Source organism: Periophthalmus magnuspinnatus, chromosome 2 (assembly GCF_009829125.3).
Source record: "Periophthalmus magnuspinnatus isolate fPerMag1 chromosome 2, fPerMag1.2.pri, whole genome shotgun sequence".
NCBI lineage: Eukaryota > Metazoa > Chordata > Actinopteri > Gobiiformes > Gobiidae > Periophthalmus > Periophthalmus magnuspinnatus.
Window position 1 is genome coordinate 1906792 of NC_047127.1, and position 57514 is coordinate 1964305.

At 43.5% G+C, this 57514-nt stretch overlaps 3 protein-coding genes across 3 annotated transcripts; all 3 read right to left on the reverse strand.

Annotated features, from left to right (window-relative positions):
* Nucleotides 1–3411: 3411 nt before the first annotated feature.
* LOC117384372 (2-oxoglutarate receptor 1-like) lies at nt 3412–5349 on the reverse strand. Its single transcript, XM_033981680.1, has 2 exons — nt 4340–5349; nt 3412–3772 (listed from the first exon to the last, which is right to left on the reverse strand). The coding sequence occupies exons 1-2, from the start codon at nt 5347–5349 to the stop codon at nt 3412–3414; spliced, it is 1371 nt and encodes a 456-aa protein (XP_033837571.1).
* Nucleotides 5350–10726: 5377 nt separating this feature from the next.
* LOC117383913 (kelch-like protein 41b) lies at nt 10727–16815 on the reverse strand. Its single transcript, XM_033981165.2, has 6 exons — nt 15614–16815; nt 14909–15066; nt 13693–13800; nt 11409–11594; nt 11159–11305; nt 10727–11051 (listed from the first exon to the last, which is right to left on the reverse strand). Exons 1-6 carry the CDS (start codon nt 16706–16708, stop codon nt 10940–10942), a joined length of 1806 nt encoding a protein of 601 aa, XP_033837056.1. The 5' UTR covers nt 16709–16815; the 3' UTR covers nt 10727–10939.
* A 6779-nt stretch (nt 16816–23594) lies between these two features.
* Nucleotides 23595–55131, reverse strand: LOC117380414 (collagen alpha-1(XXVIII) chain-like). Its single transcript, XM_055227308.1, has 36 exons — nt 54951–55131; nt 54613–54788; nt 53384–53958; nt 48349–48369; nt 48211–48273; nt 47550–47603; nt 47404–47448; nt 47229–47255; nt 46959–47003; nt 46752–46796; nt 45928–45981; nt 44485–44553; nt 44336–44404; nt 44203–44271; nt 39000–39068; nt 37772–37840; nt 37498–37566; nt 37352–37420; nt 37111–37182; nt 36954–37022; nt 36353–36424; nt 36215–36283; nt 36078–36146; nt 35568–35636; nt 35320–35388; nt 34386–34454; nt 33658–33726; nt 33499–33567; nt 33313–33393; nt 31877–31912; nt 31761–31797; nt 31065–31622; nt 29693–29976; nt 27835–28057; nt 24063–24257; nt 23595–23948 (listed from the first exon to the last, which is right to left on the reverse strand). The coding sequence occupies exons 2-36, from the start codon at nt 54782–54784 to the stop codon at nt 23941–23943; spliced, it is 3702 nt and encodes a 1233-aa protein (XP_055083283.1). The 5' UTR covers nt 54785–54788; nt 54951–55131; the 3' UTR covers nt 23595–23940.
* Nucleotides 55132–57514: the final 2383 nt, after the last annotated feature.

The window sequence follows — 57514 nt, forward strand, 5'->3', positions numbered from 1 at the left end:
AAACGTGTTCTGATGGACTCTCTGGTCTGCATGTGTACACAGCATGTTCTCGCCATAAAAGTATGAAATCTTTGTGCCATGTGCCGACTTCTTCCACATCCACCACACAGGTCTGTCACCGCGACACGTTTACGCCACAGGAACATCACGATAAACCAGACACTGTTTATAGAAATGAACATAGCTAACCCGCCAGCTGCTGCGTTCCAAACAGGAAGTGATCATGAGCGCGCTTCCGGCTCCATCGACTGCTGTCAGACTCGTCGTTTTGGTCTTTTAAATGTTCGTATTAACCCTCTACATGATCCTGGGGTTTTTATTTCACTATTGTGTCTGTAAATCAAGATATGAACATTAATAACAGACAAATCAGGTCCTTCTTTCCCCGAGGTCGCTCCTGTTAGCGTTAGCAACAGGTTTGATTGACAGCGTTGCTAAGGGCCCGACCAGTTAAAAAGCCTGAGCCACAAATAAACAGCAGAATGAAGCTTTAATTACACCTGGAAGTGACTTTTTCCACACCTCAACAGCTCAAATCTTACTTTATTATTATTGTTATTAGACGTCGGCTGATATCAATCAAATCAAATCAAACTTTATTTACAAAGCCATTTACAACACTCGAGGCGGCCGAAGTGCGACGCGTTAAAACCAACACAATATAAGAACATTTCAAAACATTAAACAATAAAAAAAAAGCTAATTGTACAAAGTGTCACTGCATTACTAAGTGTTAAAGTCTGAATAAAAACGTTTTGAGCCTGGATTTACCGGCCAAAGTTTGCGATAGCGGCAAATTCGGGGCCAACGACGGAGAAAACAACCACCCCAGAGTTTGAGACTTCGGGGGTGATATGTTTTTTTCATGTCCGATACGATCTGCTGATATTTCCGTGCGATATAAAGGCCCAAATTTGATTGTTTTCTACAAATTGTGTCATTTAAAGTTACTTCAAACTCCTCCTAAGCTGTTTTTTTATCACCGCACATCTATGAGAGAGCGTCAGTGCAGCCATCTTTTTTGTTTTAAAGCGCTGATCTAAAGCTTTATGTCGATTTTCACGCAGCAAAGCGACCAAAACGCAACATCGCCCTCTGCTGGAGATTTAAGTCCGATAGCCGCTACGCTAAAAAGCCCAAATGTCGGCCCAGTCCAGCTCTAGTTATTTTGTAAATCTGGTTATGTTTTTCACGTTTTTTTAAGACGGTAAACCCAAAACGGCGACTTAAGTATCGTATTTTCCGGCGCGTAAGTCAAAAAGTGCAAAATAATGAAGAAAAAACACGGTTGTCAGTGAAGAAGTGAAATTATATCCTCACACGCGACTTATATTCCACATATAAGTCGAGTATCTGAGTATAAGTCGCACTCCTGGACAAATTATGAAAAGAAAAACAAAGTGCGACTTGTCCGGAAAATACGGTAATACATTTTCTCACAACTAAACCGTAAAACTTTCTTGTTGGTTTCTTTTTCGATCTGTACAAATCAATTCATATTAAAGACATAAACGTGTGGCGTTCAAGTGTTGATCGGAAACAAAAGCAACAGTTTGTCTTAGCTTTATTTTTACATTATTCTCTATGTTTTTGTCTGTAAAACCCCTCACCACACACTTTATACACTTTTCTCACACAGGCGTTAACATTTTCTCACATTTCTCTCTCGTTTAAACTCTCTCAAAGTTCAAACCTTCGTAGGCGTCTTTGTCGGTGCGGAACGTTTCATCGACGTCGTGGGTTTTGTCGGTGGAGAAAACAAACCGCAAACGTACAGCACTTCAGAGTCACACCGCGATCCAACGTTTATGTAAATTTGCTCCTAAAATATTGTTCTGCTCCGTTTCTTGAGGCTGTGATTTGTCGGTCACAGTTAAAGTTTAATGTGATGTATTTTCTTGCTGTTTTCTTTGCTTAAATCGACCAAGAGCAGGACAGTTACACCTCGAATTTATTCAAAAACTTAACTCGTTTCATCTCGTGTGCGCTCCTCAAATGCGCTGTACTGCAACAATAGCTAGGAACCAATAATATTATGGAAAAAGTAAATAATGGATGCAACATAATATAATAAATAATGTTCACTGTTAATAAAATAAGTACAAACTAATAAACAAAAGACGAATGACCCAAATAAATAAAAAGTTACATAAATCTGGCGGAACACATTCTGTACGCTGGAAAAGAAGCCTGAAAATTGTGCTAAAAAATCCACGAAACAACCGCGAAAAGTGAACAGAGACAACTGTAACACTTAAAAAACAGAAGAAACCTCCCCATTATCGCAACAAAAATAAACATTAAGCCGCAAAACATATGGTTCCGCGTTTGATACAGTGAACGACATGTTGATATCGCGGTAATTATCACGACGGGCCCAGCACCGAACGCTCAAGATGCGAAAAGCAGGTCTGAAAGGCTGTCAGAGCTGCTCTCCACGCTCTTACATCACACACACAGAACATTGGTATTTCCACCATTAGGCCATTGATCACCGGCTCTTCGCTTCCAAACTGATCATTTAAAGTTCAATTGACCGTGACTCCAGCTCAGCAGAGAAAAAAAAACCTCAGTGAATGCATTTTCCCCTCGCTCTAATCGTACAAACACACAGCACTCAGCTCCACGGACGTTCCATTTGCACCACACTGGCAAAACAATCAGTTTCCGTGCGTTTCCGTGTGCGGACGACGAGTCTTGACGACGCGCATTAGTTTTTTGATTTGCAAAAAGGGAAAATAAACAAGAGGAGATCCATGAGAAGGAACGGAAAAGGAAGGAAATTGTTCTGTCCGTAGATAAAAATAGACTTCTATCAGCCGCTATCTTTCCTCCTCTCTGCGTGGAGCCAGACGATGAAATGATTGGTACTGGTCAACACCGCCATGACGACTTTGCAGAGTTTTTTCCATTTGCATTCGTCTCACAGTATACGTCCATTTGTTTTTATGCTATGGGCACTAAACGGATATGCAAAACGGCCTGTAATAAATTAATAAAGTACTGCAGCGTCCAGAGAAAACACATTATTCTCCGCTGAAGTATTACTCACCTGAAGGGCTTTGGGAGACATTTATTCTGTGTTGTGAAATTCTGAAGTGTGTGTGTGGGGGGGGGTGTGTGTGTGTGTGTGTGTGGTGTGTGTGTGGTGTGTGTGTGGTGTGTGTGTGTGTGGTGTGTGTGTGTGGGGGTGTGTGTGTGTGTGTGTGTGTGGTGTGTGTGTGGGGGTGTGTGTGTGGTGTGTGTGTGTGTGGTGTGTGTGTGTGTGTGGTGTGTGTGTGTGGTGTGTGTGTATATGTTTCAAAGGCCTCCTCGTTCTAGAGCCTGAACACAGAAAGTAGGTGCTGACTTTGAGAATGAGGAGCCTCTGTCTTGTTAACGTCTGACAAGGTGAAGGTGTGAGCTCTGAGCTCAGACTCTACAGGCGTCACAGATCAGTGAGTCTGGACGGGTTTGTGCGGGGCTGGTGCTGTGGGGCTGGTGTTGTGGGGCTGGTGTTGTGGGGCTGGTGTGCTGTGGGGCTGGTGTTGTGGGGCTGGTGTTGTGGGGCTGGTGTGTTGTGGGGCTGGTGTTGTGGGGCTGGTGTGTTGTGGGGCTGGTGTTGTGGGGCTGGTGTGTTGTGGGGCTGGTGTTGTGGGGCTGGTGTGTTGTGGGGCTGGTGTGTTGTGGGGCTGGTGCTGTGGGGCTGGTGTGTTGTGGGGCTGGTGTGTTGTGGGGCTGGTGTGTTGTGGGGCTGGTGTGTTGTGGGGTTGGTGTTGTTGTGGGGCTGGTGCTGTGGGGTTGGTGTTGTTGTTAACTCACATCAGTCTGAGCCAGACATGGGCAAACTATGGCCCAGGGGCCACACACGGCCCTTTCGACCTATGAATCCGGCCGAACGAGACCAAATTATATTAAAATAGGTGAGACTAATTAATATATATATATATATATATATATATATATATATATATATATATATATATATATATATATATATATATAAAGTCTGCCCCCTCCTGGTCTGAGGAGACAAAGCATAAACGATCCAGACTGATTCTAGTTTCACTTTTATTTTATTTTTACTCAAATTCATTTTTAACAGATGCTAAAATATGGATCAATAAATACAGAAGTACACAAGTACACAAGTATACAAGTACACAAATACACAAGTATACAAGTACACAAGTACACAAGAGTACAAGTACACAAAATACTTACAGAATAGAAGAACACATAGATTTACTGCCAGCAGCGTGTGTGTGTGTGTACAGCGTGTGTGGGGGTGTGTGTGTGTGTGTGTGGGGTGTGTGTGTGTGTGTACGGGGTGTGTGTACTGTGTGTGTGTGTGTGTCACAGGGTCCAGTGTGTCGGTCCGTTCTCTGGGACGGTGAGTGTTGAGCTGTTGCTCTTCGGTTCCTTCGCCGCTGGTCGTCTCGGTCTTGGACATCGTTGGCAGCCGAAGACGCTGGCGAAGGCCTTTAAGAAGGTTTCTCCTGACAGAGTGTACAGAGCCAGGTTAAAGAACGTGTTGAACGCCGCCACGGGCCTGGAGATGATGTAAGCGGCGTGGAGCGTGTTCCTCAGCGTACAGGAGAGCTCCGGCATACTGCGGGTCTCTATACGCACCGCCCGCAGGACGTGATAGGGCAGAAAACACAAGACGAACACGAGCAGGACGAGGACGACGACGCGCTGAGCCCGAGTCCGTGTGGGGCTGCTGGTGTGAGGCCCTTTACGCAGATGCACCGCGATCCCGATGTAGCACATGAAGACGAGGAGCAGAGGAAGAACGTACCCGAACACGGTGAGGAGCAGACCGTACAGGCGGATGGACCCGACGTCGGTGGTGCTGGCGAAGTCCAGGCAGTAGGTCTGGTTGTCTCCTTCTCGCAGGTCGATCATGGTGAGGATCGGGACGAGCTCCGCCGCCGCCACGACCCACACGACGGCGCACGCCAGGAGCCCCCAGTGCCTCTGCTGCACCCGAGGAGCCCACATGGGACGCGTCACCACCACGTACCTGAACACGGCGATGCTCGTGAGGGACATGATGCTCCCGTACAGGTTAAAGTGGAAAATAAAACGAGCGAAGCGGCACATGAAGTCTCCCAGCGCCCACTTGTCTCCGTTGCTGTAGTAATAAACGAGGTAGGGCAGGCTCAGGGCGAACAGCGTGTCGATGAGCGACAGGTTGACCATGATGATGCTGCTGCTTTTCCACGGGCGAAACTTCAGCACGTGCACGATTATAGCCGCCACGTTCCCCACCAGGCCCCCGACGAACACCAGGGAGTACCCGACCGGCAGGAAGTAACGTTTCATCACATCATCTATGTCTGTGCAGAGCTCGCCGTCAGTCGCCATGGTCAGGTTAGATCTGTGGAGAGAGGAACGCGTTACTATGCACATTTTTATGGTCATTAGTGCTGCTTATTTATTTATTTTCAATCATACAAAGACCTATATATATATAAAAAGACGTCAGTGTCGTTAAGTTAAATGTACAAGAAATGAAGAAAAAGGAGCAGAAAAAAAAGAATCTCATGTTAATCTTAAAAATAAATAAACAAGTAATAAATAAAATCAATATATATAAATAAAATGGGGAAAAAAATCAGAAAACAGACAAATAATTAAATAAATCAAATCAATAAATCAATAAAAATAAAAGGGGAAAAACAATCTAAAAAGAGACAAATTATAATACAACACATGAAATAATAAATAAATAAAATAAAAAATAATAAATGAAAAAAATAAAATAAAATGAAAAAAATTGAAAATACACAAATGATAATAAAATTAATTAAATATTAAATAGGGTAAATATAAGTTAAAAATATATATATATATATATATATATATATATATATATATAAAAGGAAAAAAATATTTAATTAATGAATTAAATAATAAATAAATTGATACAATGAAAATCTAATAAAAAATAAATAAAAGGAAAAAAATCATAATACCGACAAATGATAATAAAATAAATAAAACAACCTTTTGTTTTATTTATTTTATTATCATTCAAAAAAAAAGGAAAAAAAGAAAAAAGACATGAACAGAAGACCAGATAAACCTCACTCACTCTGAAACTCTTTCATTCAGTCACAGTTAAACATTTGATAAACACATTTTTATTCCTCCTGTTTTACTTTTTCAGCTTCAGTCAAACACTTTATGAAACATTTACAAAACATTTACAAAACATTTACAAAACATTTACAAAACATTTACAAAACATTTACAAAACATGGGACGGACAAATTCAACCAGAAGAAAATCCTTTTTTTCCCAATTGTCACATCAGAGGAAATTATTAATGAAGGAGGGAGAGAAGGAGGGAAGAGAGAGGGAGGGAGGGATTGAGAGATGGAGGGAGGGAAGGAGAGAGGATTGAGAGAGACAAGGAGGGAGAGAGGGACTGAGAGATGGAAAGAGAAGGAGGGAGACAGGGAGGGAGGGAGAGATGGAGGGAAGGAGAGAGGGAAGAAGACATTGTGGGAGAGATGGAGGAGGGAGGAATGGAGTGATTGAGGGAGAGATGGAGGAGGGATAAAGGATGGAGGGAGAGGAAAGGAAAAATAACAGGGTGGAGGATGCAGGAAACAAACAAACAAACACAAACTCAGGGGAGATAAAACAGATAATGGTGTTTTCCTCGTCTCAGGTGAAAACAGAGAACGACTCAGACGAGTCTGTGGCACTGGGCCTGGACACGGTCACTACTGTCATTATACCACTGGACTGGACTGGACTGGACTGGACTCATCTGGACTTATCTGGACTCATCTGGACTCAACTAGACTCATCTGGACTCAACTAGACTCATCTGGACTGGACCTGACTGGACTCGACTGGACCCGACTGGATTCGACTGGACACGACTGGACTCGACTGGACTCGACTGGACACGACTGGACTCGACTGGACACGACTGGACTCGACTGGACACGACTGGACTGGACTGGACTGGACTGGACTGGACTCATCTGGACTCAACTAGACTCATCTGGACTGGACCTGACTGGACACGACTGGACTGGACTGGACTCATCTGGACTTATCTGGACTCATCTGGACTCAACTAGACTCATCTGGACTGGACCTGACTGGACTCGACTGGACCCGACTGGATTCGACTGGACACGACTGGACTCGACTGGACTCGACTGGACACGACTGGACACGACTGGACTCGACTGGACTGGACTCGACTGGACTCGACTGGACTCATCTGGACTAAACTGGACTCAACTGGACGCAACTGGACTCAACTGGACTCATCTGGACTCAACTGGACTCAACTGGACTCATCTGGACTCAACTGGACTTATCTGGACTCAACTGGACGCAACTGGACTCGTGATTTAGAGTTATGTTGATTTAAAGGTTCTATATGACACAAACCTGACTCTTGTAGCTTTACTCCATGTTCTGACGCTGTTTCCTCCTCAAAAACAGACCTGGAGTTGTGTTTTGTTTCATTTATTATTAGTCTGTTACATCGCCAAACCTCAAAAACGCTCTGTTCCACCTTGTGATGTCATCAGGTGGTAGTTTTAAAGTGAAAATCTACCATTTACCTTTAGCTCAGTCAAGATTTTAGTTCATCTCCAGGAGCTGAAATGATCCAGATGATTCTAGAAATGAAGGTGTGTGGAGTTTAAAAACACAGTGGAGCACTTCCTGTATCACCACTCGATGACATCACAAGGTGGAACAGAGCGTTTTCTGCGTTTTGAGAGAAAAACTCAGCCTAAATCTGCAGTTTTTTGTGTGTTAAACATGTGAATGAAACAAAAAAACACAACTCCGGGTCTGTCTGTGACGAGGAAACGACATTAGAACGGCACATTTACATAAAACATCACATCTCGTTTGTTTATTTAAACGTTTTACTCACGTTCGTCTGAAGTTCCCTGATCGGTCGGCGCTCCGTCAGTGTCATCCCTGTTTCCTGCTCTTTTCCTTTATGGATCACGTCTGCGCGGTGTCGCTCTTCTCCTCCCACAGCTCCACAAACATGCCTTTGTTTGAAAACCCTGTGTGTTTTAAACCCTCAGTGACGCGTGATTAATATTTCCTTGTAGAAACTCAAGGGTCAAGGGTCACTCAGGGATGGGCGAGGGATCGGGATCGGTATCGGTATCGGCGCGTGACGATACAGATCCAGCAGAGAAGGAGGGGGGAGAGAAAGAAGGAGGGAGAGATGGATAGAGGGAGGGAATGAGAGATGGAGGGAGGGAAGGAGAGAGGCATGAGAGAGATGGAGGGGGGACGGAGGGAGAGATGGAGGGAGGGATGGCTTGAGAGATGGAGAGAGAAGGAGGGAGAGAAGGAGAGAGAAGGAGGGAGGGAAGGAGAGAGAAGGAGGGAGAGAAGGAGAGAGAAGGAGGGAGGGAAGGAGAGAGAAGGAGGGAGAGAAGGAGAGAGAAGGAGAGAGGGAGGGATTGAAAGATGGAGGGAGGGAAGGAGAGAGGGATTTAGAGAGACAAGGAGTGAGAGAGGGACTGAGATACGGAAAGAGAAGGAGGGAGGGAGGCAGGGAGAGATGGAGAGAGAAGGAGGGAGAGAAGGAGAGAGGGAGGGATTGAGAGATGGAGGGAGGGAAGGAGAGAGGGATTAAGAGAGACAAGGAGGGAGAGAGGGACTGAGAGATGGAAAGAGAAGGAGGGAGGGAGGCAGGGAGGGAGAGATGGAGGGAAGGAGAGAGGGAAGGAGACATTGTGGGAGAGATGGAGGAGGGAGGAATGGAGTGATTGAGGGAGGGATAAAGGATGGAGAGAGAGAAAAGGAAAAATAACAGGGTGGAGGATGGATACAGATCCAGCACCGATACGATACTTTTTAGGTTCACTGTGCGTCGTTTTTTGGAAAAGATTTATCAAAATGTCAAAGTAAAAAAGGAGATAAAATACACTTTGTTATTTTACAAAAGTGAAGTTACCTCGCCATCGTTACCTCCATTTAAAGCTACACTACGTAACTTTTTGCAGTAGACGGTGTGCCAGCCGCGTGTCTCGATAGAAAAGGTTATCGCTTTACCTGAAATGTTCCGTCGTGTGGCTTTAAACGTGCAGTACAAGTGTGTGATTTGGACATAAATAGAAGTTTAATGTCTTTCCAGGCAAAACAGCTCCAGGGAGACAAGCAAATGGCAAAAAACCCTTCAGAAAAGTTACGTAATGCAGCTTTAAGATACATTCGTGGGCGGGAAATCCATACGGGCCGATCCCGAGCTGGTATTTTGAGTCGGTGGAAGTGAAAAAGCAGCAGTTTGTTCGATTATACTTCAATATATCCTTTGTTACTTTAATGCAAAATCGCAATTTACAATAAAAGTAACAAGTTAAACCACGAGTCTATTTAAAATTACAAGTGATTATTATTAAAACAAACAAACATGGGCCTTACCTGTCCCCAGACGAGTCCGGACGAACCTAAAACGAAAAGAGACGGAGGAAAGTTTGAGGTGAAATATAAATAAAATAAACATGTGACGGAGGAAAAGCCTCACTGAGCTGCACAAAGAGGAAAGTGTAAAGTATCAAACTGTATTTATCTGGTAATGATTAACATGTCACACTCTGAGACGTGGTTTTCTTCAGCCTTTTGTTTAAGATTCTTTTCATTTAAACTTGAAAATGTCCAGACATTTTCTTCCATTTGAAGCAGGTTTCCCTCACCCCAGACATGTCCTCCAGCTCTTCTCGGGGGGATCCTGAGACGTCCCCAGTCCAGTCCAAACCCGTGGTCCCTGGTCCCTCCAGTGTCCTGGGTCGTCCCGTCGGGGGGGACTCCCCCTAATGGGACGTGTTTATTTTATAGCACATATTCTGGTAAATATCAGACATGTGCTTTATTATTATTATTATTATTATTATTTTAAGTTTGGCCCGTTACATGAGACTGAAACATAAAACTCAGAGCTGTTAGTTTATATGTTTATATAAACACACTGTGACTAGCTATTAGCATCATTAGCATCTTTATAGCGCTGTTTGTTTGTTCTTTATCTCTGATGGAGCCGAGGTTTCCGTGTGGCGCCGTTATAAAATCATTCAAGGATAAGGTTATATTTGAGCTGCAAATACAGCTCATTTACTCTCGCTCAGCACAACAAGTGTTTGGGCGCTCGCCAAGACGCGCGGCGCTGCCCGCGGCGGCGCTGCCCGGGAGTCACGTGAGTCATGATCGTCCACTGTATATATAAAGTACATATATAAAGTACATATATATAAAGAAGCTTATATATACTTCTTCATACTGTCTATGGTCATGATGTGAAATACATTTTTTTTATCAGTTTTATAAATATAATGTAATGTGTAAATAATGTACATGTTTATATGACCTCAGGCTGTGGGGAGGGGCCTCAGGTCACTCACTTCATCACAGCACTTACATCTCTTTGAAGAGTATTTAAAAAGTATTTGAAGAGTATTTAAAAAGTATTTGAAGAGTATTTAAAAAGTATTTGAAGAGTATTTAAAAAGTATTTGAAGAGTATTTAAAAAGTATTTGAAGAGTATTTAAAAAGTATTTGAAGAGTATTTATTGTAGGGCCTGTACAGTTGTTGATCTAATGGCCATTAGCCCAGTTTCATTTCCTTGTTTACTTTCCTGAAAGCTGCGTCATCCAAACCACAGACGCGGCTCGTTTCTGTCCACAGCTCCAGTGTAAAACACGACTGTGCGGTGCCTCGTACTCAATATTTATAAATCACACAAATTATAAAACAGCAAATGTTTATTTTACAAAAGAGCTTGAGATGACGTAAACAGCTGTACAGATCTATATGTTTCATCGAAATGTGTTTATTTCTGTGAGAAACGGGACGATGTTTGAAGAGAGAAATGTCAGAGATTGACTCATGACACAGAAATCCGAGTTCAGAGGATGAGGATAAAAGACGTTTGAGGTTTACAAAAAGGGAAAAAAAAACTACAGTTTGGGCATCCGGGCAGCGTTGAGCCGCATAGACACACAGGAGGAGCCGGCGGCGTAACGCATCTCCCTCAGCATCCCACTCCACTGCTTCTTATCCTCCTCGTACCTAAAACACAACGCAGGCGGTCACTAATGAAAACGAACAGCCGACCAAAGCCATGCAGTTTTAATGTGCACAGCGCCCCCGGAGGCCTATAGGTTTAAAAGACTTACTGCCAGACGTCTGTGACCTCCGTGGGAGCCACCTCTTTGTTCTCCATCTCCACCATGGCAAAACCGCCCACGGCGTACAGCAGGCCGCCGGTGCTCACCAGGTTGACAGAGCTCCTCTCCTGGGGAAACTCTGTGAACGGCTCCCACCTGAGGAGACGAAGCAGAAGGTCAGAGAAAGACAAAATGGACGTCTAAAATACCTCCTCCTGCGCCGGCTTCGACCTTCACACGGCGAGTGAATCAGACGTACTTGTTTGAGGTAAAGTTGTAGGCTTCACAGGTAGAAGTGAGACCGTCCTCGTTCACGCCGCCCGCCACGACGATGCTGCCGTTGTGGATGACCGCGGCGAACATGGAGCGAGGCGTCTTCATGCCCGCCAGCTCCTTCCACTCGGACTGTTTGTGGTTGTACGCAAACATCTTGTTGAGGGCTTTGCTTTATGGAAAACAAAATTACAAAATTATAGAATGGTAAAACTCAGTGGAGCTCAACAGCGACCGCTCGACCGCCGCTTCAGGAACAACATTTCATTCATTTTTTTAAAGCTTTGTGGTAACTAATGGCAACAAGACGTATACTTTTATCTAATCTGTTTCTGAAACGTTACAAATCGCCAAGTTATTAAAGCATTTCACTGAATCTTGCGTTTAACTTTGCATTTTGGACTTAAAACAACAGCATTACGGATATTAGTTAGCTCGTAGCTAGTTAGCACGTGTCTGGTTAGCACGTACCAGGTTAGTATACAGCTGGTTAGCACGTAGCTGGTTATTATATATCTGGTTAGCACATAACTGGTTAGCACATAGCTGATTAGCACGTAGCTGCTTAGAATATAGCTGGTTAGCACGTAGCTGGTTATTATATATCTGGCTAGCACATAACTGGTTAGCAGGTAGCTGATTAGTACCTAGCTGGTTAGCACGTAGCTGATTAGCATGTAGCTGGTTATTAAATAGCTGGTTAGCATGTAGCTGGTTATTAAATAGCTGATTAGCACGTAGCTGGTTAGCATGTAGCTGGTTAGTACCTAGTTGGTTAGCACATAGCTGATTAGCATGTAGCTGGTTATTAAATAGCTGGTTAGCACATAGCTGGTTAGCACGTAGCTGGTTATTAAATAGCTGGTTAGCATGTAGCTGGTTAGCCTCTGCGATGCCTTTTGACTCTAAATATTTGAATTTTTTTTTAAAGTCTATGGGGGAAATGGACGTAAATCGTACTTCCGGAGCCGGAGCGAGCGTCACTGCTGAACGCCGTCGCACACTTTTGTTCAGACTTTGATGTGTGAGTGACTTATGTGTCCCTTAGTCATACACTGTTGTTCAGAACAGAATAAAAAAATGCAGTTCCTCCCACTGTGGGCTAAAGGTCAGACTCTATACATACTAATGCTAATATTGGTCTGCCTTTCTGAACAGCTCTCTCTTTTCCCACACTCACAGAAATGTTGCCAGTTAATTAGTTTGACAGGATTTTAGTCCAATATTACGCCCAAGAATGTTTATTTACAGACTTTTGTCGGTCCTGTCCACGTTTTCAATGTGTTCCTGCCTTAAAAACAACATATTTGCATTTTACCACAAACAAAACAGTCATCAGTCAGAAATGTAAAAATAAAATGTATGGTTTACGACACACTCTCTCTGTGTCTCTCTCTCTCTCAGTCTCTCTCTGTCTCCCTCTCTGTCTGTCTCCCTTGGTCTCTCTCTCTGTCTCTCTCTCCGTCTCACTCTTTGTCTCTCTCTGTCTCACTCTTTGTCTCTCTCTGTCTCACTCTTTGTCTCTCTCTGTCTCTCTCTCTCTCTCTTCTCTTCTCTCTCTTGGTCTCTCCCTCTGTCTCTCTCTCTCTCCTGTCTTGGTCTCTCTCTTCTCTCTCTCCTCTGTCTCTCTCTTGGTCTCTTCTCTCTCTGTCTCTCTTGGTCTCTGTCTCTTCTCTCTCTGTCTCTCTCTTGGTCTCTGTCTCTTCTCTCTCTGTCTCTCTCTCTTCTCTCTCTGTCTCTCTCTCTTGGTCTCTCTCTCTCTCTGTCTCTTCTCTCTCTTGGTCTCTGTCTCTTCTCTCTCTGTCTGTCTCTCTGTCTCTTCTCTCTCTGTCTCTCTCTCTTGGTCTCTGTCTCTTCTCTCTCAGTCTCTCTCTTTACAGACACAATAGTGAAATAAAAAGTGAATAAAGTGAATTGGAGCCAGAATCAGAAGCAGGAAGCGCATGTGCCCACTTCCTGTTTGTATCTAGCGGCAGCGGCTAGCAGGTTAGCTACATGCATGTATATATACAGTCTATGAGCTCTACACTGTTTTTTTTCTATTTTCATTTCCTGGCGTTCCAGCGTTATTAACTCTGGTGTTGATTCGGCGTGATCTATTTGCGGTGCTGTGTTGTAATGATTCGCGCGGTCAGACAGATCATGTTCTCATTATTAGGAGATATTGCCGGACCGCGGGGCTGTGATGGTTCCGTGTGATGGCGCCGCCTGCCACAGTGATGGACCCTGAACAGCTGCGGGGCCCCTCACCGCCGCGCTCATTAACTCACTTGTCATCCGTCTTTCCTCCGATGCAGTACACCAGCCCTTTGTGGGACACCACCGAGTGACCGTGGATTTTCAGAGGGAGCTTCTTCGTCTCACTCCACCTCATTTGACTGAAAAAATAAATATATTGAATCAGCACATTTTATATTTTTATTTTTTTGGTTATTTTATTGTGAAATTACTCCTGGAGGTTTTCACTTTAAAAAACAACTATAACTGTCTTGTTCTTAAAGTGTCTTGGACCTACAATGTTGTATGTAAAAAAATATATATATTTAGATAACTAGTTATTATATAATTAGTCTGGCATTAAATACATTAATAAAGAAAAAAAACCAACATAACTGTCTTTAAAAAAAACCCAAAAAACTATGCCTTGTTTGTGGCTTTAAATAAATGAATAAAAGAAACAAAAAACATCTATAACTGTCTTTTTTGAAACACTGTCTTGTTTGTGGCTTTAAATAACAAAAAAAACAAAAAAACAACAACAACCTGTAACTACCTTTTTTGAAACAGTATCTCTTGTTTGTGGCTTTAAATAAATTAATAAAAAAAAACAAAAAAACATCTATAACTGTCTTGTGAAACAGTATGTCTTGTTTGTGGCTTTAAATAAAAAAATTCAGAAAAAAACAAAAACAAAAACCCAACTATAACTGTCATTTTTGAAACACTGTCTTGTTTGTGGCTTTAAATAACAATAACAAAAAAAAACAAAAAAAACCCCAAAAACAACCATAACTACCTTTTTTGAAACAGTATGCCTTGTTTGTGGCTTTAAATAAATTAATAAAAAAAAACAAAAAACAAAAAAACATCTATAACTGTCTTGTGAAACAGTATGTCTTGTTTGTGGCTTTAAATAACAAAAAAATTAATTAATTAATTAATAATGAAAAAAAAAAAAATCTAAACAAAAACAAAAAAACAATCAACCTTTTTTTTGAAACACTGTCTTGTTTATGGCTTTAAATTAATTAATTAATAAAGGAGAGAAAAAAAACTGTCTCTTTTGAAAAATGATGTCTTGTTTGTGGCTTTAAATAAATAAATTAATAAACATAAAAAAACATAACTGAGTGAGAAAATCAAGATTATTTTAAAAGCGAATTGTGAATATTAACAAGAAATCAGTGAGATCATTTTCTGCAGTTAATTATCACCTAAAACTTTATATTTTTTTCCTCAGCTCAGTGAGAAACTGAAGAAACTCACTCAACATCATAGCACATGACAGTATCCAGAGACTCGTTGGTCTGGAGGTCTTTTCCAGCGATGGCGAAGAGCAGGTTCTCGCTCTCTCCGATGTTAAAGAGGCAGCGTGGAGAGGGCATGGGCGGCAGAGCCAACCATTCAGACGAAAGAGGATCCAGCTGCAGAGGAACAAACACCAGTATTAACATTTATGCTGCTCTATGAAAGAGAGAATGTGCAGCACACTGTATCCACATATTGATTTAGCTGTAAAAGGGAGTTATTCAGAGCTTTTATCAGCGCTCTCCACATGTGTGTGTTGCTCTGTTCTGATGGGCAGCCAGGGAAATACAATCCAAGCATTGATCACAGACAGAACGATAAGTGTCCCAGTTATACACTGAAAAATTCATATGAATATCTGTCTCATTTTTCTCTCATTCTGCTCCCGGTCAAGGACAAATGAGAAATAAACCTGCCAAAATGCACATGACTTGAAGGTTAACTCAAAAATCCTTTTCATTGGGCGATGGTTTTGTGACATTTAAGAGTAAACAGTGTTTGCCTCTAACAGAAAACACAAAAGGACTGGATCTGGCACAGGTTAACTCAAAATCTAAATGCAAATATCTCCTCTGTGGAACACGTACAGATGTTTGTGTTTATGGCCATAAAAAGTAAGTTCATGAAAAGGTAAATGTAAAACCGAGTTGATAGGAAACATACCACATAGAAGTAGCACTGCAGGGGCACGTCCTTGTTCTCTTCATCCACAAACAGCCCTCCGATGATGAAGACCTGGTTCTTCTGTGTCACTACACTCACGTGGTTACGTGGGACCTGCTCGGACATGGCCGCCAGGAAGCACTCGTTCTCATTGACGTCATAGGCCACGGCCGCCGTGTCATTGATCATCACAATGAAATCTCGCATGTACATGCCGTGCCTGCGGTTGTCGTTCAAGAAGCCAGGGAACATGCTCTCCTCCTCTTCCTCCTCTTCCCCCTCCTTCTTTGGCGGTTTCTCCGGAAGCTTCCCCTTGAAGGCATCCTTGATCACCTGGATGGTCTTCTGCAGCTCAGGGTCGGACTTGATGATGTCGTCGGTCTCCACTCTGTCTCTGAAGTACTGCTCGGGAAGGAGGCGGAAGCGGATGCAGTTGAAGGCATCTTTGAGAATCTTAACGCGACTATTCTTGTCATGGCGGACCCAAGACATGACGGCTTCAAACACCATCTCCTCCTTCTCCACGTTCAAAGAGTCGCCACCAATGACTGCAAAAAGTTCATGAGGCGCGAGCTTGAGGAACTCCTCGTCTTTGTGGAGGAATTCAAAGCGATCGGCAATGAAGTTACGAGCCGCCACGGCCAGCCTGGGACAGCTGAGCACCAGGCCCATCCGGAATATGGCCATGCAGTTGGGCAGTGAGATCTTCTTCTGGAGGTAGTTGACGCACGCCGTGAACACAGACGGGATCTGGAAGCGGTTTGCCACGGCGATTATATCCTGCACGTTGTCGTCGTTGAGGTCGATCTCGGCTGAGTACAGGTACCTGATGATCATGTCCAGGATGTTGGGGTTGACGTCTTCCAGGACCACTTCTTTGGTGTTCTCCACCTCCTTCCCGTCCTCTGTGAAGAAGAGCTCTCTGAAGTAGGGACTGCAGGCGGCCATGATGAGTCTGTGGCAGGGGAAGCAGCGATCGCCCACCTTCAGAGTACAGTCCACAAACTTGTTCTCATTGAGCAGCTCCTTCAGCCCGTCCTGGAGGAGAGTGCTTTGGAACAGGCGCAGCTCCTCCTTGATGGCGCTGGGGTCCATGGCTGGTGAGGAGAAGGGGTCCTTGGCGAGAGGAAAGGAAGGAGTAGGCAGCCACAGGTCCTCAACGTTGTAGTCCTGGCTCGAAAAGGCAGAGCGGCCGAAAGGTTCCCGGTGTGAAGACCCTGCAATTTAATCCCAGCCCACTCTAAAAATAACTTCCCCCCTGCCCCTGGCCTGCCCCGCTGAAGTGGAATCTGACTGGGCGGAAACGCAGGCCTCATCCCGAGCAGCTGCCGTCATAGACTGAAAGAAGCAACTGGAGGTGTCCCGTGCTCGGCCAATGAGGGAGACAATACAGCCAAAGCCCTGAATAGAAAGAACTAGCAAAAAGAATACACGTAGAAAGAACTTCTAGCAAATAAAAATGATTCTTACTCAAGTGTTATGAAGAAGATACTTGGTTGGGACTTGGACGGTTTAGGTTTGGGTAAAAATACTCAGCTGAATCAGGGTTCACTTGTTTGAAATAGGTTAAACTTCTCAAGTAACTAAACGGTAAAATGGAAAACTGAAAGCACGAGTTTTAGTTTTATTGCGTTACTCTTAAACCTCGTGTTGAATACTGCGTCTTAAACATTGAGGTGAACTTATTTCTCAGTAAAACACGCTTATTTTAAGATGTCCAACTCTGGAAAACGCTGCTTTTCGAGGTAGAGAACGAAGAGAAATCGAGGAATTGGGAGGTGTTCGAGATGGAGATCGAGGAAAACACGAGACAAAGTATCAACGGAGGAGAAGAAAAGGCTGAAAATAAAGATTCTGCGAACATTTTCTTGGTGATTCATGGTGAAAAAGTGTGTGTTGATCCTATTTTGTCGTACGATATTTATGATAGTGGTATTTTCATCACAAGTTTAACTTATTTCAGTTGGAAACTTATGGAGATTTAATGAGTTTCTTAGACCAGGGGTGTCCAAACTTTAGTATATTATAGACCATTATAGCTCGCCTAGACCTTTTTTTTTTCTTTTTTTAGCTATAAAAATCATGTTAAAGGAAGTATCCGCATGTACTTTTGTCCTTTTCCACACAACTACCTCTATTTTACAAATCCATCCTTGTTTTTCCATTGAAGCATCGAATAAATGTGTGATACCAGTTTAAGTAGAAGAAAAATATAAAAACTAATGTACTTTTGAGTCACTTTTATCCAAGAAAATAATGAAAAAACGATCTGGCCAACTCAGAAACACAACAATAATCAACATTTATACAACAGATTATGCAGATTGTACTTAGAGTTAGGTTTTTACGGCCCTTTCTATTAAAAAAAAGTCCAAACTTTTTGCACAGAGGCTCAGATTTGGTGAGATGAAAAGCAGCAGGGGCCGAACATTCACCCTGATCTTTCTTTGAACCATTATTATTAAAAGCACATGAACTATTTTATTTATTTTTTTACTTTTTATTGCAGCTGGCTTTCACCTTTCAAAAACAAAATGAATTATACACAGATTATAAATATGAAAAAGTGAAACGTTTCATCTGTGGTTTTGATTTTCACGATAAAATTAATTCACTGAGATTTTCGAATTTATTCACCGAACAAACTGAGACTGAAGCTGAGATCTGGACTGGAGTAAATCGGCCCGGTCCGGCTCAAAGACGGTGGTTTGGACGAGCAAAACGTCGCAGGTGAGTCAGTCTTGTCCTCGCTCGGTTCTTGTTAAAGTTCATAACCGAGAACTAAACAAACTCAGCATTTTCTTTAGTGAATGTTCGAATTTCTTTAAACCTGTCGTCTTTATCCGATTGCCGTTAAAAGTTAAAAGTCGGCGAGAGCGCGACCTCGGAGCACGGCCCGGACCTGCTGCCATCCTCGGTGAAATATAATATCACTTGTACGTGTGTATTTTACGTTGGTGAACAATACAACGGGAAACACATCATTATTTTTATTCCTGAGGCTGTGGGCCAGTGGAAATTTGTACACGGGCCGCAATTGACGTTGATTTTGCCATATTTTTGGGATGTTTTCTAAAGAATATCTGAAGTTCTGCAGCTTATGAGTTTGTATCTTTGGTAAAATAAGCGACATATTTAAAGAGCCTCATGTCTACACTTTGAGACGCCGTTTGAATTTACACGAAGCACGATCGGTTGCGTTGTTACGGTAACGGAAAGTCCACAACCGCGAGTCTAAAAGTGTCAAAAAGAGTCAAAACGTGATCAGACCGGACGTCCCGAGTGAAGTAAATATAATCACTGTGATACTTTGGGCTGTGTTTAAGAACAAGAAGTGTGAAAATGATATCTAAACGGTGCAAAGGTTTAGGGTCAACGGGAAAAATACGTCGTTAAACATCAGAGATAAACGGACGAAAGAAATTAAAGAAGAAATAAGTGATGAAAACTGGGATAAAATGTGTCCAAATCAGAAAACCTCAACTAATTCAACAAACGGGAGAATATTCTGCTGCGTAATCAGATTTTTGGCACAGTTTGGACCTGCCTGACGGTCACATGGAGGTTAAGTGTCTTGCCCAAGGACACAACAACAGCATTAATCCGTGGGAAATAAACACCAACAGTAAATATATTAAACTATAGTTATGTAAATAGTATTTGTATCGATGAGGGACTGCGTTTTTCACTTGTAAAATAGTTTCTCCTTTCATCAAATAAAAAAAAAAAAATGGAACAAATCAAACTCAAAATGGCGGCGCGATCTTTTAAATCTTTTCCAAACTGTTTTTTACACATCTCTTTTTAAACATTACATGCATTGTGCTAAAAATGGAACAGAAACGTTTGCCGCAGCAGCTGTTACAGAAACAGGTGATCCACGCGAAGACAAGCGGAGCCGTCGACCAATCAGGATCCTCAGGACACGCCCCCGACCGTGTGAAATCAGCTGTTTGTGCGAGTTTAACCGGTTCATGGAGGAACATTTAAAAACATTCATCAGATCATCTTAAATTACACATTTTAAATTAAACGCACAAACAAACCTGCGTATTTAGGCTGAGTTCTTCTCTCAAAACACAGAAAACGCTCTGTTCCACCTTGTGATGTCATCGTGTGGTCATACAGTTTTGTTTTTAAACTCCAAACACCTTCGTTTTTCTAGAATCGTTTGGACATTTTTTTTAGATATATTTCAGCGCGGGAATTGCCACTTGTCTCAACTGGACTAAAGCTAAAAGGCAGCGGTTGACTTGAAAACTACCACTTGATGACATCACAAGGTGGAACAGAGCGTTATGGAGCTTTGTGAACATGTGTGAATGAAACAAAACACAACTCCAGGTCTGTTTTTGAGGAAGAAACACCGTTAGGACATGATTTAAAGCTACAAGAGTCAGTTTTGTGTGATAAAGAACTTTAATTATTCAACACAAAATGATGGTTTGTAGTATTTTCGTGTGGTCTTATGCTAGTTGTGATATTAAAGGAGAACTATTCTGAAAATGTCTTTTTTTTCTACTAATAAAATGCAGTTTTTTGTTAAAAGTTCTATATTATGCAACGTTTACTATTATTATTATTTTTTTGCCATGTTCTAATGATGTTTCCTCCTCAAAAACAGACCTGGAGTTGTGTTTTGTTTCATTTATTATTAGTCTGTAACATTTACGACGCTCAAAACGCGACGTTCCACCTTGTGATGTCATCAAGTGGTAGTTTAACAGCTCCTTTTTAGCTTTAGTCCAGCAGAGATTCCGCAATTCCGGTGCTGAAACGATCCAAATGATTCTAGAAATGAAGGCGTGTGGAGTTTAAAAACACAACAAAGCACTTCCTGTATCGCCACACGATGACATCACAAGGTGGAACGTCGCGTTTTGAGCTTTGGAGATGAAGCGTGAATGAAACAAAACGCAACTCCAGCTCTGTTTCTGAGGAGGAACCGGCATTAGAACACGGATTAAACCTCACTTTTAAACTCTATAAAGCCCTCGCCGGTGACATCCACATTAAATAAACGTTAAAACTGACTCAAACTCCAAAGCTCGTCGAATTGTCTGAATCGATGAGGTCGTGCGTTGTTTGGTTTTCATCTCCGACACCTGCTAAATCATAGAGTAGAGTTAGATAACATTGGTCCCATGGGCAGAACTAAAGATAGATCAGACTACGCCACTTGTCTAGGAGCGTCTCACATGTAATTTAAGCAGAAGGGGAGAGAGTACGAAAACTGTTCTACTTCCCCAACGGGACCGGACGCCTTCGCACAAAACATCACATTTGCGTTTTGTTGTATGTTAATGTCAGATTTATTTATTGGCAACTCAAAGGGAAAGTTAACTCATCGTCACAACATTACAAACCACGAAAAAACACCGGAAATGTGCCTAAAACAAAAGGTCCGGCTTACCTCAGTACAATGACATGAGCTGGTGTCGCCCAGTAGAGGGCAGTGTTCGTACAGTATGTGTCAGTCCATCAATGCTCCGCAGGTAAAACTCCAACAGATTAATAATAAAGAACTTAAACGATGTAAACACAATATCACATTTCGAGTTCTATAATGAAATACAAGCACGTTCAAAACATTAATAATCTACGTGACAGTATCAGTATTTAAAGCGACAGGCACTTTTAAATGAGAATAATGCGGCGTTGTTAAGCGGTTCTGTTCAGCCGTGTTTGTTCTGCACTCGTCTTCTCTGTTTGGGTTAATTTTATGATGATTTTTGTTGTTTTTGTTGTGTTTTTGATTTGTTTATATTCAGTTTAACCTCCTGGGACCTGGCGTTTTCAACATATTTTGGGTTGTCCAGGCCACAATGCAGATTTTTAGTAGAAGAAGAACAGCAACAATGCAAAAATGTTGGATTTTGAATGTTTTTAAAAGTTTAGAACAGGGGTGTCATACTTAAATTAACCGGGGGCCGTAGCAGGTATTCCACAAAAAAGAAAAAAAATGTTAAAATCTTCTCAAACGTCATCGCCGTTTAAAATACACGAGGAAATACACCAATTCTTGTGGATTTCATGGACCTACAGTGTTATTTGTTGAATCTTTTGTGACGAAAGTACAAAAACTGTAATGTCACACTAACATTAAACTTTCACATGGTCATGAGGGCCACAAAATATCATCTCACGAGCCGCAACTGGCACCCGGGCCACGAGTTTGAGACTCCGGGTTTAGAATGTTCTGAATATTTTTTATTTATTTTTTTATTCCAAGAGGCACAATTGTTGTTTCTCATTTTGTTTTCACTCTGGACAAATGTTGCTGTGTTCACTTAATAAATACTTTCTGCAAATTATTTATGACCAAAATGATTCAAATGTAGAACGAAAATCCTCATATGTGACATTTTTCTCATGTAAAAAGACATTTATTTTTACACTCATCAGGTCCAATCAGCCCAAACAACGAAGAGAAATGAATAAAACCACGAAAAAGCTCGAGTCCAGGGAGGTTAATGTCATTTCTTATTCTGTAAAACAAATAAACCTGCGTTGCCGTTACGTAAAATACTGCAACAAAACAAAAAAACTTAAGGCTATCGTGGCTTCGCAGAGCTTAAGTCTGTTTCGTAATCTTTAAAACAGTGTAAAAAGTGTGTGTGATTGTATTGTAAGTCGTAAACGCACACACAAACGCACACACACACGCACACACACACACACACCTGACGGAAGGTGATGGATTATCTTACCTTCAATGAGCAATGAAAAAAACACTGGAGGTATCTATCACACCGAGGTTGTGTTTGGTGGTGATCAGTGAGTGAGCGATCATGTACGAGCGTGGTAAGTGCTGTCGGGGCAGGAGTTTACTGCAGACTCGTAGAAAAGTTTACTACCTCGAGAAATCCTGACGACGAGAGACGAGTTCAAACGCAAAAACAGACGCCTCCGTTTTGAAACATCCTTGCGTTTTCGACGAGAATCATGTAAAAACGAGCGGCTGCTGCTGTTTAAAAGGTCGATTCACGCAAAAAAACCTGCACGTTTAGGCTGAGCTCTTCTCTCAAACTGAAAACACGCTGCTCCACCTTGTGATGTCATCGTGTGGCGATACAGGAAGCGCTCGTCTGTGTTTTTAAACTCCACACGCCTTCATTTCTAGAATCATGTGGAGCGTTTCAAACCGTGGATATTCTAATTTCTACTGAACTAAAGGTAAAACGTCGCTGTTAACTTGAAAACTACCACTTGATGACATCACAAGGTGGAACGGAGCGTTTTGAGGTTTGGCGACAAACTGATAATAAAGTGAAATACGTGAGTGAAACAAAACACAACTTTATGCAACGTTATAACACGGTTTAAAGCTCACAAGAGGAGCTTTTGTGTAATATATGATCTTTAATCTATATTCGTAAGTGCAATTTAACATTTTAGAGTTTTCGAATGATATTAAAAATTGTAATAAATTAAACAAAACTGACTCTTGTGAGGTTTAATCCATGTTCTAACGCTCAAAAACAGACCTGGAGTTGTGTTTTGTTTCATTCACACATGTTTGAGTCACACTTTATTATTAGTCTGAAGCTCAAAACGCTCCGTTCCACCTCGTGATGTCATCAAGTGGTAGTTTTCAAGTTTTAACAGCTCCTTTTAACTTTAGTTCATTATATATTGGCAATTCCAGGGCTGCAATATATCCAAAAAAAATGATCTAAATGATTCTAGTGAAGGTGTTTAAAGGAATTTAAAAACACAGCGGAGCACTTCCTACTTCCTGTATTATCACACGATGACATCACAAGGTGGAAGTGAGTGTTTTCGTTTTGAGAGAAGAACTCCAAGAGAACCTAAATACGCAGAGTTTGTGTGTTAAACATCAGTAACACTTTATTATTCGTCTGTAACATCTCCAAAGCTCAAAACGCGACGTTCCACCTTGTGACGTCATCAAGTGGTAGTTTTCAAGTTTTAACAGCTCCTTTTAACTTTAGTTCAGCAGAAATTAGAACGTCCAGGGTTGAAACGATCCAAATGATTCTAGAAATGAAGGCGTGTGGAGTTTAAAAACACGGACGGGAGCACTTCCTGTATCACCACACGATGACATCACGAGGTGGAACGGAGCGAATGAAACAAAACACAACTCCAGGTCCGTTTTTTTTTTTTGCGACGCCGAAACGCTAGAACATCCCTTATCTGTTTTTGCGAATGAACTCTTCAAAGCGTGGATATAAATGTACAGTTTGCGCCTGAGATTCTTGTAAAAAAAAAAAAAAAAAAAGGGAAAATAACGTAGAAAGTGGGATTAGCTGCCCCTCGTTGGAAGTTTCTTGTGCAGATGTGCGGCAGATTCCTTTCTTTCTTTATCCCCCTGTAAAATCAAAACACATGGCAAAAACCGGGCGTGATGTCGTGACCTACATTCGCACGCCACATAAAGACGTGTGATTGGCAACGTTTAAAGGGTTGAATCAGGGGGGCGTACCGGTGGCGCTGACTCTGACACACGTCCTCTTACACTCTTCCTCGGTGTCGAATCGGTTCCCGTTGCCGTTGCAGCCGCCGTACCAGAACTGGGCGCACGCGTTGGCCTGTTTGTCGTAGTACCAGCGGATGTTGTAGTCTCGACACGTCCCCTGGTCCAGCACCAGGCTACAGCGAGGGTCTAACGGCGCCGTCTCTGGAAAAAAAAAAACGACAAACGAGGAGAGATTAGCGACGTGGACTGTGTGTTAACGTGCTAGCCGCCGCGTTACGGATAAAAGGTGAGCATGTGCGCGCGTCCGGCTCTATCAACTCTGTCTCCAATTCACTTTACGTAGAAAAACTGTTGTCAGACTCGTCATTTTGGTCTTAACTTTATAACGTCGGATGCTAGCGTCGCCGGTAGACTCGCGTTGGCGGACATTCCATGACCGTAACTCCGCAACCACTCGTGCGATCGTGTACATTCAAACGGCGTCTCAAAGCACAGACATGGGGCTCTTTAAATGTGTTACTGTCATTACGGTCATGTGCTTATGTTGTTGCTCGTCGAGGCTAGCAGCAGTTATAGCAACCAAAGAACCAATCTGGAGCGAAGCAGTTGGAGGCCGCTTAGCAACGCTGTCAATCAAACCTGTTGCTAACGCTAACAGGAGCGACCTCGGGGAAAGAAGGACCTGATTTGTCTGTTATTAATGTTCAGATCTTGATTTACAGACACAATAGTGAAATAAAAACCCCAGGATCATGTAGAGGGTTAATACGAACATTTAACACCAAAAAACAGAAATAAAACTCAAAATAACCAAAAAAATACAACTTAAAATAACAAAAAAATTAATAAAATAAAATAAAAACTTGAAATAAGTAAAAAAGAAACCCCAAACCTCAAAATAACAAAAATAAATAAATAAAAAATAATAATAAAATAAAAATACACCCTCAAAATTACTCAAAAAATAAATAAATAAAATAAATAACAAACTTAAAAAATAAACTCAAAACAACTCATAAAAATGAACCCCAGGATCATGTAGAGCGGGTTAATACGAACATTTTAACCCTTTAGCGTCGGATGCTATCACTGCCGGTTGTGGACTTTCCATTATCGTAACTCCGCAGCCAATCGCGCTCTCTCGTGTAAATTCAAACGGCGTCTCAAAGCAGAGGCATGGGGCTCTTTAAATATGTCACTGTCATTACGGTCATGTGCTTACGTCGCCCTCGGAGACGACCAATCAGAGCGCAGGAGACGCAGGGATTCACCCAATCAAAGGAAAAATAAGGATGGATGTGTAAAATAGAGGTAGTTGTGTGAAAAAAAGGCGGAAAGTACATGCTGATACTTCCTTTAATGTGATTTTTATGGCAAAAAAAAAGAAAAAAAGTCTATAATGTGCTCAATCTTTAAAGAGCCCCATGCCTTTGCTTTGAGACGCCGTTTGAATTTACACGATCGCACAATTGGTTGCGGAGTTACGGTAATGGAAAGTCCGCGACCGCAACGCTATAGGGTTAAAATGTTCGTATTAACGCTCTTTTTCTTACTCCGGTCGTTTTTATTTTGCTATTTTGTCCGTGAATGAAGATCTGAACATTAATAACAGACAAATCAGGCGCCTTCTTTCCCAAAGGTCTCTCCCGCTAGCGTTAGCAACAGGTTTGATTGACAGCGTTGCTAAGCAGAAGGGGCGTTACCTTCAGTAGCCTCGCTCCTGATTGGCTCTGTGGTTGCTATGACACTCGCGGTCGGTTCATTTGGAGCTGAACTCACTCACTCTTCTTTACACCGTCTATGATTAGCACGTTTTTTGTTCAAATCAAAATGTCGTTATAATGGCGCGATGGCGTTTTTATGTGCTGAAATCCTTTTGCTTCGCTCTCTGCTCAGAAAAAAAAAAAGAACATTACATTAGGTTGGACACGGCGTATCAAAAATAATTGGTCTTCTGGCTCCTCACATACCTGCCCCTATTCCTGGACCTGTCAATCAAACGGCAAATATCAAAACTTGTGAACCAGACCATCAGCACCTCACCCTCCCCGGACTCAAACGGGCTGAGCGGCTCCTCCACCGTGTGCCACCAGATCCAATAACGTCGCTTTTTTACTTCCTTCTTTTGCTTCCTGTTGTCATGGCGATAGCGTCGAGATGGTAGTGAATTAAAAAAAAAAAAAAGGTTTCTTCAAATGGACCCCGTGATGGTTGCGTTTTGTTTCATTCACACACGTTTGAGCGACGCTTTATTATTAGTCCGTAATAACATCTACAAACCTCAAAACGCTCTGTTCCACCTTGTGATGTCATCAAGTGGTGGTTTAACAGCTCCTTTTACCTTTAGTTCAGTAGGAGATTGGCGATTCCACGAGCTGAAATGATCCAAATGATTCTAGAAATGAAGGTGTGTGGAGTTTAAAAACACACTGAAGCACTTCCTGTATCACCACATGATGACATCACGAGGTGGAACGGAGCGTTTTCTGTTTGAGAGAAGAACTCAGCCTAAATATGCAGCATTTTTTTGTGTGTTAAACATGTGTGAATGAAACAAAACACAACTCCAGGTCTGTTTGTGACATATAAGTTGAGTTTCTGAGTATAAGTCGCCCCCTGGACAAACTATGAAAAGAAAAAAAAGTGTGATTTATAATCCGGAAAATACGGTATGTTTTTTTCTGTCAAATCCAAACTGAGCTCTCTGTGTTTTTTATACAGTTTGATATGAGTCTGGTCCCTCGTCCTCAAACATAATCGTCCAATCAGATCCGTTTATTCCAGCGACTCGTGTGAAACGAAGGAGCTCATTGGTCGACTGTGATTTACAAATAAAATCACATTTCTCTCACGCAGATTAACAGTTTCGCTCTTTGATTCTGCAGAAACCCGCCGTGTTTTTCGGCCCCCGTGATATATATTTTTTCAGATTTTTTCGATACGGACGGAGCACGCGCGTCCCTGATTGGCTAATCCACCTGTCAATCACGCCCAATTGAAAACAGGGAGATTCACCGGCGAACAGATGCACATATTGGAGAAGTGTGCGCTCTGAACCCCAGGCACAGACTATAAATAAACTATAAATGGACGTAGCTAACCTGCTAGCCGCCGCGTTCTAATCATCTGACTCCAATTCACTTTCTATTGAAAAACCGTGTCCATCCTCTCTGTAACTGCTGCTGTCAGACTCGCCATTTTGGTTTTAAACGTCCGTATTAACCCGCTCTACTTCATCCTGATTGGCTGTTTGGTTGCTAGGATACACGCGGTCGTCACTCCAAATATGAAACGCAGCTCCAGATTAGCCGCTATACCTGCTAGCCTCGATGCGCTTCATTCGACTGAGCTCACTTCCCGGGCGATGTTTTTTTTTAATACTTTTTCTATCGCAAAACTAATAAAAAGAGCTTTAAATAAATAAGAAAAAACTTTGAACCGCGCAGCAGGGACCGTTCTGACAGTACATTTGTATCTGAATATTTTTAAACGCCTCCCGTCCCGTTGTATATTCCGCGTAATAATAACAATAATAAACGTCCAAAGTGATCACAGGTAACGGATTCTAGCGGCGCGTCGTCTCGCCTTGTTGTGTCCGCCTCTGAAGTCTGACTCCATTACCGCGTCTGTCCTTCAATTCTAATTTTACTCCCATTGTTGATCGCGTTTGTTTATAATTATTCACAAACCGAGCGGGGGAAACACATTTGCTGATGTTTTCACCCTCGTAATTAATTCGAGCTGACGCCTGCGCGGAGTTTTAAACGTGAGGAGGTACCTTTAGGAAGAGCCGGCCTTGGAGGAGGCGCGATCGGGACCGAAACGGATGAAGTCGATGTTGTCACGTTTGGATTGGACGAGGAGGATGAGGAGGAAGAAAAAGTGGAAGATGATGATGATGATGATGATGATGATGACGATGTGCCTCTGTTTGTAGAGTCGTGGCGGTTGAACGTGTCGCCGCGCTCGGAGCCCCACCTCGAAGTGTCGGTGTAAACAACCTGAAAACAAACCAGAACAAATGCGTTTTATTCTGTCTAAAGATGAAAAAAAATATGATCGAAAGAGGAAATATTTATACTTTCATAAGTTCATTGTTTTCTGATCTGTTCTAAGGTTTTTTCCTCGTCACAAACAGACCTGGAGTTGCGTTTTGTGAAAAGACAACCCTGAAAACGCTCTGTTCCACCTTGTGATGTCATCAAGTGGTGATACAGGAAGTGCGCCGCTGTGTTTTTAAACTCCACACACCTTCATTTCTAGAATCATTTGGATGATTTCAGCTTCTGGAATTGCCAAACTCTACTGAACTAAAGGTAAAAGGAGCTGTTAAAACTTGAAAACGACCACTTGATGACATCACGAGGTGGAACGGAGCGTTTTGAGCTTCAGACTAATAATAAAGTGTGACTCAAACATGTGTGAATGAAACAAAACACAACTCCAGGTCTGTTTTTGAGGAGGAAACCGCATCAGAACATGGATTAAACCTCACAAGAGTCAGTTTTGTTTAATTTATTACAATTTTTAATATCATTCGAAAACTCTAAAATGTTAAATTGCACTTACGAATATAGATTAAAGATCATATATTACACAAAAGCTCCTCTTGTGAGCTTTAAACCGTGTTATAACGTTGTATAAAGTTGTGTTTTGTTTCACTCACACGTATTTCACTTTACTATCAGTCTGTCGCCAAAACTCAAAACGCTCTGTTCCACCTTGTGATGTCATCAAGTGGTAGTTTTCAAGTTTAGTTCAGTAGATTCACAATTCCAGGGCAAATGATTCTAGAAATGAAGGTGTGTGGAGTTTAAAAACACAGTGGAGCACTTCCTGTATCACCACACGATGACATCACAAGGTGGAACATCGTGTTTAGAGACTGATAATAAAGTGAAATACGTGCGAATGAAACAAAACACAACTTTACACAACGTTATAAAATGGTTTAGAGCTCACAAGAGGAGCTTTTGTGTAATATAGGAGCTTTAATCTATATTTGTGAATGGTAAAGCTCCATGTTAAGTGTAAATTAACATTTTAGAGTCTTCAGTTCAGAAAGTTTGAGTTCAGAAAGTAAAAAAAAAAAAATAGACTAAAAAAAGTAAAAGTACTAAAACTAGACAAATGTTGTTTCTTCCTCAAAAACAGACCTGGAGTTGTGTTTTGTTTCATTCACACATGTTTGAGTCATACTTTATTATTAGTCTGAAGCTCAAAACGCTCCGTTCCACCTTGTGATGTCATCAAGTGGTAGTTTTCCAGTTAACCGCTCCTTTTACTTTTTATTTTTACTTTCAGTTTAGCAGAGATTCGCAATTCCAGGAGCTGAAATGATCCAAATGATTCTAGTGTTCTAGGTTTTCTGGAGTTTAAAAACACAGCGGAGCACTTCCTGTATTAGCACTTGATGACATCACAAGGTGGGACGGAGCGTTTTCTGTGTTTTGAGAGAAGAACTCAGCCTAAATCTGCAGTTTTTTTTGTGCGTTAAACGTGTGCGAATGAAACAAAAACACAACTCCAGGTCTGTTTGTGACGAGGAAACGGCGTTAGAACGTAGATCAGAGAGCAGTGCATCATGGGCCTTTAAATACTTCACCGTTGGAGAGATAAATGAGACGAGTATTTACGGAGCTGGAGCCTTTGCCGTCCGTCTGGGTGACCACGGACCCGCCCCCTCCCTGGGTGTGCGTGCGGGCGCCGGTCTGAGGTCCGCCGTCGGGATGAGGCCTGTAGCCGTAGCCGCCGATGGCATAGTTTCCGTTGACGACGTTCCTGTTGCCGTTGGCGCCGTGGCCGTTGTAGCCGTTGCTTCCGTGGCCATTGTACCCGTTGTAGCCGTTTGTTATCTTGTTGTAAATCAGGGCCCCGTTCTCGTCCTCGCAGAACTGGCTAACCAGCTTGGATTCCAGAGCTGAGACGGCGAGACGCGGCGGAGTCGGAGAGACGTGACAAAAGCACAGGGAATTCAGGATTTCGACACATTTAGACGCTCATAGAAAGTTGTTTTTTTTACACACTCTTAGATTACGTTAATGCGAAAAATATAAGAATGAGCCTGGATTTGTAAAAAGTAGAGTTTCAAGGACTTTCCATCTTTTCAAGTCTCTCAAAGCGTTTTATATCAAGACAATTTTCGTGCTTTTTTTTTTTACATAAACGTTGGATCTCAGTGTGACTCTGAAGTGCTGTACGTTTGCAATTTGTTTTCTCCCCGACAAAACCCACAATGTCGATGAAACGCTCTGCACCGACAAAGACGCCTACGAAGGTTTGAACTTTGAGAGAGTTTAAACAAGAGAGAAATGTGAGAAAATGTTAACGCCTGTGTGAGAAAAGTGTATAAAGTGTGTGGTGAGGGGTTTTACAGACAAAAACATAAATAATTGTAAAAAATAAAGCCGATACTTCACGGATTTCACCTTTTGCGGGTTATTTTTAGAACGTGACCCCCGCGATAAACGAGGAACCACTGTACAATAGCTGGAATCAAATATATTTAATGAGTTTTAAATGCGCCAAAAACGTACATCTCTCGAGCCCCGTGAAGTCGACAGAGATTGAAGCCGAATCGAGATTAAAACGTCGGCGCGGCTTGTTTCAGACGGAAGATTTATCGGTTAAAACCCGCACGAAACGCCGCCTTTTATCGCTCCTGTGTGAGAAAAGTGTGTAAAGTGTGTGGTGAGGCGTTTTACAGCTGCAAAACATATCGAATAATCGTAAAAAATCAAGCTGATACTTCTTTTAGAACGTAACTCCTGCGATTAACGAGGGACCACTGTGTATAAGAAGTAGAATTCGGAGTAACTAATGATTGGACAAAGGGTAAAATGTGTTAGTAACTGTTTCTTTTATAAGATTTTTGCAGCTTCCTTGTGTTTTCGACGTGCAAAATGACCTCGTAGGCCCCCGTATCTCACACCTGCGCAGCACCGGTCCTACAAAAAGCTAAAAATAATACAGCCGTTGTGGTTTTATACATATGAACATGACATTTACCTGGCAGAGTGTTGAAATCATCTATCAGAAACATGTGCTCGCTGTCTGGGTCCGACGCGATGAGGTTCAACTCTCTCAAAAACTCCCCCTGCGTCGGATCGGACGTGTTCACGATCCCCAGCGCGAACATCTCGATATTGGCGGCGTGCGCTTCCCTCACGGCGATGTCCAGCTTCACCGGCTCCCTCTTGTCCGTCTGCCCGTCTGTGATCACGATGGCGACTTTGCTGACCCCGGTGCGCGAGCTGTAGAAGGCGTCCTGCGTGGCTTTTCTGATGGCGGTCCCGGTGTACGTCCCCTCTCCCATGTACGGGATGTTCCGGATGGCCTGTTTGATGTCCTGTTTGGTCACGTAGCGCGCGAGGTTGAAGACGAGTTTGACCTCCAAGCTGTACAGGACCAGGCCGATCCGCGTGGCGTTGCGTCCCACGGTGACCCGGTCCACCAGGGCGTTGACGAAGTCCTTGATGATCTCGAAGTTCTCCGGTCCCACACTCTCGGAGCTGTCGATGACGAACACCAGCTCCATCGGCCTCTCCTTACATTTGATCCCGCAGCCTGGAATTACATCACGCGGACACATGAGGAAGCGGACGGAGGTTTCGGATTTGCTTTTGCTACGTGATTATATATTCTCTGATAACGCAGCAGGAAAAGTTAAATCAATACACGAAAACGAAACAGAAGGTACGTTACCACAGATCTCCTTGATCATCCGAATGATGTCCTCTCTCTGTAATCGACAAACCACCGCACAGTCACGCCAACAAACCATTTTAAGAGTATAAAGTGCTTCAAAAGAGATTACTCACAGTGAGGCCGGCTTCACCTTTGACCCCCGAACGCCCCTAGAACATTAAAATGACACGTTTGTTAACAAAAGTGTGATTTTACTCATATTTTTTGTGTTGTTTTTAATCTTTTGATGAGGTTTCGCAGTTTAATCATTAGGTTTTTCGCTTTTTTTTTCATCATTATTTGGAAATTCGAGCCCGGCAACCATCTTAACCAATCAGTGATCACCTTTTTTACTCCTCAACCAATCAGGATCCATCAGTCGCTAGCTTTTTTGGCCGTACAGTTGTCAGCGTTCGTATTTGGGCCGGACTTCGGACATTCTCTTTCGTTTCGTCTTCGATTGTTCACGCACCTTTGAGAACGCAAGTCGATATTTTTATTATTATTATTATTATTATTATTATTTGTAGTTCATTTCCCATCAGTCCGGCATTAATTAGTCCTGTTTCTTTTGTCTTTTACTGTCGCGTAACTTGCGCCGACGATGCATTCACGCCCCAGACTCTGCTGCCGTCCGTGGTGCGTTCACAAACACTCGGAATTTTTAACTTTAAGAAAGTTCCATGGTCTATTTTCATTTTAGTCCATTATTGCTTTGTATCTAATATATTTCCTGTGTTCCCTCAGTGTATCGAGGTTCTCCTTTCGCTGTTTCGCAGATTTTTTTGTGCAATTTTACGTTCTTTTCTACAGTGTATGAAGGTTTGAACTTTGAGAGAGTTTAAACGAGAGAGAAATGTGAGAAAATGTTAACGCCTGTGTGAGAAAAGTGTATAAAGTGTGTGGTGAGGGGGTTTTACAGACAAAAACAGAGAATAATTACAAAAAATAAAGTTGATACTTCGTCTGTTTTCAGATTATTTTTAGAACATGACCTGTATTCTGTATTTGCATATTTATTACGTTTATTTTTACAATGTATATCTTTATTTGCTGTATTATTCATTACACTCATAGTATTTATTTCTGCCTTTTAGAAAAACTATGAACCAAACTTTTTTTTATGTTAATAAGATTCAAAGTACGGGCGAAACTTTTTGTCCAGTTGACAGAATTTTTGACTTTTTCTCTCTCTCTGTTCGTCTCTTTCTTTATCTTTCTCTCACTGTTTCTCTTTCTTTCTTTCTTCCTCTCATTTTACTCTCTCTCCCTTCGCTCTCTTTCTATTTCTCTCTTTGCTCTCTCTCTTTATCTCTTTCTTGTTCTCTCTCTGTATCTCTGTCGTTCTCTCTCTCTCTGTATCTCTGTCGTTCTCTCTCTTTCTGTTTCTATTGTGCTCTCTTTGTTGTTCTTTATCTTTCTTCTTGCTTTCTCTTTCTCTCTTTCGCTCTCTCTTTCTTCTCTCTATCTTTCTCGCTGTGTCTCTTTCTTTCTCTTTTTCACTCGTCGTTTGGACACCTCCGGTTTAGCCACAGCAGAACTACACACGACTGCACGAGGGTTTTCTTACGGGCAGTCCTGGAGTCCCGGGGTCTCCCAAATCTCCTTTGAATCCCTTCTGTCCTCTCTCGCCCACTGCTCCTCTGTCGCCCTAACGCACACACACAAACACACACGAACACACACAAACACACACACACAAGCATTAGTTTAAACACACACACATCGTCACACACAAAGAAGTCAGGGGACGCACTTTAGCTCCTGGGAAACCCTCTCCAGGAAGTCCTCTTGGTCCCGTGACGCCCTGTGACCCCTGCTCGCCCTGAACAGAGAAATAGAAGGTCACGTTCAGGGTCAGAGGTCACGTTAAGAGATTATGTGTGTGTGTGTGTGTGTGTATGTTAAACTGTACCTTTGGCCCTTGAACTCCTTGTCCTGGAGGTCCCACTGGTCCAGACGGTCCCGGTCGGCCCGTGTTACCCTAAAACAGATTTGCATCGACACATTTGACCGCGTCTTAACTGAGCAGAGCCGTTTCTTTCATATTTGGCGCACGATGTTGAGAGAACGTGGACATTTTTAAGGCTCTGAGTCACCCCTGCACCGTGGAGCGCACTGTCCCACATGGATCCAGTGTGAAAGTGAAATCCCTTTGTATTTGACAAGTCTGCGGAGTGGCTAATTAAACGGTGCCTTGTGCCTGAAGCGCTCAGACCTGCAGAGGCACCACCGGAGACCCGCGGGAGCAGGGCGTGACGGGGGGGCCAGATGGGCGCGGGGCCTCCACGCTGTAGAGGTTCACACTCAGAGCGAGATGGATCATCACGAACAGCCTGAACAAAAGTACGTCTGCTCCGAACGAGACCCTGCAGCGCGGCGCGTCACTCCAGAGACACAGCACAGCCTTTTTAATTTACCGCTTTATGACGGGAGCTAACTCTTCTGAGGACACGACTCAATCTGGCCCATCTGGCTCCGTGTCAAATACAATTACAGAAGGCTTTGGGCATTAGTAAACACATTATTATGTTGTCCTTGTCATGTGCGAGCGGAGGCAGAATACAAATGTGAAGGAGATGGAGGAGTGCTCAGGGTTTAGCCGCACATCGTTTGTCTGAAGAGGAAAATGTTCGTACGTACTGGAGGTCCTTGGAGGCCTTCGCCGGGAGGTCCGGGTAAACCAGGCGGTCCACGGAAGCCAATATCCCCCTGAAAAGACACGATACATGAATATTTACACACAGAAACTCACAATCCATCACCCAAATGAACCTCTGCGCCGAGCCCTGTTTCCTTTAATTAGTTTTCCTTGAAAAAAATGACCACAGTAAAGATTATTCTCACTTATCTCCAAACCAAACTCCAACAAAACACAAATATCAGCCCCATCCACAGTGTGTGGAACATCAGAGTCTGAAAATCATCATCATGTGTGTGCTCGTATGTGTTCTTGTGTTTGTTCGTGTGCGCTCGTGTGTTCTCTTGTGTTTGTGTGTGTTCGTGTGCGCGCGTGTGTGCTCGTGCGTGTTTGTGTGTGCTCGTGTGTGCTCGTGCGTGTTTGTGTGTGCTCGTGTGTGTTTGTGTGTGCTCTTGTGTTTGTGTGTGCTCTTGTGTTTGTGTGTGCTCTTGTGCGCTCGTGTCTGTTCGTGTGTGCTCGTGTGCGCTTGTGTGTGTTCGTGCGTGTTTGTGTGCTCGTGCGTGTTTGTGTGTGCTCATGTGTGTGTGTTCGTGTGTGCTCTTGTGTTTGTGTGTGCTCGTGTCTGTGTGTGCTCGTGTGCCCTCGTGTGTGCGCTCGTGTCATCACAGTCACTATGCAGCAGACGGGGTGTTGTGGTGTTTGTGGTTCTCACTACAGTTTCAAGTGGGTTCAAGGAATTTACATTGTTGTTCTCTGCGGCTCTCGATTGTTTCAGCATGTGTCCTGTGTGTTGTTGTGTGTCCTCTGTGTTGTTGTGTGTCCTGTCCTTGTGTTTTGTTGTGTGTCCTTGTGTTTTGTTGTGTGTCCTTGTGTTTTGTTGTGTGTCCTGTCCTGTGTTTTGTGTACTTTATGCTCTTAGATCACTCTTCACGTTACCTTTGGTCCAGGGACACCAACGCCCTCTTGCCCGGGTTCTCCAGGAAGTCCAGGGAGACCAGGAGGCCCCTAAAACAAACAGGGAACAGTCATTTTCAATCTATAACATGAACACACGTATAAAAAAAGCATCTCATGTCTGCTGTGAATGACTTTGACCGTTAAACTGAGGCTGTAGTCGTGCAGTGTAAGTGAAAGTCGTAGCTCACACACACGATCAGGGTCAGTGGTGTCAGAGTGAACCTTACCACGGGGCCGGGGTATCCGTCTCCTTTAGGACCAGGTGGACCCCCTGATCCTGCATCTCCACGGTCCCCCTTTGAAGAACACACAGTAAATCTCCATTTCACCAACGGCACAGGCCTGATTTACACAGAGCTCCACACGACCGAGAGGAATGTGGAGTAAAAGGAGGCACATGCTCCGCGCTGGAGTCTACATCAAACCCAAATGTAACAACCACGAGTTCAGACTGTGGCCTTTTCACCAGAGCTCAGCACGTCCAGGACACTGACGTCACGTGGAGACGATCCTGACTAAACAGACTCACGTTTTAGTAATTACTTTTGTATTTTTACTGAACGATGAGGAAACTGTGTCTGATGGATCCTAGAATCACAAAGTGCTGCCAGATGCTGTGTCTTTGATTAAAATGTGAAATAACAACATGATTATTTCTTTCTTTTCTCGTTTCTGCATCATTTAAAAACGTTCCAATTGTCACAAAAGAGAAGAGATTTTAAACAAAAGACTTTTACCTTTGGCCCAGGGAGTCCATAGCCCGTCTCTCCAATAGGACCAGGAGGACCACTGGGACCTGGATCGCCCTGACAGTGAAACATGGTGTTAGCTTAAAAACACTTTTATTAACAACGTACATGGTTTTAAGTATTACCTTTGGTCCAACAACGAAGCGTCCAGGTGGTCCAGGTAAACCCAGTCTCCCCTGTGACCCGGGCTCCCCCTGAACAACATCCATAGTACAGTTATTTTATTTTATTTATTTATTTAACAAAGCTTCAATCGACCTCACCTTTGGTCCTGAAGGTCCAGCAATACCAGGAGGACCAGTCAAACCTCTGATTCCTCTTTGGCCTTGGTCTCCCTGAGAGGAGACGAGAGGAGACATGAGGGAGGACAAGAGAGGAGGCATTAAAGGAGGTATGAGAGGAGACGAGAAAGGAAACATGAGGGAGGACAAGAGAGGAGGCATTAAAGGAGGCAAGAGAGGAGACGAGAGAAGAGACGACAGCGGAAAGAAGAGAGGAGACGAGAGAGGAGACAAGAGAGGAGACGAGAGAGGAGATAAGAGAGGAGACAAGAGAGGAGACGAGAGGAGAGAAGAGAGGAGAAAAGAGAGGAGACGAGAGAGGAGACATGAGGGAGGACAAGAGAGGAAAGATTAAAGGAGGCATGAGAGGAGGCAAGAGAGGAGACAAGAGAGGAGACAAGAGAGGAAAGAAGAGAGGAGATGAGAGAGGAGACATGAGGGAGGACAAGAGAGGAGACAAGAGAGGAGACAAGAGAGGAGACAAGAGAGGAGACAAGAGAGGAGACATTAGAGGAGAGAAGAGAGGAGACACGGGGGGTTTCATCTTTTTCTCATCAGTTTTTACAGTGACATAATGACGTACCTTCTCTCCTTGGGTCCCGAGTCCAGGGGCCCCCTCGAGCCCTCGGAGTCCCGGGGCTCCCACTTCACCCTGAAACACAGCGGCTTTAATAATGTGTCTGAAAAGACTGTGGACGACCCTCGTAGTAAATGTAATAGATCATAATAGGTGTAGGGACCTTCTGGCCTGGCGCTCCGTCCTCCCCTGGCAGCCCGGGTACTCCTGCGATCCCTGGGGCCCCTGGTTCTCCCTGAAATCACTCGTTTGTGTTACTCAAACGTGTGTGAATGAAACAAAACACAACTCCAGCTGTGTTTTTCATGAGCTAACAACGTTCTAACATGGATTAAACCTCACAAGAGTCAATTTTTGCGTAATATCGGACCTTTAATGAACATTTAAACGGCGATGTAACCCACCTTAGACCCCGGTTCTCCAGCTCCTCTTTCTCCCGGAGCGCCGGTCTCTCCAGGCAGTCCTTGATCTCCCTGCACCACACGCTCACATCAGCACAAATGCACAAAAACATGCCTCACGAGTGTTATAGGTCAGTGCGTGGACGAACCTTGGGCCCTGGTAAGCCCTCTCCCGGTAGACCCCTCGTCCCGGGTGGTCCCCTTGGTCCCTCCACGCCCTAAACACACAGAAAAGATGAAGACTAGGGCTGCAAATGGGTTCCTCACTTCCTCAGTTAAATATGTTTGTGTCCTCGTTTCAAATATCTAAAATAACGCCACTTAATGGAAGCGTTTTATGTTGACACGCCTTTAAACTCAAACGCACTCACCCAGACCAGTGTTAAAATAATAATAATGATAATAAACTTTCACTTTAAATACCTTTTCGCCCTGTATTCCTGCTCCTGTGAGGCCAACGGGTCCTGGAAGTCCTGGAGGTCCAAAATCGCCCTAAAGAGAGAACGACATTCAGATTAGAGCAACGTCGAGCGATGATAAAAGGAACGACACGAGTGCACGGCGGTTTACGTTTAAATATGTAATGTGTTCAGAGCGGAGAGTGGAAATATGAATGAGCAGAGGAAAAGATGAGGAGGCACAAGAGGAGACATGAGAGGAGACAAGAGAGGAGGCACGAGAGGAGGCACGAGAGGAGACATGAGAGGAGACAAGAGAGGAGACATGAAAGGAGGCACGAGAGGAGACAAAAGAGGAGGCACGAGAGGAGACAAGAGAGGAGACAAGAGAGGAGACAAGAGAGGAGACAAGAGAGGAGACAAGAGAGGAGACAAGAGAGGAGACAAGAGAGGAGGCAAGAGAGGAGGCAAGAGAGGAGGCAAGAGAGGAGACAAAAGAGAGGAGGCACGAGAGGAGACAAGAGAGGAGACATGAAACGAGGCACGAGAGGAGACAAGAGAGGAGACAAGAGAGGAGACAAGAGAGGAGACATGAAAGGAGGCACGAGAGGAGACAAGAGAGGAGACAAGAGAGGAGGCACGAGAGGAAACAAGAGGAGGCACGAGGAGACAAGAGGAGACAAGAGAGGAGGCATTATAGGCATTAGAGGAGACAAGAGAAGAGACAAGAGAGGAGACGAGAGAGGAGGAATGACATCAGACCTGGACGACTGAGGGATTACACAGACATACATGAACATAGCTAAGCCGCTAGCCACCGTGTTCTAAACAGGAAGTGATCACGTGCTGCACTTCCAGCTCCATCGACTCTGGCTCCAATTCACTTTCTATTGAAAACTGTCCCCTCTCTCTCTGTCTCTGCTGCTGTCAGACTCGTCATTTTGGTCTTAAATGTTCGTATTAACCCTCTACATGATCCTGGGGTTTTTATTTCACGTTTGTGTCTGTAAATCAAGATATGAACATTAATAACAGACGAATCAGGCGTCTCGTTTCCCGCTAGCGCTAGCAACAGGTTTGATTGACAGCGAAACCAGCGTTGTGGGCAGGAAGAGGCGTTAGCTTCATCATCCTCGCTCCTGATTGGCTCTTTGGTTGCTATGATACTCACAATCGTAATTCTCTCGTGCTCTGTTCTGTTCGTCAAACTTGGAGAGAAAACATTTGAAAACCTTTTTTATTTACGACTTTACCTTGTCACCTTTGATCCCGGGCCCCGGCGCTCCCCTGGTCCCCCGCGGTCCCTCGATGCCTCGCTCTCCCTGTAACGACACAACGCGTTCATTTAATTCTCCGTAAGCGCAAAACAAAAACAACGAAATAATAAAAACTTAACATTATAAAAACACCTCCTGTTTTTGTTTGTTGATAATTGAATATTGAGTTTGCGTTCCGCTGCTTTTCTTGTTCGGACGTGTTTTTAAAAAGTGAAAAGGCCAGACCAGAGCCTCGTTGTTTATCAGGAAATAGCTAATATACTGTAGACGGTTGCGTTATTGCGTTGGTGTTTTAACAGAACACATCAGCGCAAACTCTATTTACATATTTTATTTGAGGTTCAATAAATGTGTTTGTGTCTCGGCGGAAAACTGGAAAAAAAAAATACATTTTGCTCAAAACCAATGTAAACTAATCTTTTTTTGCTTTAGCTTGTAACCACAGAAACAACCCCGAAGGAATTCTGGGATGTGTTCCAAATTGGTTCTCGGAGACATTTGTGAAGCAGCTACTGTACTGGTGCCGCCATCAGAGTTCAGCTCGTTTAAATTCCATCTACAGCTGCTCGTCAAAGTGTGAACGGACCAAGAACAAAGACTTTAAAGGGTCCGTACAACGCTGATCTGTGTTATAATACCGTTTCCTCGTCACAAACAGACCTGGAGTTGTGTTTTGTTCCATTTTCACATGTTAAACACAAAAAAAACTGCATATTTAGGCTGGAAAACGCTCTGTTCCACCTTGTGACGTCATCATGTGGTGATACAGGAAGTGCTCCATTGTGTTTTTAAACTCTTCATTTCTAGAATAATTTGGATCATTTCAGCTCTGGACAAAAGGTAAAAAGGAGGAGCGGTTAACGAGGAAACTACCACTTCATGACATCACAAGTTGGAACAGAGCGTTTTGAGCTTTGGAGATCGCCAAGATCCCTCTGGCCCCACCCACTACTGCCCATCAGCAATCAAGCCTCCACCTCGGGATTACGAAGAGACTGAGGATCCTGCAAACGCCGCCAGATCACCCGTGTATCCTCCGTGGTACAGTTCTACTTGGCTCAGTCTAGTTTTTGTGCGTTTGTTTTTTTTGTTGTTTTTTTTGACAGATCTCGCTCCTTGGAACTACCCTGCACCTCAGCCTCCGACCCAGCTTCCTACCAACCGGTTTGAAGACGTCAACCTACGACCCAGCTCTCTACTGTCTGCTCCATCAACCAACATTCACATTTCCTTGTTTGCAAAAAACTTTGATCTGTCAGACCAATGTTCCCTCTAATTTTTCACGAATCTGAGCAAACACACAAACTCCCTGAGCGTCACATGGACCAGTGTGAGCGACATCAGACGTGCACGCCGTGGTCATCAGACGTGCGCGCTGTGGTCATCAGACGTGCGCGCTGTGGTCATCAGACGTGCGCGCTGTGGTCATCAGACGTGCGCGCTGTGGTCATCAGACGTGCGCGCTGTGGTCATCAGACGTGCGCGCTGTGGTCATGCTGCATCACATCCATCCAAGTTAAATGGTTTATTAAAAGAATCAAATTACCACATTTACATTTCTGTTATAAGACTTTTAATTAAGTGCTTTATGGTATGAGTCAAAAATAAGTATATATTTACAAACCACACACTGCAAACACTGAACAAACACACACACGCTTCAAAATGTAAACAAACACACACTGAAAACTAAAAATACACTGGACATGATTGTACAGTGAGACACTCATTCTGCTACAGTGTGTGTGTGTGTGTGTGTGTGTGTGTGTGTGATGATTGGTGGTGGCAGATTGGCATTAGCTAACGCTAATGATTACACATGATATATTTGACCCACATTTAAGTCAATAGCAGAATAAACCACGTTTACCGACCAGGAACATCCAGTCCATCAGCACATCAGGTCCTCTGCTCCTCAGTCCATCATGATCTTCACTCGGTTCCACGAACCGCTCCAGGTCCAGATGTCTCTAGTTTAACTTGTACAAACATCCACAGTGTCCTCGGTCCGTACTTCATTTGTTTTGTCCGTTTCGTCAAGTTTAAAACGCAAAACTGCTACAAGACAGTGCGGCAGAGCGCGGGCCGTCGGAACGATAAGGGGATAAACACTTAGCATCATTAGCATCATTAGCATCATTAGCATCATTAGCATCATTAGCGAGTTTTCACTCCACATCTAAACTCTGGTAGCATGAGGACATGAGGACATGAGGACATGAGGACACCTGACGTTTATAAACTGCGCAGATCCGTGAATCACATAATTGTCTGGAGCAGCTCGTCACACTCACGGACTCACACTGAAAAATAGCGCAGAATGAATTGTGTGTTTATTTTGTTTTCAATTCCGGTTTGATTTTTTTGTGCGCATGCGCAGCGCAGATTTTCTGTGCGCGGACACCGTGTCAGCAGTGCGCCAGTGCGCACGCGCGCAGCTTAGAGGGAGCAGAGTGTCAGACATTACGACAAAGATGTGACAGACTAATAATAAAGTGTTACTCAAACATGTGTGAATGAAACAAAACACAACTCCAGGTCTGTTTTTGAGGAGGAAACAGCATTAGAACATGATTTAAACCTCACAAGAGTCAGTTTTGTGTAATATAGGACCTTTAAGTAAAAGTACAGTTGTCCGTCACAACAACGAGGTTCATCTTTCGTGGTCTCACTGTTTTGTGGATTTTTTTGGTGCAATTTTTCATGCTTTTTTCCAGCGTATGAACGTGCATTGTGTCATGCGTCCTGATTGGCTGTTGGACTGTAGACCATTGTGTCGTGCGTCCTGATTGGCTGTTGGACTGTAGACCATTGTGTCGTGCGTCCTGATTGGCTGTTGGACTGTAGACCATTGTGTCGTGCGTCCTGATTGGCTGTTGGACTGTAGACCATTGTGTCGTGCGTCCTGATTGGCTGTTGGACTGTAGACCATTGTCCATCAGTCTCCTCCGTGCCGTGTCTCCTGTCCAGTACAGAATGTGTTCAGACAAATTCACATAAACGTTGGATCTCAGTGTGACTCTGAAGTGCTGTACGTTTGCGATTTGTTTTCTCCACCGACAAAACCCACAATGTCGATGAAACGTTCTGCACCGACAAAGACGCCTACGAAGGTTTGAACTTTGAGAGAGTTTAAACGAGAGAGAAATGTGAGAAAATGTTAACGCCTGTGTGAGAAAAGTGTATAAAGTGTGTGGTGAGGGGTTTTACCGACAAAAACAGAGAAAAAGTGTAAAAATATCACATGAAAAAATCTAATATTTAAATACTTGTTTAAAAATGTACTTAAAGAGTAAAACGTAAAAGTATTTCCCAGCATTTTGAGCTTTGGAGATGAAAACAGACTGATAATAAAGTGTCAAACGTGTGTGAATGAAACAAAACACAACTCCGGGTCTGTTTTTCATCGGGTAACGACATCGTAGCGCGGCGTAAACCTCACAAAGACTCAGTTAAAAGTTACAGCATCTTTTTGAAAACTGAAATCTGCGCAGAATTGAAGCCGTAGGATTTAAGAAGCGCGTTCAAGAACCTCCGAATCGATTTATCGTGAGGCTAAACAACAACATTTTAGCTGGAAAATCAAACGTATGCTCTGTACGTTCCTCCTCCGCCCTTCCTTTCCAGCGCGTCCCGTCAACGCCCGAAGGCTCCTGCTCAATAAAACGTTTACAAGGATTCGCCGGGTTTTTTCAGACGCAAATCACACACACACACATAATAGACAAAGAGAGTTACTCGAGTCGATAAAAACGTCTGTAAGAACGAAATGTAGGAAGCCCCCGAGGTGACGGCGATGCAAAGTTTGTATAAGAGACGTGGAGGGAGGTCAGGCTGCGGCGGCGTTGGTTTTTGAGCGCAGTTATTCCACAGTATTTTACATGTCTTAAGGCCACGCTGGAGGGGCTGCTGAGCGTTTTTAAAGAGAAGAAGCCCGAGCGTAGAGAGGGATTAGAGATGTAATCCAAGCTGACAGTAAACACAATGAGGAAATTGCCGCATAATGTTACCTATGCTGCGTATATGACTGGAGAGAATATATTTGCTCCTGTTTTGCAAAGTCATTTAAGGACAGAACAGAACACAAAGACGTTGTTTGCAGCTACGATCAGAGCACAATTATAACACGGCGGCGTTTGAAAGTAAAAAGGCGATCGTGTCTCCGTGACTCCCTGTTCGGCGCACGAGCCCGAGTGCTAATGAAGTGGAAAATGGTGATATTGCCGCTGAGCTCCTGTGAATCTGGGTCGTGTCGGGGCTTGTCATAAGAAAGAACGCAGCAGTGGAACCGGCGGCATCTGCACGGACACAGACGGAGAGAGAGCTGCTTCAGGCCACGGGCGAAAGGGGATGGGGCTGCAGTCGGCCCGGCGAAGGTGGAAACGTGAAGTCAGCAAGTTATTAACTGAAGAATTAGACGTCGATCACAGGACGCAGCGCGGAAGAGGTTCTGTTCATCATAACGCACAAGTGTCTGTAATAAAAGGGTTGTGCAGAATCCAACCAAATTAAACTATGACTTTTGTCTGATCTTTGCTCTAATGTGAAAACACTGCTGCTGTTTGAAAGTGAAAGTCCAGGTGTAAATGTGACATCACTGTGTCAGGATGGATTTCATGTTCCGCCTTGTGCTTTTGGTGTTTGGTTTGGTGTTGGCGGTGACGGGTTAAAATCCCCACATCAGACCGAGTGCAGAGGAAGTCTCTTCGTGACCTTGTTTGTGACGTGTCTGTCTGAGACGCCACAGAGGTCGCCAGCGCCGCTGTCGTGTCACTCCTGGTCCTGTTCTATTGTACACGCTCCACTCGTCTTCTGTCGGGACGATCAATGAGACTGACACACGTCTGACATGAGCCACAGCACAGAGCTGCACGGGAAGTAATATGTGCTGTGTAATCAGCTCATGTAAATGTGCACAGTGTCATTGTGCAGGGGCCCAGAGGGGCCTGTGTGCAGGGGGGCCCTGCGGGGAGCCCAGCGGCCCATGTGCAGGGCCCGTGTACAGGCCCTGTGTGCAGGGCCCGTGTGCAGGGAGCCCAGTGGCAGGTCACTGGAGCTGTTAAGTTGAGTCTTTGAAAACAGGTCACAGGGTTCGGGCTTTTCCACTTTCCACAGAGTCAAAACCTCTAAAGAAAAGTCATATAACAAGTGGGATATTAAATAGAAAGTAATAACTCACTTTAGGACCTGGGAGACCTTCTCCTGTCGGGCCCCTCTCTCCTTGGACGCCCTGAGGCCCCTGAGGTCCCTGATAGAGAAAGCACATGTTGTGGATGTATAATTGTGCCTCTTAATGAGTCTGTCATATTTACCGGTGATCCGGGCTCTCCCAGCCCCGGCGGGCCCGGGGGCCCTGGTTGTCCCTGGAAACCGATGTCCCCCTGAAAGCACAGGAGCAGGTGAGACAGAGCGTGGAGACTCGCTCGTTTACTTTTCCGACGCAGTGAGGCGGCAGCTTCACCTTAGGTCCCTGCAGGCCGATCCCCGTCTCACCCTGAATTCCAGGTGGCCCAGGAAGTCCCCGCTCCCCCTATAAAACAAGTGAACACACAGATTAAGAACATACCAGATGCCCAGCCGCACACACAGCGCTTTGTTTGGCACAGGAGCAAAATGCAAATGTACAAGTGAAAGAGGTGACTAATGCTGTTGTATTGTTTGTGTAGAGCTCGTAAAGGCCGACGGCAGCGTTCAGAGCCTCATAAACATCCGTGGGCTTCGCGGTGACTTGCACAATTGGTTTTCAGTCTAATGGACATGACATTTTGATCCTTAAGTGTCTAATCATTACAAAACGTTACATCATTTATTTGCACTAAACCGGATTTAACAATGAAAATCTATAAAGAGCAGGTTAACAAACTCAGTGTCTAAATGATCACATGCTTTTCTGCCCTTTCCGAGAGCGCCTTGTTTTACAGCAAATGAAACGCAGAGTCTCTGAACGTGTAACCACAGAGAGGAGAGAGGGATTCAGGTGGTGTTCTTCAAGTGCAGCCTTTATCAGTGCAGAGCCAGCAGCAGTAAATCACATCCAGGCTGTGCAGCAGGAGGGCACACTCAAGGCGCGAAGAGGGTGTGGAGACGTTAGCGATAGCATACCGCTATTCTTTTTTCACGTCTGCCCTTTCCAGCAAGTCGGGACAATGTTTAAAGGTAAACTTGAGTCTGCTGTTCGGGTGATAGAGCACGACAGCCAGACAATCAGCACCGACATTCTTGCAAAATAATTAAGGTGCCAGAGGTCGGTGGGAGTGTGGCACGGGGCCAAAGTAGCGGCTATAACGTGTGAGAGGGGCATAAAAAACAGAATGAGACAAATACGCTGACAAGGTAATAACAGATGAGCCGCTTACAGGGGGACGAGCGTTCCAGGGCTGATGGATCATAACTCACGCAGTCTTTGCATGTTTGTCTTCCCTGTTTCTGATTATGTCGTTATTCAAAGCAACGACGGCGAGTTTAACCTCCGCTCAAACTGTTGTGAAGCAAAAAGTTCGATACGTCTTTTATTTCATTCGCCAGTTTTGACTTTGCCGCCGCCCTCCTTCCATCGCGCGCTCGTTTTATTTCCTTTGTCCCGACGAGTCCGCTGACATGTGCCTCTTGATACGGCCATGAAAGGATTTAACTTGAACCAGACCGAACGCGCTGGGAAACGGCGGATTTTTTTGCGCTGGATCCCGTTTGGACAGGTACGCGTCGGGCCCTGTCACCGCGGGTCGCCTTTGATCACTTCATGTGGACAGTTAGAGGCCGGTCTTTGGTGTGAATTCTTTTCCCCCCTCACATAAAAAGTTACAGTTACGAGTTTTCAGTTCAGTTTTTTTCCCCCTTTTTCCCTTTGTATTATCAGCGCTTCCACAAAGGTATTCATCATTTCATAATCTGACAGGTAACTTACTTTTTTACCCATTGGACCTTCGGGGCCGGCGTCGCCAGGTGGGCCAGACAAACCCTACGGCAAATAAGAGAAAGTTGTTAAAGTTATTAAGCAGTGATTGACGTAATGACCATAGACCGTATATAGAAATGGACGTGCTAACTGTCTCTGGCTCCAATTCACTTTCTATTGAAAAACTGCTGCTGTCAGACTCGTCATTTTGCTTTTAAACGTTCGTATTAACCCGCTCTACATGATCCTGGTGTTTCTATTTCGCTATTTTGTCTGTAAATCAAGATATGAACGTTAAAAACAGACAAATCTGCGTAATCCTTCAGTCGTCCGGGTTTGATCCGTAGCAAAAGATGAAATTTAAATCTGTCAACTGGACAAATCGATGTAGGAGTGAAGACGTTTCGCTGCTTCTTCAGTTTTTGGTCAGATTACTGCTGGACACTGCCTTATATCTGTCCTGTACGACCTTTAATGGCCCTCCTATTGAAACAAAAGAGAGTAGGAGGGCCATTAAAGGTTAAAAAGAGTCGTTAAGGCTAAAACTGGAGAAAATAGCTTGGATGAACAGTCAAACGTCTTCACTCCTTCCAGTTTTGGTCCAGTTTACAGATTTAAATTTCATCTTTTGCTAATGTTTGATTGACGGCGTAGCTAATGTACCTTCGACATCCTCGCTCCGGATTGGCTCTTTGGTCGCTATAATACTCATAATAGCTCAAATTTTGCCGCTATAACTGCTAGCCTCGACGAGATAAGTTTCATTCGACTTGACTAAACTTTGTCCATTTCTTTACGAAGTTTATGGTCGTGACGTTAAAAAAGAATCAAACCTGGAGGCCTCGGTTTCCTCTCGGTCCGACAGTTCCTTCAGGGCCCTAAAGGAGAACACGGTTTACTTTTCGGATCTCCTCACAGCGCACACACGCATCACTCTGTTCAAAAGCGTGGGAGCGTTGCACTTGCACAATGCTCATTTTAAATTTTTATGTGTTTTTAACTGCTGACAAGATAATAACCACAGAATGCGATCAACGTACGCGGTCTCCTTTAACTCCAGGTACGCCGCATTCGCCCCGCTCGCCCTGTAAGAGAAGAAACATCAACGTAATGACTTTCGTTAATCGCTTTAATGACAGAGTAGTGTTTCGCGAGGCTCCGTGTAAACCCGCACATTAACGTAGCTTTGGTCTGTACATGAGGATCATAATTGACGTAAACAGACTCGTCGTGAGCGCAAAAACCGTCTTAAAAGTTCGAGAATTCAGACTTGCCGGTAGATGCTGAGGGTGCGTTTAATCCATACGTACCTTCTCGCCTTTGTATCCTGGTTTTCCCTGCGCACACAAAACACAGTTAAAGCACGGGGAGCAAACAGTGTCACTCAGACGATATAAAGAGACTGGTTATCCTCTTAATGCCCGTATAGAGCAACAACAGCAATTTACCTCACGCAAAGCAATTAACTTCCCATCACCGCCTCACCTCTGCTCCTTCACGACCCGGAAGACCGCTGAGTCCACTCTCACCCTGGGGAAACACGTTCTTCATTAAGTGCATGTGCCAGCTCAGCATTTCCCAAAGAAAAAGCAGGGAAATTAATACAAAAATAGAAAATAAACATGTACAACCTTTTGTCCTCTGAGCCCGGGACTTCCGTCTTCGCCTGGACGACCCTTCTTGCCCTAAAGAGGAAACATCAGGAGACCCCACATGTGGAGTAAGATGAGTCAGAGGTCAACGGGATTGGACCGGAGCTGCGTCGGCCGCGGTCACGTTAGCCGGACGACGACGCGGCCAAGTCTAACACCGACTATGATGCGAAGCAGCTTTTGTTCTCTTCCTGTGAGTGAACATCAAAGCCACAGCGCTGGCGTCTAATCGCGTCTTTTTTGACCTCGTTAATGATCTCGCAGACTCAGCATCGAAACACAAAGACGAGAGTTGCGCAAGTGAACGCTTCGGCCTGCGTTGTGTCCTCACCCAATCCCGCAGCAGACGAATTCCTTAAAACAACAAGATCCTACGTATTTCCCCAAATGCAAATGTCCCGGCATGTTCTCAGTGAAGTGTGTAGGAATGTGCGGCATTACTCTCGCTGCTGCTGGGCTCCACGCCATTTACTAAACCCTCTTAAAACCCTACAATTTTGTAAGTTGTTAAAGATGAGTCTGGCTTTGTCAGCTGTGGAGCTGTCAGCGGCGCTTCAAATGGAGTCTATTTGGGAGTAATTGTCCTTAAAAACAAAACAGTGGTTTTCTAAAATGACTGAACAGAGGGGGAAATACTTACCGGGGGGCCGCTGGGTCCTCTTTCGCCTTTATCACACGCACACTTACTCTGGGCTAATGGGCACTGGACACGAGGAGAAGCAGAGGTCAGAGATCAAAATAATCACGTGGAAGACTCGACTGAAGATGGAAGACTCACCCCTTCGTCTGCCAGTGTCGTCTACAAAACAAGAAAAAAACAAAAAAACACGAAACAGTTATGTTAAATCCATCTGCTAATTTAAAAGCTAAAATGAAAATCTATAGGCCTCATTAACGGACTCAGTGTGGAGCTGCCAGGACTGTACTTCCTCATTTGGCTCGCTCCATGCACGAATAAAACTCATCAAAGCTCGAGTATAAAACTTTAGTGTGGACTTAAACACGTTTACGCTTGGTACCTCACGCATTTAAACATGTTTTTCTCATGACAGCAGCTGGATTTGAAACATATTTGTACTGTAAATCTCCCCGTACGCCGCCCAAAGCGCTCCCGAGGCAAACATCTATCCGCTCTTAAATATCGTTTCATTGGATTCTACTGAAATCCTACACAGTTTCTTCCTGTCTCCGTAGAACGCCGTTTATTCGCTCGCGGAGATGGTTTTGTACGGCGACCTCTGACCCCGTCCACCTGTTTGAGCGCGCGAGGTTTGACTCACTCCTTTTTTTTTTAACCGACGCTCACGGCTTTTCATAGCGCCGCATTTTTTACGCCTCGGGTTTGCAGCACATGAAAGATGACCACGGTTTTTCTATACGAGGGGTCGAGCGGAGACGCGATACAAAACCACAAAACGCACGCATTGTCCAGGAATAGGAATAGAAGCAACGGGAGCGAGGGTTTTCGGAGAATTTGTTTGAAAAGAAGGAACGCCGGGAATGAAAGACTGGGAGACGCTGAGCCGGGATAGAGGCGCTTATGACATACAGATGCTGCGTCTACATCCAGATCAAAGTGGGACTCAAGTCGGGAGGGGAACGTCGACATGGCCGACCCGGGATTATCGCGTGAATCTAATCGAGATCATATTTTTGCAATAAATCAAACATTTTCTACACGACTTGTAAATGTCACGGTCGGTGTATCTGTAAAATTCAATACAAAAGCGCTGCCCTCTTGGACCCTCGCTTGGAATATTATAACGCTCGGGTGTTTTTTTACGGTGAAATGTTTTGGACGGGTTGTTGTTTAAGTAAAAAATGCAGATATAGATTTAAAACGTTACTCGAGTTGAAGTAAAAGTATCACGGGAAGAAATCTACTTAAGTGAAATGGAAGAATGGTCATGTTTTTATACAGTTTAAAGTGTTTTGTATCAAGGAACCGTAAATGCAAAAAAAAACACTGGGGCGAGGGGGGGTTAAGTGTCTTGCCCAAGGACACGACAGCAGTGTTCATCTGTGGGAGCTGGGATCGCACCGCAAAGTACATGTTTAAAAATGTACTTTAAGAGTGAAAAGTAAAAGTATTTCACATCAGTTTGTTCATTTTTCAAGTGTAAATGTAAAGATATTGATTCAAAATGATACAGATTTTGGTCATAGAAACAAAACAAATCCATTTCTTAAATTTTTCTTCTGAATTTTGTGTTTATTTTTGTTTTGCTCAAAGCTGAAGCTTGAACTCAGACGGAAAGTGGACTTTTTTCACTTGACATGGGATGTGTTTCTGGAGTTCTTTTATTTATTTATTTATTTATTTTTAAATTTTATTTTATATTTTTATTTTATTTTATATTTTTATTTTATTTTATATATATTTTTTTTTATTTTTTTTATTTTATTTTATTTTATTATTTTTATTTTATTTTTTATTTTTATTTTATATTTTATTTTATTTTTAAATTTTATCTCTGTTGTCTTATTTAAGTATTTACTTTGCATATTTATTTTATTGTTAATGTTATTTTTTTTTACTTATTTTACTTATGAATTATGCTGAAAAACTTTAATTAAAAAAAGATAATAAAAAAAAAACTAAACCCTCAAATCAGATGAAAAATACTTTTACTTTTCAGTCCTGTTCAAAACTGTAGTGGAGTAGAAAGTACAGATACCGCTCTCAAATGTACTCAAGTAAAAGTAAAAAGTACACACTGTACAATATACTTAAGTAAAGTACAGATACATGAAAATTCTACTTAAATACAGTACTTTACTACCGGTACTTGTACTTCATTCCCTTCCATCATTGTTTCTAATCAGTGTCTTTAACTATTTCCATACGATCTTGCTCATGGCGATGCCCCTAGAGTCTTAACTGAGTACTGCAGTTAGACGTGTGATTATACTTGTGATGCGAGTTTACGAAGTTTAAGGAGCATAAATATTTGAAGGAATGAATATGAACTGATAAACTAGAGTCTTAGAGTGGATTTGTCGGGTCTAAACTAGAGTTACTACAAGATATTTCGATAAAGAGTTTGTATTGTTCTTTACGTTAAGATAATAAACTTAAAGTGCCCATATTCTGCTGTTTTCTGTGTTTTAAAGTCGTTTCCTCGTCACAAACAGACCCGGAATTGTGTTTTTTTGTTTCATTCCCACACATTTAAGACAAAAAACTCATGCATATTGAGGCTGAGTTCTTCTCTCGAACTGAAAACACTCCGTTCCACCTTGTGATGTCATCATGTGGTGATACAGGAAGTGCTCCGCTGTGTTTTTAAATTCCGCACACCTTCATTTCTAGAGTCATTTGGACGATTTCAGCTCTGGAATTGCCACTTATCTCAACCGAACCAAAGTCAAAAAGCAGCTGTTAGCTTGAAAACGACCACTTGATGACATCACAAGGTGGAACGTCGCATTTTGAGCTTTGGAGATGTAACAGACTAATAATAAACGAAACAAAACGCAACTCCAGGTCTGTTTTTGATGCACTAACAACATTAGAACACGGATTAACGCTCACGAGAGTCCATTTTGCGTAATATCGGACGTTTAAACTTTTGATCACTTCGCGCGTCGGTCACTTTCTGTCAAATCCACGTCCCAACACAACATCTAGAACATTCCTGTACGTTATTTGGCCTCGCTCCACCTGAGTCAACAGCGGCGTGGGGTTTTGAAGTGGCTTCGTCTGTAGATGTAGCGTGCGTATGCGTCCTAGCTTGGTTCCTGCTCCTACTTTTTTTTTTTTTCCCACAAATCTGTTTAATGTACAGCACATGTTCGGTTCACCGGGCTGGATGTGACTCCGGGAAGTTCCTGTACAACACATGTTCTAATTAACTCACTGGAAAAGCATCAGTCGGTTTACGCAAGAAAGGCCAAACTGAATTCATAATTACGCAAAAGGGTGGAGGATGTGTCAGGTACTGGTGGGAATTCAATCTCCGGCACAAACGGAGTAAAGAAACGGACTGAGAGAGTGTGACGTCATTTGCAGCATCCGGCTCCGAATTAAGCTCGTCGAGGCTAGCAGGTATAGCGGCTAATTTTTTATATTTGGAAGAACGAGAGCAGCCACCGTAGGGAGATGTTTCGGGCACGTCCTACCAGGAGGAGGCCCCAAGGAGGACGCAGGACACGCTGGAGGGGCTGTGTCTCTCGGCTGACCTGGGAACGACTTGGGGGTCCCACTGGAGGAGCTGGAGGAAGTGTCTGGGGTGAGGGAAGTCTGGGAGTCCCTGCTTAGACTGATGCCCCCCCCCCCGAACATGGATGGATGGATGGCAATAGCAACCAAAGACCCAATCCAGAGCGAAACTGTTGAACGTAACTCGGGCGCTTAGCAACGCTGTCAATCAAACCTGTTGCTAACGCTAACGGGAAAGCAACATCGGGGAAAGAAGACGCCTGATCTGTCTGTTATTAATGTTCATATTTTGATTTACAGACACAAAAGTGAAATAAAAACTCAAGGATCATGTAGAGGGTTAATACGAACATTTAAGACCATTTTATTTAGAATTTGAGTAAAAATGTGATAAAAAAACTCTAATTTTGCCGCATTTTTCTGACTTAAAACTTGAATAAGTCAGAGTTGGAATTAGATTAGTCTATTTTTAATGTTCATAAAAACCCCAGGATCATGTAGAGCGGGTCAATACGAACATTTAAGACCAAAACGCCGAGTCTGACAGCAGCAGTTTTTCAATAGAAAGTGAATTGAAGCCAGAGCGGATGGAGCCGGACGCGCGTACACAAGCTCACTTCCTGTTTGTACCGCGACTAGTGTGTTAGCGATGTCGATTTATATAAACAGTGTGGGGTCGGGGCTTTGGTGGAGTTCGTTCCGCGGCGGTGTTCGTGTGTCTGTTGCCATGGCAGCAGGCGGCAGGTGTAGTTCAGAGTGTAAAGTGACAGCGGACGGTGGTGTAGAAAGTCACACCGAGAAAGTGCTGATTGGGTGGACCTGCAGAAGTCACAAAAAACCATTTCATTTACCTTGAGAAGAAAAAATATATATATAATGATTTAAATACTTCACCGGTTACAACAATGACCTTGTTATAGGATCGCTTTAGGAGATGGAATCATAATTACAATCAGACCTCCGAGCTGCAGAAACGCTGAAGCTTTAGAAAATGCCTCCGCAGGTCTGAGCAAGTGTGGACATATTTGGATTTACGCAAAAAATATCTAATAAAAAAAAAAAATGTAGGATGAGGAAACCGCTGCTTGACTAATGAAATATACGTTTTAGGCTGCGCTCTGATCTGTTTTTATGTAGTTTCCTCATCAAAAACAAACCTGGAGTTGCGGTTTTTTTTTATATTCGCACATGTTTAACGCTCCGCTCCACCTCGTGATGTCATCGTGTGGCGATACAGGAAGTGCTCCGCTCACGCCTTCATTTCTAGAATCATTTGGATCATTTCAGTCCCGGAATTGTCACTTTCTACTGAACTAAAAGCGAAAATAAGATGTTTTTTTTTTTTCAGCGTAAAAACTGCCACTTCATGACATCACGAGGTGGAACAGAGCGTTTTCAGGTTTGGAGATGTAGACAGGTTAATAATTAAGGTGTGAATGAAGCAAAAACACAACTCCAGGTCTGTTTTTGAGGACGTAACAGTATTAGAACACGATTTAAAGCTCACAAGAGTCAGTTTTGCGTAATATATGACATTTATACGAGAAAAGTGTGTGTTTTTCCAACTTGCGGCGCCTCTTTTTGTCGCCGTAAAGGAATATTAACGTTGGAACTGCTCATCAAACAGCTGAATCATCTTAAATTCACTCACGATCTCCTTCATGACTTTGTCCACGATGGCTCTGTCCTGCAGGTTGTGGAGGTAGCGCGACGCCGGAGAACTCGCGATGAGCCTCAACTGGGCGATGTTTGTGGGTTCGTTGGCCTCCGGAGTGATGCCGATGGCGAAGAACCGCACGCCTTGATTCTTCGCGTCCGCCACGGCCGAGAAAATGTCCGGATTTCTGGGATGGGAGATTCCGTCGAAGAGCAGGACGGCCACTTTGATGCTGTTCGGCTCCGACTCCTCCAGGTAAATTCGGGTGAGGTTGGTGATGGCGTACGTGGTGTAGGTGCCGTGCCCGATGTAAACGATGGGAGCGATTCGCGCTTTGAAGTCGTCCGGGCCTCTCCACTGCTTGAAGGTCTGTTCTACGATCACGTGGCTGCTGTACTGGAGCAGGGCGGCGCGGGAGACGAGGGCCCGGCCCGTCTGGAGCCGCGCCACCTGCAGACGCTCCATCACGTCGGAGGCGAAGCGTTTCTCCTGGGCGTGGTTGTCTTTGGCGCTTTCGGAGCTGTCGATCAGGAAGGCGATCTCCAAACTGCAATCTTCATCAGCGACTGCTAAATAGAAAAAAAAAAAGATTGATAGACTCCGTAACCAGGCAACGAGATACTTTCACAGACCCGACGTTATCTGCATCCATCTACACGCCGTCGCCGAAGATTTACAGCTCATTACTTTCACGTCCGGTCAAATATAACTCATACGAAACATCACGGCGAAAAGCGGAGCGGCGTCTTTATCTACGGCGAGTTCACGGTTCTCTATAGGTGATTTACGGAACGTTTATCGGGCAGAGCGTGAAAGTCCATGGACGCAACGTGTCATTTTAAAGCCAAATAAAAGTTAAACCGAACTCGCCGAGGCATCGCTCAACGGCAGAAGGAGGTCACGGTTTTAATATGGACTGGAAATAAATCACGCGCGTCTCCGGCAAAATATGTCAGCGGGAGAATGCGCCCGAGGAAGGTTTTTCCAGAATTCTGCGCGGATAAAAACATTCGGTTGAAGCGCGCGTACGACAGTCACATGGAAAACAGATGGATGGGAGATGTTATCAATCTACTCCCGTCCTCCAGCCATGTCCTTGTTGAGGATCATGTTCTAGTTTACTCCACCTGTGGCAGACGTTACATAAATAACTACACACCTGACACCTGTGGAAAACCCTCAACTCCATCCCTCTTCTGTGACAGTAACGCACGGCTACTTACTTTTCCCGTTCTTGCCCACGGAGTTGGACGTGTACACTTTGTTGTGGTTGTTGTTGTTGCTCTTCTTTCGGGGCGACACCACTTCTTCTTCTTCGTAATCTTCCTCAAAATCTTGCGCCAGGAGACCCTGAAGTCCCCAGAGGAGCAGGAGCCAGCGCAGAGAGGGGACCATGACTCTTCAGAGCAGCGGAGACAGAGAAAGAGAAGGAAAAAAAACCTTGAAATCCACTTATAAACACGCAGGTCCAGTCTAATACCTTCTCAAACCTGGAGACAAGCTCAAACAGGTTCTGGGATCAGGGGCTTTTGGAAACGAAAAGGCAGAACTTACAACTTACACGTGTAGAAAATGAGTTCGGTTAGGTTTGGATATAGTTTGGAGCTTCTGTATCCATGGGGTGAAGGTCCTGATGGTGCGAAGATGGAGGTCAGTCAGGTGTCATGAGGAGAAACCAAACGCAGGAGTGTGTTGTCCGAACTTTCGCCTGGATCTCTGGAGACTGCCTCAGACGCGAGCCATTCTGGGGGAGCAGTAAATGAACCCGGGCCAGCCCTCTCCCTTTAGAGACGCACTCCCTTTTTTTTTTTCAGAGCAGGGAGGAGGAGGAGGGACCGGCATCCAGACACATCAGAAACATCACGTCAAAACGCTGCCTTTGAGTAGAACCAGCCTTTGAACGACTCCATAAAACAACTACATTTTTTCCAGAGCAGTTGTCACTACTTCTTAAACTATTGAAGAAGATGTAAAAACCCAAGGGCAAAACACAAAGAGTTGCTTGGAAACTTTTTAAGATTTTCCATAAACCGCGTACAGTGCAGATTTTACGTTTTGATAGTTCGCTGACATTTAGGAACCTCACCTGAATACCTGAACGCCGGTCGCTTTAGGCTAAACACCTTCCCATGATGCACCTGTGAAAACACAAAGAGAAAAGTATTAATGATGATGTGTGATTTCTGCAAACAGGAGACGACAAGGAGGTCAGGAGGTTGAAAACAGAGTGTAAAGAAAAACATTAAACTGACTCTGGCGACGGAAGCTCAGCTGGTTGAGAGTTTGTTCAGTGATTTAAAGGTTAGAGGTTCGAATCCCGCTCCCGACGTAAACAAAAGTGCGGTATAAAAACGCGACCGTGACCTTTTACCGAACAGAGCAGCTCTTCACACCGTCATTTTTTTTTTTTTTACATAAATGATTTTGATTCCACTTCACGCACAGCAGAGGGTTTGGTTCAATTTTGTTCTTTTATTGCCTATTTTTTATTTGTTCTAAGATTAATTTATTGTTTTTGTTCACGTGGAATTAATCTGCCACTTTATTTTTGCGCTAATTTGCATTTTCAGTCTATATATTTTTTTTCCTGTGTTAATATTTCCTCACGTTTTGCGCATTTATTTAGTCTGATTTACTTTTGTTCACCTTTGCGTTTGTCTTTTCTGTTTCTGCTTTATTCCGTGGGTGTTTCAGGTGGACCCACAATGCACCTGGGCGGGTCTATGGTTTTTACCGGTCGGCAGCCGCATCCCCCCGGCGCCAAAGTGATTATTTGAGTTACGTTTAGGTCTAAGTTTCGCTCACAGCTTTTGTTTAGTTAGTAGTTTTCTTTTTGTTTTCGTTATTACAGTTCTCTTCTTCTAACTCGCATATGTCAAACTCAGGCCCGGGGGCTAAATCTGGCCCGCTTTGTAATTATATTTGGCCCGTGACATCATATCAAACGTGCATTACGCAGCACTAATACTACAAATCCCAGAATGTTTTGCTAGTACGCTGAGCTACTGGTCACCTCGGACAAATTAATTACTACAGAGAAAGACTTTTTTTCTTTTTTTTTTTTTTTTAAATTTAAATAAGAAATGAATACTACAGATGTGTCTTTTATTTCGAATTTAATTTATCTTTGTTTGTAATATAAAGCTTGAGTTGTTGAAGATTTTGTGTTCAAGCAAAACGCAAATAAATGCCGAGTTTAGCCGGTGAATTTGTCTCAGTTTTTAAATTTTGGCCCAGTGTGAATTTGGGAGCGAGGGCGGTTAAGTGTCTTGCCCAAGGACACAACAACAGCACTGATCTGTGTTTTTTTTATGTTGAGAGCGGGATTTGAACCACCAATCTTTAGATCAGAGGACAAAAAACGACCAGCGAAACTACGGTCACCTCTTAACTTCAGTCTGCACATTAACAATATGACAAATGTGTTTTTATTTTTATTTTATTTTGCATACTAAGGTCAATATGGAGGTGAAATACTAAAAATGGAAAACTAAAAACGCTAAAACTGAGTGACATTTTTTTAAAGCAATGAAAGGAACCAACGAACAAGAACATTTCCATTTTAAAACAATGACAAATGAATAAATGCAGCTCTAATTCATAATCTCTGGTAAAATAGTTTTTAAAAGGCACTTAAGTTTATCTATAAATTGATATAACTTGACTGTACGGAATCGTTTTGAGAGATAAACTCGTACGTATTCAAAAGATTTCTGTTTTATCTAAAAGGATGTCGGCAGTGTTGTGGAATTTCTAATAGTCAAAAAGTCTTAAAGATAAAAAAAATCAACAGAGAAGTCGTCTTGAATCAAAGGTCTGGTTTATTGACTTTAAAGAGCTGTGTCCCTGCAGCGTCGCCCTCAGCTCACAAATGTAAACAATAACAGTATTTATACCACCAAAACAATCTTACCAGACTTAAAGACATAACAACATAACAGACGGTTTTATGAAGGTCAGGTCAAAATGATCCATAATAATACAAAGATTTATGCTAAAGAAAGACAAAACAGCAGAGATCCGCTTCGTAGCTGCTTTTTGTAAAACAGCTGAGTTGGCTGCAGACAGCAAAGGTCAAAGGTCATAGGTCATAGGTTGGCCTTTTTGCAGAGCCGTGTTTGACTT

Coding starts and splice junctions, on each gene's coding strand:
- LOC117384372 (XM_033981680.1), bottom strand. CDS start 5,349: ATGGCGACTGACGGCGAGCTCTGCACAGACATAGATGATGTGATGAAA. Junction 3,773..4,339: donor GGACCGACACACTGGACCCT/GTGACACACACA, acceptor CCAACCCCACAG/CACCAGCCCCACAACAACAC.
- LOC117383913 (XM_033981165.2), bottom strand. CDS start 16,708: ATGGACCCCAGCGCCATCAAGGAGGAGCTGCGCCTGTTCCAAAGCACT. Junction 11,595..13,692: donor GGAGGAAAGACGGATGACAA/GTGAGTTAATGA, acceptor TTTTCCATAAAG/CAAAGCCCTCAACAAGATGT. Junction 11,052..11,158: donor GAGGTCACAGACGTCTGGCA/GTAAGTCTTTTA, acceptor GTTGTGTTTTAG/GTACGAGGAGGATAAGAAGC.
- LOC117380414 (XM_055227308.1), bottom strand. CDS start 54,784: ATGGTCCCCTCTCTGCGCTGGCTCCTGCTCCTCTGGGGACTTCAGGGT. Junction 47,004..47,228: donor CAGGATACAAAGGCGAGAAG/GTACGTATGGAT, acceptor CTTCTCTTACAG/GGCGAGCGGGGCGAATGCGG. Junction 44,554..45,927: donor AAGGTCCAATGGGTAAAAAA/GTAAGTTACCTG, acceptor CTTGTTTTATAG/GGGGAGCGGGGACTTCCTGG.